Source organism: Myxocyprinus asiaticus, chromosome 33 (assembly GCF_019703515.2).
Source record: "Myxocyprinus asiaticus isolate MX2 ecotype Aquarium Trade chromosome 33, UBuf_Myxa_2, whole genome shotgun sequence".
NCBI classification, from domain to species: domain Eukaryota; kingdom Metazoa; phylum Chordata; class Actinopteri; order Cypriniformes; family Catostomidae; genus Myxocyprinus; species Myxocyprinus asiaticus.
In genome coordinates, this window is record NC_059376.1 from 11529512 (window position 1) to 11601600 (window position 72089).

General features: G+C 38.4%; 3 protein-coding genes across 7 annotated transcripts in view; 1 reads left to right on the forward strand and 2 right to left on the reverse strand.

The window, feature by feature from the left end:
- Positions 1 to 215: 215 nt before the first annotated feature.
- Positions 216 to 17963, reverse strand: LOC127423983 (RING finger protein 122-like). 4 transcript variants are annotated; one of them, XM_051668725.1, is made up of 6 exons: positions 17614 to 17963; positions 10434 to 10487; positions 5231 to 5276; positions 4508 to 4549; positions 2741 to 2823; positions 216 to 1039 (listed from the first exon to the last, which is right to left on the reverse strand). In XM_051668725.1, the coding sequence occupies exons 1-6, from the start codon at positions 17712 to 17714 to the stop codon at positions 925 to 927; spliced, it is 441 nt and encodes a 146-aa protein (XP_051524685.1). In that variant the 5' UTR covers positions 17715 to 17963; the 3' UTR covers positions 216 to 924. The 4 variants fall into 4 exon arrangements, with proteins under 4 accessions (XP_051524685.1, XP_051524684.1, XP_051524686.1 ...); XM_051668724.1 differs by having other exon boundaries at positions 2741 to 2820; positions 10434 to 10592; positions 17614 to 17962; XM_051668726.1 differs by having other exon boundaries at positions 10434 to 10533; positions 17614 to 17960.
- Positions 17964 to 35699: 17736 nt separating this feature from the next.
- Positions 35700 to 52400, reverse strand: LOC127423971 (DNA-directed RNA polymerase III subunit RPC4-like). 2 transcript variants are annotated; one of them, XM_051668708.1, is made up of 9 exons: positions 52253 to 52400; positions 48463 to 48644; positions 48310 to 48353; positions 47554 to 47708; positions 38965 to 39086; positions 38011 to 38197; positions 36732 to 36982; positions 36381 to 36533; positions 35700 to 36120 (listed from the first exon to the last, which is right to left on the reverse strand). In XM_051668708.1, the coding sequence occupies exons 2-9, from the start codon at positions 48619 to 48621 to the stop codon at positions 36004 to 36006; spliced, it is 1188 nt and encodes a 395-aa protein (XP_051524668.1). In that variant the 5' UTR covers positions 48622 to 48644; positions 52253 to 52400; the 3' UTR covers positions 35700 to 36003. The 2 variants fall into 2 exon arrangements, with proteins under 2 accessions (XP_051524668.1, XP_051524669.1); XM_051668709.1 differs by having other exon boundaries at positions 48463 to 48622; positions 52253 to 52386.
- A 10577-nt stretch (positions 52401 to 62977) lies between these two features.
- Positions 62978 to 72089, forward strand: part of LOC127423975 (phytanoyl-CoA hydroxylase-interacting protein-like) — a 21288-nt gene continuing 12176 nt past the window's right edge. Inside the window, exons 1-2 of the mRNA XM_051668714.1 lie at positions 62978 to 63236; positions 69733 to 69909. Of these exons, the coding sequence (XP_051524674.1) occupies positions 69736 to 69909 (174 nt within the window). The 5' untranslated portion in view covers positions 62978 to 63236; positions 69733 to 69735. The remainder of the gene's footprint in view (positions 63237 to 69732; positions 69910 to 72089) is intronic.

Below are 72089 nucleotides of genomic sequence, written 5' to 3' on the forward strand. Positions count from 1 at the left end.
GCATGTATTGCGGTCTCAAAATAAGAGTTCCCCATGAAATTTACATGAATTAACCAGGCGTCCTCCATGTTTCCAACAACAAAGCACTTGAAAAGTAACATGCTCGTTATTATAACTTCAGAAATGGGAAGAAGGATAATTCCGATCGCACGTGAAGGCAGCATAAGTCACTGACTGGGCATAAACAAGCAAAGAAATATACTGCAAAGACAAAATCCATCAAAATGTGTGAAAACACTGATTAAAACACTTCAGTAACAATAACAACCAGGTTACAGTGAAAAAAACACAAAAAACTTGAAACACAAAAAGAAAGCCACGTGTGTTTTCACCGGCAGTCCATTTCTCAGTGTCCAGAAACGGTGGGACTGTTTGCTCAAAATCTCGTAAGACCGTCGATGAGTTGTTCACATAAATTCCATAATGGACTAGACATCTACCACTACAAATGGTTACTGTACAAAACACACACACTCTCTCTGACATACACACACCACTGTGAAAAAGTTCTTTGGGCCCAGTGCACTTTGCTGCTGTATATCTCCATTGCAGCGTTCAGATGTTCAGGTGCTGGAATGCTGTTAAGTGCCATTCAGTTTTACTATTGGCATTCAATGATAAATTAACTTGGGAGATGATAGGCTTGTTTTCTAAAGTGTCTAAAAGTGTCTTCATTTAAGAATCTTCAATGACAGAATGTTTTAGAAAAGGTTATGCTTACTCTTGGATTGAGAAAACTTGCCTGTTAAGTTCATCTTCAAGCTAAAGGTTTAACCTGACTTTAAATAAGGTTAGAGTCACAATCCGATCATAGAATTGCAGAGAAGTACAGTCAGGCTGTCCATGTCTGTAAAAAACCCCAGAGAGGTGGAGCACACACAACGTCTGATGCCAGTCTTGTCCCTTTTCCAGAAGCGTCCAGTGCTACACCAACTCATCCAGTAATGTGCCTATGCTCTGGTGCTGCTCGGAGGATCCAGAGAGGGGTTTATTACACATGGGACAGACACAGCGCACCTCCAGCCACTTCACCACACACCTGCAAACATACACAATGTTGATTTAGTTTACCAATATATATCAAGATCTAATTCACTGATGACACCCAAAAATTCAAATTCACCCTTACCTTCCTGGCATCCTAGATGTGTATGACTTTCTTTCTTCTGCTGAACACAAATTAAGATATTTAGAAGAATATTTCAGTTCTGTAGGTCCATATGTAAGTGAATGGTGGCCAAAATTTTGAAGCTCCAAAATGACATAAAGGCAGCATAAAAGTAATCCATATGACTCCAGTGTTTAAATCCATATCTTCAGAAGCGATATGTTAGGTGTTGGTGAGAAACAGATCAAGTTTTAAGTCATTTTTTATCATTAATTCTCCTCCCTGCCCAGTAGGGGTCGATTTGCACGACGAATGTGAATCACCAAAAACAGAAGAAGAATGTGAAAGTGAAGTGGAGATTGACAGAGCAGGGAGGAGAATTTATAGTACAAAAAAAAAAAAAAAAGACTTAAATAGCCCACATTTATCATATCACTTCTGAAGACTTGGATTAAACCACTGGAGTCATCTGGAGTATTTTTATGTTGCCCTTATGTGATTTTTGGAGCTTCAAAGTTCTGGTCACCATTCACTTAGATTGTATGGACTTACAGAGCTGAAATATTCTTCTAAAAATCTGTGTTCAGCAGAATAAAGAAAGTCACACACATCTGCGATGGCATGAGGGTGAGTAAATGAAGAGAGAATTTTCACTTTTGGGTGAACTATCCCTTTAAGTTTTTGTTATACTTTACAGCTTGTACCATGGAGAAAGAATTCTGACCTTCTGTACAAAGAAGTTATCTGGTCAATGGCACAAATTTGCTTATAAGTGACTAAGAAATAGTGCAGAATCTTATGTATTTCTTCTTTATTTTACGTCTTTATACAAGTGAATGGTGACCAGAACTTTAAAGCTCCAAAAAGCACATTAAGGCAGCATAAAAGTAATCCATACGACTCCAGTGTTTTAATCCATGTCTTCTGAAGCAATCTAATTGTTTTTGGGTGAAAACAGAGAAAAATGTAACTCCTTTTTCACTTTAAATCTTGACATATGCGGTCATCTTGGCGATCTTGACTTCAAGCTCGATTACACTTCCTAGCACCATCTAGCGCTCTGCGCATGCATCAAGCACTAGGAAGTGTAATCGAGCTTGAAATCATGATCGTGCCTAGAGACTGAAATGGCAAGATCTACAGTGAAAAAGTTACATTTTGGTCTGTTCTCACCCAAAACTGACTGGATTGCTTCAGAAGACATTGATTAAACCAATTTATGCTGCATTTATGTGCTTTTTGGAGCTTCAAAGTTTCAGTCACCATTCACTTGAATTGTAAGGACAAACAGAGCTGAGATCTTCTTTTAAAAATCTTTGTTTGTGTTTAACAGAAGACAGAAAGTTAATGATGTAAATAATGAGAGAATTTTCATTTTTGGGTGAACTATTCCTTTATAAATCAAACATAATCTGGTGCAAATAAAACAGCCATTAGTATAAAAAGGCCCTGCATACAAAGGGCAGTAAAGAGAATCAGAGCAGTGTCTGTAAACATGAAGTAAGCTGTAATTATGTTTCAGGATCAGATCCTTCACCTATCTACATTCATGGTGCTGCTAACAATAGCAGGCTCCAGATCAGCACTGCTGCTTTATGAACACCAGCTGTTACACACCAGCTTATTACTCACCTCCTGTGAAAAGCATGTTGGCATGGCAACACTCCCAGCTCATCTTTCACCTTAAAGTCCTCCAAGCACACAGCACATGTCTGCTGTGGAAGAAACAAACCACAGACACAGAGGTATGGAGACACAAATAAACAAGCAGAAAAAGTGAAAACGTGAGTGGCAGACAGAAATACAATCTTTTTTTAAGTGAGGAATAAAAAAAAAAAGGATTCTAAGAAATTAGCTCTTAAGTAAAAACAATACTGAGGTTTATGTTTAAAAACACATTCTGAGGGTCACAACATTGATGAGGTTTACTTGCTTGTGTGCATTTGTTGCACAGAAGGCCACTGGAGAATAAATCATTGTTTTAGATAGTAATATGCAGTAGTAATGCACTAACTCCTAAAAGTATTTGGATACTTAAATCACATTTAAATGTATGAATTGCATTGCATTAGATAACAAAATATCAAACCGAGTGGCATTTGCAAACAAATGATGCTAGACCTTTTACAAAGGTAAAATAGTGCCTAAATGATTTGTATGCACAGAGTATATTTGTGAAAGCGTAAATCAAATTGTAAGCGTAAAAATAAATTGCATGCGCACAGAACGTTTTGTAAAGGTGTAAATCAAGTTGCAAGCTTAAGAAACTAATATTAGCAATACTTTAATGCTTTGCATAAGTGTAATTCATGTGTTGTGAATTTGAATTGCATGTTAACACAAAGTAAATTAGGTGTGTATTCTTCTGACTTCCTTTTTTGGCGCTTACACTTTTGGCACTGTTTTTGCACCTAAGCATGGCCAAAAACATTGCAAACCTGCAATCAGCGATATGCAAGCAAAGAAAGGGTGTCATGAACAGCAAAACGAATTGATATTTCAGTTTAATATTTAAGAGAGGAGAGATACCCAGAGGAATGACGCTGAGCCATATGAAGAAGTTGACTGTCATGTTATTAAACCAATCAGGTCGGAGTAAACTGGTCAAGGAAAACCTCATTTGATTGGTTACTAGAAGCAGGAAGAGCCGCCTTCGCCCTTGAGCTTGTAAAACTCTTTTCAGTGAGAAATTCGTGCCAAAAGTGTGAGCGCAACAAAGGGAAGAAGGAACAGTGTATATTGGATTATTTCTGGAAAATATTTATGCCACAAACACAAGTAATTTACACGTTTGCAGTAGTTTATTTTACACATACAGACTGATTCTATGTGGTCAGTCCGTTTTGCTGTTCATGACACCCTTTCTTCGCTGATTGCAGGTTTGCAATGTTTTTGGCCATGTTTAGGCGAAAAGTGAAAGCGTGAAAAAAAAAAGGAAGTCAGAAGAATACACACCAAATTTACTTTGTGTTAATATGCAATTACAAATTCACAACACATGAATTACACTTATGCAAAGCATTAAAGTATTGCTAATATTCGTTTCTTAAGCTTGCAACTTGAATTACACCTTTACAAAACGTTCTGTGCGCATGCAATTTATTTCTACGCTTGCAATTTGATTTACACTTTCACAAACCTTACTCTGTGCATACAAATCATTTAGGCACTATTTTACCTTCATAACATCTTCTCAGAACTAACTTTACATTAATCACATTAACTATGAACATTACACTTACGTTTGACAACCAGAAAACGTTCACATATTTTTTGTCTTAATTTTGAAAAGTGCTTGAACAGACCTATTTCATAATTTTGAATCTAACAAAATACTTTTAATTACATGCTTTAAGATAGCAGACTAAAATGTACAAAATACTAGGGATCTCTTCTTACCCCATGAAGATTTAGCTTCTTAGGGTCTCCTTTTAAGATTACCTGCAATGTACACATATGATAGCAATTAGTTCAGTACTTTGAAGAGGAAAATTGCAAAAACTGCTCTCCTATATAGCACTCCAATTTGTCTTATTCAGAGTACCTCATTTAATCATCACAACACACAGGGGTCAGACAGTCTGTGTGATGAAAACTAGTATGTACCTTTCCTTTTCTCTTTTGAAATAAAAGAGTTCAACGTGTTATGTAGACATGCTCAAACTTTCAGATCTCAAAAATCACTCCCCATTCCAAAAGGACCTTAAATTGAAACTGAGCTAGAAAACCAGAACTCTTCATTCTTAAGACTTCAACAATATTGGGCCTGGTGACCTGACGGCTAAAAAAGAGCATTGCTACTCATTTCACATGCAACGAGGCTAGCAACAGCCTGTTTAATTCAAATAAAGGGTCTGAGAGTGGAAAATGGGCACGTTAAACTAAATAAAAACTATTGTTAGCAGCACCATGAATGTAGATAGGTGAAGGATCTGATCCTGAAACATAATTACAGCTTACTTCATTTTTACAGACACAGCTCTGATTCTCTTTACTGCCCTTTGTATGCAGGGCCTTTTTAAACTAAAACTAAATTGTATAACTACATTATACTTCAGTGGAAAAACAGAATGATAAAAATGTAGATATATGACCCCTTTAATTCATATCGCTCACTCTTACCTCTCTGTATCCAAAGCGTTCACTCTGGGCTTGTTGTCTCAATTTACTATTGAGGAGAAAGGGAAAACAAAGCATACAGTTACTGAAAAAGAACATGAAATACAACATCCATAAAATGAAAACTAAACCACATTATGTATCTAATGGCCTGATGTGATCAAGTTGTAGTCTCCACAGTAGGTGAGGGATTTGGAATAAAATGAATATAACAGTAATTGTGGCTAAACCTGGCAGACACAACAAAAAGGAATCTTAACGATACATACAGGCATAAGTCATTTTTAGAGCCTGGATTACAAAAATCTGTGTTCAATTTGACTGATGAATCACTGATTTATATGGCAAAAGAAGAGAAAGTATCAGACATCTTTTTCTGCTCACGACACAAGCTCTGAAGTGTCTGGAATGCTAATTCACACACCACTCTTAAAGGGCTATAATTTGCATTTGACATGATTTACATGTTGTCCAATAGACACTGGACAACTACCAAGAGAGAGACTCTAAATTGATCATAAATTATTGGGCTCCCCTGTCTGCACAGGCTACTGTATTTTGCCTTTAAAAAAAAAAAGGTAAAGATCCAGTTGCACAGTCATTATAGACCCACCACACACACTCACCAGAATAGAATAGAACAGAATAGGAAAGACAGAGTGGAAAAGAGCAGAGTCGAGTAGGATGGGGTAGGGTAGGATACAAGAAAAGCAACTGGATAAAATAGGAGAGGGTGAAGCAGAGAAGAGTTGAGCTAAATTGAGTGGAGTAAGTTGAGTTGAGTTTAGTTGAAAAAATAAGAATAGAATAGGAGAGGCGAGGCGAGGCAAGGACAACGTAAAGTAGAAAAGAATAGAGTAGGATAGGATAGGAAAAAAGAACACGATAGAATAAAATAGAATAGGAGAGGGCAGAGTAGAGAAAAGCAGAGTAGAGAAGGATAGGATAAAAAGGAAATTATAAATTAGAATAGAAAAGAACAGAATAGGGCAGAGTAGAGATGACTAGAGTAGGACAGGGTAAAGAAGAATAGAATACAATGTGAGAGGAGAGGACAGAATAGAGAATAGTAGAGTAGGATAGAATATGATGAAGAAGAATAGAAAAGATTAGATTAGAATAGAATAAGAGCAGAGAGGACAGAGTAGAGTCGAGCTGGATAGGGTAGGCTAGGGTAGTGTAGGGTATTATAGAATAGAACAGGGCAGAGTACAATAGAGTAGGACAGAATGAACAACAGAGCAGAGTCAAGTTGGATAGGGTAGGCTAGGGTAGTGTTGGTTACTGTAGAATAGAATAGAATAGAACAGAATAGAATATGAACTGAGAGGACAGAGTAGAGAAGAATAAAGTCGAGTTGGATAGGTTAAGCTAGGGTAGTGTAGGTTACTGTAGAGTATAACAGAATAGTAGAGTATAGAATATGAGCGGAAAGGACAGAGTAGAGTAGAGTTGAGTTGGATAGGGTAGGCTAGGGTAGTGTAGTGTAGATTACTGTAGAATTGAACAGACTTTGAGCGTAGAGGACAGAGTAAATAAGAGTAGAGTCGAGTTGGATAGGGTAGGCTAGGGTAGTGTAGGTTACTGTAGAGTAGAATAGAATATAATTTGAGCGGAGAGGACAGAGAAGGGAAGATAAGAGTCAAGTTGGATAGGGTAAGCTAGGGTAGTGTTGGTTACTGTAGAACAGAATAAAACAGAATAGAATTTGAGCGGAGAGGACAGAGTAGAAAAGAGTAGAGTTGGATAGAGTAGGCTAGGGTAGTGTAGGGTACAGTAGAATAGAACAGAATATGAGAGGAAAGGACAGAGTAGAGAAGAGTAGAGTTGAGTTGGATAGAGTAGGCTAGGGTAGTGTAGGTTACTGTAGAATAGAATAGAATAGAATTTGAGCGGAGAGGACAGAGAAGGAAAGAGTAAAGTTGAGTTGGATAGGGAAGGCTAGGTTAGTGTAGGTTACTGTAGAAGAGAATAAAAGAATAGAATATGAGCGGAGAGGACAGAGTAGAGAAGGGTCGAGTCGAGTTGGATAGGGTAAGCTAGGGTAGTGTAGGTTACTGTAGAATAGAATAGAATTTGAGCAGAGTGGACAGAGAAGGGAAGAGTAGAGTCGAGTTGGATAGGGTAGGCTATGGTAGTGTAGGTTACTGTAGAGTAGAATAGAACAGAATATGGGTGGAAAAGGACAGAGTAGAGCTGAGTTGGATAGAGTAGGCTAGGGTAGTGTAGGTTGCTGTAGAATAGAATAGAACAGAATTTGAGTGGAGAGGACAGAGAAGGGAAGAGTAGAGTCGAGTTGGATAGGGTAGCTAGGGTAGTGTAGGGTACTGTAGAATAGAATAGAATTTGAATGGAGAGGACAGAGTAGAGAAGAGTAGAGTCAAGTTGGATAGGGTAGAGTAGGTTACTGTAGAATAGAATAGAATATGAGTGGAAAGGACAGAGTAGAGAAGAGTTGAGTTGTATAGAGTAGGCTAGGGTAGTGTAGGTTACTGTAGAATAGAAAAGAATTTGAGCGGAGAGGACAGAGTAGAGAAGAGTCGAGGTGGACAGGGTAGGCTAGGGTAGAGTAGGTTACTGTAGAGTAGAATAGAATAGAATATGAGCGGAAAGGACAGAGTAGAGAAGAGTAGAGTTGAGTTGTATAGAGTAGGCTAGGGTAGTGTAGGTTACTGTAGAATAGAATTTGAGCGGAGAGGACAGAGAACGGAAGAGTAAAATCGAGTTGGACAGGGAAGGCTAGGGTAGTGTAGGTTACTGTAGAAGAGAACAGAACAGAATAGAATATGAGCGGAGAGGACAGAGTAGAGAAGGGTCGAGTCGAGTTGGATAGGGTAAGCTAGGGTAGTCTACGGCAGTGTTTCCCAACCACTGTGCCGTGAAAGATTGTCAGGTGTGCCGTGGAAAATTATCAAATTTCACGAAATAAATAAATGCATAAATAAAAAATACAAAAATAATCAGGGGTCGGACTACCGCTTGATTGATTACAGCTACGGCCAATTGCACACTTGGCTACAGCAGTGCGTGCACAGTGAATCTGTGTCTGACAGGAATGGAGCTTGAACTCTGAAGAAGAGACACCCGTGAAACTTCCATTTGTAAATGAGCTGAATGACCTGGTACATGCATCGACCGTCTGAATGAGAGGGGCATGTTGTTTGTTCACTTCGGGATCTTTCGTCTTCTTTGTTCATCAAGGAGAGAAAAGGGTGTAAGCGCTATGATAAATGTGTAAAAGTGAGTGATGTTTTTACACGTCAAGGGGCTTTCACATGACACGAGTTAGCGCTGCAGAATACACTGAAGTCTATGAAGTGACGCCACTTTACACCAAAGTTTTTTCCACACACATTTTTGCTTCACAAATAATGTCTTTGAGAGTACAAAGCAACAAGAAATATTTAAAAACCATCCAAATTTGTGAAGAGATACTGAATGTTCTTTTAATTAAATATTACCTTATTGTTTCCAAGTATCAGAGACCCCAGTTATTGAACTAATTTAAATTTACCAAGAAAACGCTTAGATCTAAACATAAACGAGTCCTTTTATTACTTTCTGCTATCAAAGCAACTGCAAGCTTTTTTCTCTCTTCCAAATACGTTTTTCAATGTTTATTGTGCACATCTCCTGCTTTCTTGCGTGGCACACTCGTAAAATCGCCCCTCTGTGACGCTTTCTGCAACTCGTCATGTGAAGGGCAATGCAGCGATTGATACTGCCGCTGAACGGACCATTGACGCCTCGACTCAACTCATGTAAAATGCAATTTACAATGATGATAAAACATTATTGAAACTCAAAATTATTATTATTAGGCTATTATTGTCCTCTTTTCTGATAAAAAGTCATGCTCAGCAGTTTAAATCTGTAGGAAAATGATACCGTAGATCTGCTTTGTGTTTATAATTCTTATACTTAAGTCAGTAGATTTGTAGTCATGCAAGTTTTAATGAAGGAGAAAAACGTTATTAAAACTCACTATTATTAGACTATTACTGTTGTCTTTTTGGATGAAAAATAATGCTCAAACTGCAGGAATGCTTAAACACTAAAGTCTCTTGGCAGATTTCGGTTGGGAACAACTCAAAATGATTCAATGACTTGCTCATACCACATAAGACGCTCATTTGTCACCATCTAGTAGCATCTCCAGAAGTGTTCACTGAACTAATAAGTTAATTAAATTAAACAAATTTGTGACACAGAAGCAAGCCACACCAAAATACCATTTATTTTTGCAGTTAATTTGCTCTACTCCAATCATTAAAATCACTGGAATTGGTGCTTTTAGCTAATTGTTAAAAAGAAATGTTAGTGGACCAGTGATTCTCTTACCTTTTTGCCCTTCATGAGTTTGCATTCCTGTAATTTGCTGTGGCATTGCAAGAATTAATTTGCAAGAAAAAATCAATAAATTAGAAAAGAAGCAAACTTGTTGTTTTTTCATTACCCAATTAGCGCTCTTACCACCTGTTACCTCATTACATATAAGTCACATAGCATACCTACGTGACTTGATAGTGGTGTGCCGTGGTATTTTTTTTTATTTGTAAAAAGTGTGCCGTGGCAGAAAAAAGGTTGGGAAACACTGGTCTACAGTACTGTAGAACAGAATAGAATAGAATAGCTAAGAGTAGAGTAGGATAGGATGTAGAAGAATATAATATAATATATCATAATATAATATAATGCAACATAAAATAATAGGGCAGAGGAGAAAAGAGTAGAGAAGAATAGGATAAAGAACAGAATAGAATATAAGAGGGATGGTCACAATAGAATAGAATAGAATAGAATATGGGAGAAGAGGACAGAGCATAGAAGAGTAAAGTCGAGTTGGACAGAGTAGACTAGGGAAGTGTACAGTATAATAGAATAGAATAGAACTGAAGTTGAAATGTCAGACAGAGGCAGATTTATTCAGATTTTTGAAATGGTATGAATTGCTTTGTAATACATTACCATTGATATCAACAGTCAGCATTGCACTACCCTCAACATACAAATGTCTGCCTGCCTGTGTGCTGTCAATACAGCAATTTCCTGTCGCCTTTCACCACATTCCTTATAATACTACTAACCGCTTGCTTGTACTGTCCTACACTGAATCAGTGGCCTCATAAGAAATGCTTGTGTGCAAGCATACACCTTTGTTTATATTTATTTATGTGCTTGTGTGTGTGAGATAAGATTTACGTACCTTATGAAATAGCAGCAGAATATGAGGCTGAGTACGAAGACAAAGATGCCCGTGCTGAAGATAACCATATAGATATTGAGAGGCAGATCCTGGAAGGTAACTGATGGCATAGTGCAGGTCTTATTGGAGTAGATACAGTTGTGCTCAAGTTTGCATACCCTTGGAGAATTGGTAATATATGTACCATTTTTAAAGAAAACATGAGTGAGCAGGCAAAACACATTTCTTTTATTTCTTATGGGACTCGTATTCAACTGTACAGTTGTGCTCAAAAGTTTGCATACCCTGGCAGAAATTGTGAAATTTTGGCATTGATTTTGAAAATATGACTGATCATGCATTAAGGGTAGTGATCATATGAAGCCATTTATTATCACATAGTTGTTTGGCTCCTTTTTAAATCATAATGATAAACGAAATCACCCAAATGGCCCTGATCAAAAGTTTACATACCCTTGAATGTTTGGCCTTGTTACAGACACACAAGGTGACACACAAGGTGACACACACAGGTTTAATTGGCAATTAAAGGTTAATTTCCCACACCTGTAGCTTTTTAAATTGCAATTAGTGTCTGTGTATAAATAGTCAATGAGTTTGTTAGCTCTCACGTGGATGCACTGAGCAGGCTAGATACTGAGCCATGGGGAGCAGAAAACTACTGTCAAAAGACCTGCGTAACAAGGTAATGGAACTTTATAAAAATGGAAAAGGATATAAAAAGATATCCAATGCCTTGAAAATGCCAGTCAGTACTGTTCAATCACTTATTAAGAAGTAGAAAATTCAGGGATCTCTTGATACCAAGCCAAGGTCAGGTAGACCAAGAAAGATTTCAGCCACAACTGCCAGAAGAATTGATCTGGATACAAAGAAAAACCCACAGGTAACATCAGGAGAAATACAGGCTGCTCTGGAAAAAGACGGTGTGGTTGTTTCAAGGAGCACAATACGATGATACTTGAACAAAAATTAGCTGCATGGTCGAGTTGCCAGAAAGAAGCCATTACTGCGCCAATGCCATAAAAAAGCCCGGTTACAATATGCCCGACAACAACTTGACATGCCTCACAGCTTCTGGCACACTGTAATTTGGAGTGACAAGACCAAAATGGAGCTTTATGGTCAGAACCATAAGCACTATGTTTGGAGAGGGGTCAACAAGGCCTATAGTGAAAAGAATACCATCCCCATTGTGAAGCATGGTGGTGGCTCACTGATGTTTTGGGGGGGGTGTGAGCTCTAAAGGCACAGGGAATCTTGTGAAAATTGATGGCAAGGTGAATGCAGAATGTTATCATACCCTAGCATCAATGACAGCGTGCAGTCTTTTGTAATAGTTGTATATGAGGCCCCAAATTCTTGCAGGTGGTATAGCTGCCCATTCATCTTGGCAAAATGCCTCTAGGTCATGCAAAGTCTTTGGTCGTCTTGCATGAACTGCACGTTTGAGATCTCCCCAGAGTGGCTCGATGATATTAAGGTCAGGAGACTGATGGCCGCTCCAGAACCTTCACCTTTTTCTGCTGTAACCACTGCAGGGTCAACTTGGCCTTGTGCTTAGGGTCATTGTCGTGCTGGAAAGTCCAAGAGCGTCCCATGCACAGCTTTCGTGCAGAAGAATGCAAATTGTCTGCCAGTGTTTTCTGATAACATGCTGCATTCATCTTGCCATCAATTTTCACAAGATTCCCCATGCCTTTAGAGCTCCCCCCCCCTCCCAAAAAAAACATCAGTGAGCCACCACCATGCTTCACAGTGGGGATGGTATTCTTTTCACTATAGGTCTTGTTGACCCCTCTCTAAACATAGCATTTATGGTTGTGACCATAAAGCTCTATTTTGGCCTCGTCACTCCAAATTACAGTGTGCCAGAAGCTGTGAGGCGTGTCAAGGTGTTGTTGGGCATATTGTAACCAGGCTTTTTTGTGGCATTGGTGCAGTAAAGGCTTCTTTCTGGCAACTCGACCATACAGCTCACTTTTGTTCAAGTATCGTCGTATTGTGCTCCTTGAAACAACCACACCATCTTATTCCAGAGCAGCCTGTATTTCTCCTGAGGTTACCTGTGGGTTTTTCTTTGTATCTCAAACAATTCTTCTGAAATCTTTCTTGGTCTACCTGACCGTGGCTTGGAATCGAGATCCCCGAATTTTCCACTTCTTAATAAGTGATTGAACAGTACTGGCATTTTCAAGGCATTGGTTATCTTTTTATATCCTTTTCCATTTTTATAAAGTTCCATTACCTTGTTACGCAGGTCTTTTGACAGTTCTTTTCTGCTCCCCATGGCTCAGTATCTAGCCTGCTCAGTGCATCCACGTGAGAGCTAACAAACTCATTGACTATTTATACACAGACACTAATTGAAATTTAAAAAGCCACAGGTGTGGGAAATTAACCTTTAATTGCCATTTAAACCTGTGTGTGTCACCTTGTGTGTCTGTAACAAGGCCAAACATTCAAGGGTATGTAAACTTTTGATCAGGGCAATTTGGGTGATTTCTGTTATCATTATGATTTAAAAAGGAGCCAAACAACTATGTGATAATAAATGGCTTCATATGATCACTATCCTTAAATAAAAGACAGGGTTTTTTTTTTGCATGATCAGTCATATTTTCTAAATCAATGCCAAAATTTCACAATTTCTGCCAGGGTATGCAAACTTTTGCAGAAGCACCCTAAACATGCAGTGATTAAGAGCACACAGTAAAGTACAATATCACCAAAACAGTCAAATGTGAAATTAACACTCTTTAACACTTCAATAAAAACAGAACTACTCTGAATTACATTAAGATTTCTGGAAAAAAAGGTCTGTTTGTCTTAGAACACAGATACTGTATGGTGAATACAGCTAAAGTGGTAAACTTTCTTATTATTTGTCATTGCCGTTGTTTTTAAAATATGATCTGAATGGAAACATCAATATCATCTGATACAAGTTTAGGAAGAACGTAATGCTGATTTTTGGTAATGGAAGAATATGCAAATAATTTAAGATGATTATGCTTAAGACCCCATGAAATAATTTGATGAGTAGTTTTCTTTCCCAGTGTTTATGTGCTTTTGCTTTATGCTAATTCTAGGACTAGAGAAAAAAACAGATATTGTTATAAAATTGTATTGCAGGTCCCTGCTGCTTCTCATTCCTATTAAATATTGTTTCAAATAAATGTTCATAGACCATTATATTGGCCTGACTGCATAACAAGACAATATTTGGCCATTTTTGGTATCTTGGATGATTAATAAAAAGTGTCAGCTCTCCCTTGTGTTAATTTCAAAATCGGACAGCCTTGTCAATAGACAATGCAATTTTATTCAAATATTTTTGAGTGAAGTTATGAATAATTATTTAAAATTACTATAAAATTATTTTAATAGTTTGAAAATATTTTAAAAGCTAATTTTTTATGTAAAATACATATTATAAACAAAATAAATATTGTAAAATAAATGTATTATAAATTAATAATATTGTGTAAAATAAAAGTTCATATAATTTCAGCAACTGCATGTGATTTTCTGTCATTAAATGACACTATGTTACAGTTTATTTGCACACTGGACTTGAAACCAGGACAAACTGCAATTAGAATGCTGATTGAGTGTAATTTCCCTCAGTAACTCCTTTGAACAATCACAGATTAAGAATAGCTGGTGGAAGGAACATCCCACCAACCATTTCATGCAGGGCCACACTATGACACAATGCAGCTTGGTTGTGCAGTCCAAGCACACAGCATGATATTGCATTCTTTAGTAACACATCTGTGATCTGTGACTGGACGAGTGCCCAGTTTAACTTCCCCACTTGCTGTGTTCACATTGTGCAAGAGCAGAAATGCCTTATAACTAAGGTTCCAATAAACCCTCAACACCCAACCTCCACAGGGTAAGTGACAGCCCTCCATCCATTTCCCCTGCACTCGGCAGCCAGATCAGCATATTTTAGCTTCTTCCTCTCATAGGCTGCCTCAGTCCCTCTTCCCATGGGGCAATAAGTTCAATCATTATGACTTTCCTAGTTGAGGCCGACCATAACACTATGTCTAGCCTCAAGGAGGTAATGGCAATCCCTCAGAAGGAAGCTGCTGGCCAAGGTCAACCATTATTGACCAATCACTTCCATGTGCCAGGATTGACCTTTCCTCCCTCTGTGCCGTGCTTTGTGCGGCACCTCTCTTTTTTAACAAACTCAATGTACTTCCTCTGAGAAGCATAATGGCCTTTGTTGGCCTTTATTCTACACACCTTGAGGATCTCTGCCAGCTTTCGCAGAACCTGATCATGCCGCCACCTTTATAAGGCGCTCTTGCACCCAGCCAATATGGCCTGCAGATTTGCTCTTGAGGCCTCGCAGAGGGGACAACTCTCCTCTTTACCATACCACAGAGACAAATTTCCAGGGCTTGGAAGAGTGTCATAGGTGGATCTTATTAGAAAACCTAGCCTGGCCTGGGGTATCTTCCACAGTTCAGCCCATCCTAAAACTCTATTAGATGCACCTTCCCATACTGTCCAGCGCCCTTGCTGCTTCTGGCTGACTGCTCGAATCATACACCCTTCCTCTTCCATCTTAGTTACTTCTGTCACTACCATCGCTTTCTTCTGTTTTTTAGAGGCTGCTGACCACAGTTTGAGAGTCATCCCCCATCCAAGGCCTGCTCTTCCTGACTGGGTTCTTCCAACGATCTCTTGTTGCTTCAGTCTTGAAACCGCCGTTTACAACCTCCTCTGCCTTCCAGGTGTGGGCCTGGTCGGACCTGGACTTGACAAGCCCTCACTGACTGGTCTGTTGATTCCCTTAGTTCTAAGAACAGCCTGGTCTTCTCCTGCTTGTAACCCAGTGTGATATATTTTTATGCCGGTTGTTAGGCATTTCTTCCAAACAATGCTACATTGTTATAATGTAATTGATACCAAAGCAGTGTCGAGGTCTTGTCTCTCTCCACTTCATCTCATACTCCTCGCAGACTATTGATAATCCTTCTAAATATGTTCAAATGGTTACGTTTACTTTGATAATTGGTTTAAAGAAATAATTCACCTAAAAATGAAAATTGTGTAATAATTTACTCACCCGCATGTTGTTTCAAAGCGTATGACTTTCTTTCTTATGTGAAACGCAAAAGGAGATGTTTTAATTAATATTTTATATCTTTTCAGTACAATGGCAGTGTTTACTGCCTCACACTGAAGCTTAAAAAAGCACCCGAAAGTATCATAAAAGTAGTCCATGTGACTCATATTCCAAGTCTTCTGAAGGCATTAGAATAGTTTTGGTAAGAAACAACCCGCAACGTCATTTTTCAGAATTTAATTTTTCAGTGAAAATCTTGATGTCCGTTGCACTTTAATGAGTGCATGAGAGAAGCTCATTCACAGTAACATGCTCGTTCATATGAGAATTTGTGTTGCTTTTATTGCTAAACATGTTTTATGGTGCTTTTTTTTTTTTTTTTTGGAGCTTGACAACCCCAGTACTGTGAAAAAGAGTGGCTAAGGTATTCTTCAAAACTTCACCTTCTGTGTTCCACGGAAGAAGGGTTAGGTCATTCAGGTTAGGATGAACATAAAGGTAAGTTACTAAGAATTTACATTTTAAGTGAACTATTCCTTTAAGACAGTAAGTGAAGAAGATGAGGGGGTGTGAGGAAAAGACACACACAGGCGTATAAAAGTACAAGCAAACTAGGTCACTATATTTGCTTGCCATTTTACAAACACATTTCCTTCACTAACAGAACGATACAGAATGCCATTTACAAAGGCAGTCCGCATCGGACTAACCTGAGGTTAAGGGTCTTTCTCAAGGCCACACTAGTGATAAATCATGCCTGAGTCACCACCACTTCGGATTTAAACTGTATTGTTTTGTATTCGCAAGCTAGGTCCCTAAACAGATTATCCTTGACACATTTGTGGAGCTCTTTGCAAACCTGCTGACCTATATTGAAAGATGCACCAATGCATTTCCAGGATGACGGCATGCAATGTGAAAAAAATGGCCAATTCTCGCTTTGTTTTTTCGTTTGTTTTTTTATTGGCTGTCTATAACATCCATATGCAACAGCAACATATCCAATTCTTTTTTGAATGGTCTTTGATTACATATAAAACCCTAATAAGCTGACTCTACTTAATTAATTGAGTAAACTTTTTCCCTCAATTGAATTGAGTAATGGCGTCTCCAAAACTTGTGAAATTAAGTTCAATAAACTTGGTGTTCGTATACTGTAGAATGAAATTAACTATTTAAGTTAAGGTAACAAGATGCAAGTAGACTTAACTCAGATTTGCTATTTAAATGTTGTTGTTGTTGTTTCAACTTTATATTTTTAATTGAATGGACTCAAATTAAATCATATAATAACACAGCTCAAATAAAGAAGATTATAACTGATTCTAGGTCAATCATTAAATACACTTAATTCTCCACAGAAATTAATATATGCCTGTACTTCAGTTGCACATGCACAAGATGAACTGCGATAGTTCTTTAATTTTACAGGGTCCAACTTGACCAAAGATCACCCAAATGGTGACATCACACGAAACAACTATTTGAAACAAAACAACATAAATCATACTACAAAAGAGCTAAAACATCTATGAATTCTTCATAACAACTAATTTAAGGGTGTTATCGACATATTTTCAACAGCTCTAAACGAATCTCAAGAATCTAGTCAGGATGAGTGGAGTAGCTAGATTTAGCTAAAAGTAGGCTATGCCACACCTTCACTGTTTTGTGGAAAGCATCGATAATGTGGTGAAATTTCACATTCACAGAATTCAATTGTCCATATTTGCATAGGCCTAAGTTGTCTATCTATCATGTTATTTCTCTTTTTAAATCTGCCAGACTAATTGAAGTGTCACACCCTCCATGACACTTTGCATTAAGTGAAGGTGAGGTGACAACAAGCTGTCAATCAAATGATAAATGCCCCTTTATCAAATGTATCCTTGAACAAAGAGTTGGAAAGTGACCATTAACAACTGCATTAAACGAAAACATATTTTGTGTATGGCAAAGCGAATTATCATATGGTATTTGCATATGTAATGACTCCCTTATAAACCCAGTCTTTCCCACAAATTCCCTTTGTTTTCGAACAAAAGATTTAACAATTCCACAGTATTCCAGTACAGATGTGCGTGATCTTACCGTTGCACCACTGGAATGGGTGCATCAAGCCACCCGTTAGTTTCCTTTATATGAACGGATGTGTGTTTATGAACAGAGAAATGATGCTCTCGGTCTCTCATTCACCACATCTGGATTCATTTGACTAAAAACAATCCTCCTCACACGTCTTTACGGAAATGTTAAGTTGTTCCCGTTTCATCGGTCACGCGGTTGACACATTCAAAACATCGGAGCCATCCACTTCCGTTTATGTCCAATGCAGAAAAAACGTCCTTCGTTTTACATTTGTTTGTGTGTCGTGGCTCCGAGGACACAAAGATTTTGACATCCATTGACAACCAAACCAGAGCGAATTATAGTCCCTCCCAGCCGGAGTCATGGGCGCGCGACTGAGCCAATCTTCTCCAACATACATTTCTGCTGTCATCTGACTCAAACACGACCATGACATTCTGTAAAATACACTTCATATTAGTTACATGTTAATATGAGACGTTATCATATAAAATAACAATGTAACTGCAAGCTTTTTTGTTTAAATTTTTTTATTTATTTAATATATTCATTATAAGTGTGATCAAGGGTATTTAACTGGTTCAAAATGGCCCAAACTTTTCTATTTGTCAAAATGTTGTATTTTGGGGGAGTCTTTGAAGAATTTAATTTTTATACTCTGGTGACCAAAGGTTTGGAGTAATGTACAGATTTTGCTCTTATGGAAAGAAATTTGTACTTTTATTCACCAAAGTGGCATTCAGCTGATCACAGTGTATTGTCAGGACATTAATAACGTAAAAAATTACTATTACGATTTGAAAAAAAAAAATAAATAAATAAATATTCAGAACTTCTTAAACTACTTCAATGAGTTCTCATCAAAAAATCCTCCATGTGCAGCAATGACAGTTTTCAGATCCTTGTCATTCTAGCTGTCAGTTTGTCCAGATACTCAGGTGACATTTCACCCCACACTTCCTGTAGCACTTGTCATAGATGTGGCTGTCTTGTCGGGCACTTCTCACGCACCTTACAGTCTAGCTGATTCCACAAAAGCTCAATGGGGTTAAGATCCATAACACTCACTCCAATTATCTGTTGTCCAATGTCTGTGTGTCTTTGCCCACTCTGACCTTTTCTTTTTGTTTTTCTGTTTCAAAAGTGGCTTTTTCTTTGCAATTCTTCCCATAAGGCCTGCACCCCTGAGTCTTCTCTTTACTGTTGAACATGAAACTGGTGTTGAGCGGGTAGAATTCAATGAAGCTGTCAGCTGAGGACATGTGAGGCGTCTATTTCTCAAACTAGAGACTCTGATGTACTTATCCTCTTGTTTAGTTGTACATCTGGCCTTCCACATCTCTTTCTGTCCTTGTTAGAGCCAGTTGTCCTTTGTCTTTGAAGACTGTAGTTTACACCTTTGTATGAAATCTTCAAGCATTGTATAGCCATCATTCCTCAAAACAATGATTGACTGATGAGTTTCTAGAAAAAGCTGTTTCTTTTTGCCATTTTTGACCTAATATTGTCCTTAAGACATGCCAGTCTATTGCATACTGTGGCAACTCAAAAAAACACAAAGACAATGTTGAGCTTCACTTCACGAACCAAATAGCTTTCAGCTGTGTTTGATATAATGACAAGTGATTCTCTAGTACCAAATTAGCAATTTAGCATGATTACTCAAGGATAAGGTGTTGGAGTGATGGCTGCTGGAAATGGGGCCTGTCTAGATTTGATCAAAAATTACTTTTTTCAAATAGTGATGATGTTTTTTGTTGTTGTTTTTTTACATCAGTAATGTCCTGACTATACTTTGTGATCAGTTGAATGCCACTTTGGTGAATTAAAGTATCAATTTCCTTCCGAAACAGCAAAATCTGCACATTATTCCAAACTTTTGACCGTCAGTGTATATTCAAGCAAAATTGTATATCCACAAGTGTAAATTCTCCAAGAAAAAGCCTGTTTTTTGTTGTTTTTTTGTTTTTGTTTTGTTTTTTGTTTTTTCAAGAAAAATGTTGAATTATATTTAAATACTAAAACTCTGATAGCTCTTTTGGCCAATCAAATGAGCTCACGTCTTCAAATCTAATGAATAAAGACGTGCTTCTGGTATTTAATTTAGTTAGGCATATGTGAACAGAATTCCTGTATAATAGCCCATATAGAATCTTTCTGTTATAGAATATATATATATTTTCCCTTAGTTTTCATAGGTTTTTAAATAATTTTAATTAGAGAATGGATAGTATGCTGGAATAATACAGGAAAAAACACTGAAGACTGGTAAATCTGTTTTCCAAATAATATTACTAATAGCCTACTCACAAAAAACATTTTATTTAAAAGCCAACTTAATTAAATTTATGCACACAAATATTTTAGCTTATGTTTACGATGTACTCATTTCACTTTTATAACAAAATTAAAAATAAGCTTAATGTAATTTTGTTAAAGAATACACAACTCAATTTCATTGAAAAAAATTTATGAAATTGAAACACGTAAATCTTAAACATAGGATAAAATACTTTTTTGACTGTTTGGTTCACCTTAATAAAAAAAAACTAATTCTAAAAGGTTATTTTAAAATCTGTATAATTGAAAAGGAGGCAAGAAAAGAAAAAAACATCAAATGTTTCAAATTGTGTCAAATTTTTATTTTTTATTTTTTTTTAATGTCAGTATTTGTTCATCAAAGCCAAATACTGCCCTCTTCTGAAACAGTGATAGTAAAACATCTTGTATGAATCCTGTGGAAGTGGCGTTTAACGTAGACCCTCTTGAAGGACTGACATATATTGTCATATATGAACATTATATACTGTAAATATTTATATTCATGATTAATATAATCATCAAGATACAGTTGAGAAAATGACTGATCAGTGAATGATGGTATCGTGTATACTACATCACAAATAACTTAAAAACACTGAATTTAATTTAGTCTTTTAGTTAGTAAGACTATATTCTTAATATTAACTTAGTGATTATTACACGTGTTGAAAAAAGTTCAAAATACTTTAAATTTAAAGTCTTAAGAATTTGGTTTTCTTTCTCAGCATCCTGCTATGTTGTGTCTCTCAGAAGAAATAACTGTTCAGATGAAGTGATATTTCCCACATAAACATGTATGTAGTTGTATGCAAGTGCCCTGCTCTCTACTGCCTCACTGAAGTGGTGGAAACGTCTACCTCAAGAGAGAGAGAGAGAATTTGGTTTGGGTGGGGTCTCGTTGTTCTTGACAGAGAGACAGACAGGTAGATAGAAAACACGGATGGACAGACGGACACACAGACAGACACAGATAGATAGATAGATAGAAAGAAAAGACGGATGGACAGACAGACACACACAGAGACAGACAGACAGGCAGAGATAGATAGATAGACAGATAGATAGATAGATAGATAGAGTTGAAGTCAGAAGTTTACATACACTTATGCTGAAGTCATTAAAATTCATTTTTTAACCACTCCACAGATTTCATATTAGCAAACTAAAGTTTTGGCAAATCGTTTAGGACATCTACTTTGTGCATGACACAAGTCATTTTTCCAACAATTGTTTGCAGACAGATTGTTTCACTTTTAATTGCCTATATCACAATTCCAGTGGGTCAGAAGTTTACATACACTAAGTTAACTGTGAAAATGATGTCAAGCCTTTAGGCAATTAACCAATTATCTTCTGATTGGCTAATTGGAGTCAATTGGAGGTGTACCTGTGAATGTATTTTAAGGCCTACCTTCAAACTCAGTGCCTTTTTGCTTGACATCATGGGAAAATCAAAAGAAATCAGCCAAGACCTCCACAAGTCTGGTTCATACTTGGGAGCAATTTCCAAATGCCTGAAAGTACTACGCTCCTCTGTACAAACAATAGTACGCAAGTATAAACCCCATGGGACCACTCAGCCATCATACCGCTCAGGAAGAAGATGCATGCTGTCTCCTAGAGATGAACATAGTTTGGTGCGAAAAATGCAAATCAATCTCTGAACAACAGCAAAGGACCTTGTGAAGATGCTGGAGGAAACAGGTAGACAAGTATCTATATCCACAGTAAAACAAGTCCTATATCGACATAACCTGAGAGGCTACTCAGATAGGAAGAAGCCACTGCTCCAAAACCGCCATAAAAAGCCAGACTACAGTTTGCAAGTGCACATGGGGACAAAGATCTTACTTTTTGGAGAAATGTCCTCTGGTCTGATGAAACAAAAATTGAACTGTTTGGCCATAATTACCATTGTTATGTTTGGAGGAAAAAGGGTGAGGCTTGCAAGCTGAAGAACACCATCCCAACCGTGAAGCATGGGGAGGGCAGCATCATGTTGTCGGGGTGCTTTGCTTCAGGAGGGACTGGTGCACTTCACAAAATAGATGGCATCATGAGGAAGGAAAATTATGTGGATATATTGAAACAACATCTCAAGACATCAGCCAGGAAGTTAAAGCTCGGTCGCAAATGGATCTTCCAAATGGACAATGACCCCAAGCATACCTCCAAAGTTGTGGCAAAATGGCTTAAGGACAACAAAGTCAAAGTATTGTAGTGGCCATCACAAAGCCCTGACCTCAGCCTGATAGAAAATTTCTGGGCAGAACTGAAAAAGCGTGTGAGAGCAAGGAGGCCTACAAACCTGACTCAGTTACACCAGTTCTGTCTGGAGGAATGGGCCAAAATTCCAGCAACGTATTGTGAGAAGCTTGTGGAAGGCTACCCAAAACGTTTGACCCAAGTTAAACAATTTAAAGGCAATGCTACCAAATACAATAAAGTATATGTAAACTTCTGACCCACTGGGAATGTGATGAAAGAAATAAAAGCTGAAATATATCATTCTCTCTTCTATTATTGTGACATTTCACATTCTTAAAATAAATTAGTGATCCTAACCCTCCTAAGACAGGGAATGTTCCCTTACGACTCAGTACACTTGACATTGCGTGCTAACGTATATGAGGAGTTGTCCTTCCACACAACCTAGTTGAAACCTCTCTACAATTAAGCCAATATTCTGATATTGGCTATGGTGTTTGAGCCCCGCCCTTTTAGGTGTGAAGCTGTCCGCTATAAAAGCATGTGCACAAACACCATTCCTTAGAATTTCTTCAAGACAGCGATTCATCTCTCATCTAGAAGCCCTCTACTGCTTCGCCGTCGATTACACGAGGCAGCGGGTGGAAACTTCACAGCAACGAGAAGACTCTCCGCTCCCCTGCAGTGTTCCAGCGAACATCACTCTGCCTCGCCGCTTGACGCTTCACTGGTGAACGGACCGCTTCAGCATCCTGATTCCAAGGAGCACTTCGGCAGGTGTTGTGTATCCTTACAAAGCAATTGCATATTGTACATTGTGTGAAAGCCCACACATTTCCAATTCTCTGGCAGCTAAGATCATTAGGCCCTCTTCTTCCCCTGCTGGCGCGGGATTCTTTTTCGTGGATAAGGATGGTTCCCTTTGTTCCTGTATTGACTATCGTAAGCTGAACGAGATCACGGTGAAGAACACTTACCCTTTGCCGTTGATGTCTTCGGCGTTCGAGCGTCTGCAGGGAGCCAACTTTTTCACGAAATTGGATCTCAGCAACGCCTATCATTTGGTCTGCATAAGGGAGGGCGATGAGTGGAAGACTGCTTTCAACACCCCTAGGGGGCATTTTGAATACTTGGTTATGCCTTTTGGTCTAGCCAACGCCCCCACAGTCTTCCAGGCTCTTGTTAATGACGTGCTGAGAGATATGGTTGATCAGTTTATTTTTGTCTACCTGGATGACATTTAGATTTTTTCCCATTCTCTCATCAGACGAGTGCTCCAACGGCTGCTAGAGAATGGGCTGTATGTCAAGGCTGAGAAATGCGAGTTCCACTCCCGATCGGTACATTTTCTGGGATTCATTGTGTCACCGGAGGGAATTCAGGTAGATCCAGCTAAGGTTAAGGCTGTGGTGGATTGGCCAACCCAGGATTCTCGCAAGGCCCTGCAGAGATTCCTGGGTTTCGTCAATTTCTACCGACGTTTTATTCGCAATTACTAGCCGCGCCTCTGACTGGTCTCACCTCTGCCAAAACAGAGTTTCAGTGGTCTCAGAAGGCCAAATTAGCCTTCACTAAACTCAAAGGCCGCTTTGTTTAGGCCACAATTCTAATCAACCCCGATCCTTCTCTTCAGTTTGTGGTAGAGGTGGACTCGTCGGATGTGGAGGTAGGTGCGGTACTCTCCCAACGAAGTCCCTCTGATGACAAAATGCATCCATGCGCCTTTTACTCCCATCGTCTTTCTCCCACTGAACGAAATTATGATACTGGCAACCGTGAGCTGCTGGCTATCAAGTTAGCCTTGGAGGAATGGCGCCATTGATTAGAGGGGTCTGGGGTACCTTTCATCATCTGGACCGATCATAAAAACCTTGAATATATCCGTTCTGCTAAATGTCTGAATTCCAGGTTGGCTCGGTGGGCTCTTTTTTTTTGGTCGTTTTGACTTTACCATCTCTTACCGTCCAGGTTCTAAGAACATCAAACCAGATGCCCTGTCTCGTATTTTTTATCGTTCCGAGCGACTGACCTCCCCAGATTCTATCGTTCCTACCGAAATGGTGGTGGTAGCGGTTTCTTGGTAGATCGAGTCGAAGGTCCGCACGACCTTGCAAGGGGTAATGCCCACGTCTAAAACCCCACCAAGTTGGTCGTTTGTGCCGGAATCAGTTCATTCTGACATCATCCATTGGGGCCATTCTTCCAAGTTAGCCTACCATCCTGGAGTCGGGCGTACCCTGGCTCTAGTCAAGCAGAGGTTTTGGTGGCCATCCATGGCCCATGATTTTCGCCTATTTGTTGGTTCCTGCTCTGTCTGTGCTGTTTCCAAGTCTTCCTGTACCCCTCCAGCTGGATTCCTTCAACCGCTGTTGGTGCCTTGGAGACCCTGGTCCCATATAGCCCTTGATTTTGTTTCAGCCCTTCCCTCCTCGCAGGGGTTCATGGTCGTCTTGACCGTGGTGGACGGATTCTCGAAGGAAGTGCATTTCATCCCTCTTCCCAAATAACCCTCAGCTAGAGAGACAGCGGTTGCTGTCATTGATCACCTCTTTCGAATCCATGGCCTCCCAACTGACGTGGTCTCCGACATGGGGCCCCAATTTGTTTCCAAATTTTGGAAAGCGTTTTTTAAACTGCTGGGGGCTACTGTTAGTCTTACTTCTGGTTTTCATCCCCAGAGCAACGGACAGGCTGAGCTGGCTAACCAAGACTAGAGAGAGTTTTACGGTGTGTGGCCTCTCACAACCCTATGTCTTGGAGCCAGCAGCTCATGTGGGTGGAGTACGCACACAACTCATTGCCAGTATCATCCACGGGCCTTTCTCTATTTCAGGTTAGTTTAGGCTACCAACCACCTTTGTTTTCAACACTGGAACCCGAAGTCGCAGTCCCCTCCACACATGCCTTCATCTAGAGGTGTCGTCGCACTTGGATCAGAGCCAGACGGACTCTCATCCAGGTGGAATGACGCACTAAGGCCCAAGACGATCGCCACCGGTCTAAGCCTCCCGTGTACATTGTAGGTCAAAAAGTGTGGCTTTCTTCTAAGGATATTCCTATGCATTCAGTTTCTAATAAACTCGCTCCCAAATTTATTGGCCCTTTTACTGTTACCAAAATCATAAGCCTGGTAGCAGTTTGTCTCAAATTACCCCCAGCATACAAAAGGTTTCACCCCACTTTCCACATTTCCAAAATTAAACCGGACATTCATTCTCCCATTAATCCACCTGCCCCTGTTCCCCCACCGCCACGCCTCATAGACGGGGAACCCGCTTATTCGGTCAAGCGTATTCTGGATTCTAGACGGAGGGGGCGCAGTTTCCAGTACCTGGTGGATTGGGAAGGTTACGGTCCAAAGGAGAGGAGTTGGGTCCCGACCTGGGACATACTTGACCATTCTCTCATTGACAGCTTCCATCAGCAGCACTCAGGGAGGTACTGTCATGGGAGGATTCATTCTGCTGGTTTGTTTCTGTGTGTCTCCCTCATGTTGTTGCTGGTGCGGAGTTAATCATGCGGCAACGTTGCCCAGCAGCGCTCATTACCAGCCGCTGCTTGATTAGCTCGGCACCTGCACACTATCTTCTCTCTCCCTTATAAGCAGCCCTTTTGTGTGAATTCAGTATCAGATCGTTCTCTTGTTGTGTGCTTGTTACTCGTGTTCTCACGCTGTTCTCTGTATTTTTTTAGTCTGGATATTTTTTGCCTATTTTCCTGTGCTCCAGCCATTACCATCAGCTCCATTCACCAGGATTTCTCACCTCTGTTTCTCTCTGCTCCAGTCGTTGCCATCTTACACCCTGCAATATACATTACCTCTACTCTCTCCCCGCTGCAGCTGCTGCCGTCAGAGTTCTCCACCTTCATCTTCTTCCACCTCGTCTCTGGACTGTTCCATTGTTTGTGCTACTTCATATTTTTTCATCATATACCTGAACTTTTCACTCATTAAACATTGTTATATTTTTACTCCTGCATCTGGGTCCTAATTATATCATGACACAAAGTTTATGTGGCGACTATATCTGTGTATCATGCACCTGAAGCCAGTGCCACTATAGGCAAGCATTAGAGGAACTTGGGATATCATTTTGGTCCTAAAAGCGCTTGCAGGGCCCCCCTTTGAGCCTTTGGACTCTGTTAATTTATGCATGCTCTCCATTAAGACCGCACTACTGCTGGCTCTGGCCTCAGTAAAACAGGTAGATGACTAACATGCACTATCAGTCGACAATTCATGTCTGGAGTTTGGCTCCGGTCTTTCAAAAGCCACTGTCAAACCCAGAAAAAGCTATGTGCCTAAGGTTCTAACCACGCCCTTCAGAGCGCAGGTGGTTCACCTTCAAGCTTTCTTCCCTCCTCCATTTTAGATGAGGAACAATCCATTCATTTTTATGCCCTGTGCGGACGCTACACGCATACGTTGAGCGAACCTGCCAGTTCAGACTGTCTGATCTGCTCTTTGTGTGCTATGGAGGATGCACAAAAGGAATATCCATCTCCAAGCAAAGACTTTCTCTCTGGATCGTTGATGCGATTGAACCCCCCCACCCCCCCAACTTTTGGGCCAGTTTCTATGTAAAATCCTGGACCGATTTCTCTTCCCAGTCCGCCCCAGCCTAGATGTAATGTCTTTCTCTTCACAAGTCTTCTCTGTTTACAGCGTTTGCTATTTCGTTTGCCAAACATATACTTATGCCCCTCCCATTAAGTACGGGCTCCCCATCATTTTACACAACCGCTTGTATCAGGCCATTGTAATTTACGATAAAGTCACAAGCACTTTCATTATAAATAACTCCCTTCCCGACTGGGTTCGTGAAGGGGTTCATTCATATTATTTGACTATAGTTCATATGTTCATTCTGAGTGCTCCCCTCCTGGGCAACATGAAGGTCACTCACTTGCGGTATACTCATGTCGGTCACCGTATGTAAACTTCAACTGTAGATAGATAGATAAATAGATAGATGTGCCAAAATTCTGCATGAGCAAAATTTTATTGTGAGTGTGTAAAATGATATTTTGAATGCACAAAAATGTTCTGTGCACACAAGATGATATTTTGAGCACGCAAGATGATATTTTGAGCGCACAAAAAGTTTGCACTCATTCACCATGCTACACGGACAGGTTTAAGCGTTGCACACCTTCTCTGTGTTTACATCAGCGTCTCCCACTGAACGTGTTTACATGCGTGTCGATGGGGCAGAACACTGTGGAGGAAGCAGCATTTTGAGACAAGTTGTTTTCTCACAGAGTGCCTGTTAAAGGTTTCTGTAGGCTGGATGCGCATGGAATGGATGATCTAGGGATGTCCAGCCCCCCTCCGATCAAGGCAGCAATGTGAAAGGGCTGCCTTTTCGTCCGCTCCCCCTTCATTGCTGGGACAGATGGAGAGATTGTTGGCCTCCATTTATCAGAAGATCTACCAAGCCTTAGCCGTAAGGGCTCTTAATGCCACCTCGCTTCTCACTGTGTATCAGGCCAAGCTGATGGAGGAGATGAAGCAGCAAATTGACGCCGGGGTACCGGACATGGCATTGTGGGAGGAGATCTGCTTCATTGTGGATCTCAACCTGCGCATGTCAAGAGGAGCCGTCCAGAGCTGTGGCCGCAGCATGGGTCTTGCCGTCATGATGGGGAGGCATTTGAAACATGCCTTCCCCGATAAGTCACTGCTCAAGCTGGACCCAGACCAGGCACCACCCCCCACCCCTGCCCCAGCAGTCAGTGCAGGGAGGGGCACAGCCGAAAAGTAAGGCTTCTTTTGTGTCTGCGGCTGCCAAACATCGCCTGTCTAACCCTCAGGGGAACAAGAACAGGCGGGCGACCTTACCAGTGTTCTGGTTTGGGACATGGAATGGGTGAACAGCACTCGCAGAGTCTGCTCTACTCCTTCCTCAAGAAGAGGAAGTCCCCTGCCAAGAGGACAATGGTGTGTGCACACAGACACATTGTTCCTTTTTTATGTTTGGTGGCAGATGTTTTGTGTTTTCTTCAGGAACTTTTGGGTAAAGGCAGGGCCTTTTCTACCATCAAGGTTTATCATCTCACTGCCACATCAGCCTGTCATGGTGGAATTGACTCGAGTACACCCGCTTGTTTGCAGGTTTATGAGGGCCGCTCGGCATTTGAACAGGGTGTTAAAACCGCTAGTTCCATCATGGGATCTGTCCATGGTTCTAAATGAGCTTTCTCAGCCTCCCTTTGAGCCAGTTGAAAGTATGGAATTTTAACTCCTTTCTCTAATGGTAGCTTTGTTAAAACGAATCCAGCCTTTGTGCCTTAGGTGAGCGACTCCGCGCTCAGTTGTAAGCCGGACTTGCTGGCTTTTAACCCTCCGCCACTTTCCCCGTCAGAGGGCGAACGGCTTAATTGTATGTTTCCAGTTTGTATTCGATGTTTGTCTGTGGAGAGAACTAAGGCATTGAGGAAGGGTAATCAGCTTTTTGTTTCTTGGGCTGATTCTCGTAAAGACAGACCCACATCATGACAGCGCCTGTCGCATTGGAAGCTATTATATTAAGTTATAATAGTTGGGGGTTGTGACCTCCGGAGGGCTTGAGAGCTCATTCTACCAGAAGCATGGCTACCTCATGGGCGCTGTTTAAGGGCATTTCAGTCCAGGACATTTGTGCAACTGCAAATTGGGCGTCAGATGTTACAGAGCCGTCAATGCCCCCCATCCATTCTTTGCAAATTGATTAGGTGGGTGTACATTGGACACTGCAAGTTGGTTGATGGTCTGATTCGGACAGCATATGTACAATACGGGAGTTGACTATATCCCATAGTGAGATACCGAACGAATGTTAGAAAGAGAACTTTAGGTTACTCACGTAACCCCGGTTCTCTGATAACAGAAGTGAGGTATCTCACCACACTTCCCTCCTTGCAGTTGCACAGAGAAGAGATATGCAGAGAATGAAGAAGAGACCTGTGGCGGTGTCTTTTATAGGGAGGTGGGGATCCCTTATCACTGCTGTGATTGGTCTGTCAGCTGACAGACGTGGTGTCATTGCTTCCAGTGTCAGATATGCCTGAGGCAAATTCCCATAGTGAGATACCTCACTTCTTTTATCAGAGAACCGGGGTTATGTGAGTAACCTAAAGTTAGCATTTTGGCTGTGTACTCACAGAACGACGTAGACACACTGCAGAACTATAAATGCAAACCAACGTGTATAAAGGCAAAACCTGCACCATAGGTTCGACGCAGAAGTATAAATCGGCTTAAAAATGGCAGGACCCTTGAGGGCGCCCCTGCCCTATGTAGAATAAAACAGCTGTTATAAGGTTACTGATATGACAATGTGAGCGGTCATGATTTCATACAGTGCATGTGTTTCAAAATTACAAATCATTCTTTTAAGAGTAAAAAAAAAAATAAATAAAAATGTAATGGAGAAAAAAGTACTGAGTGCACCTTTTATTTTTGTTTTAAATAAAATTAATTGTATATTTTTAATACTTTAAGATGAACATTTTGACAATTTACATGTTGTTTGCCTTAGTCAACATGAAATTAAAATTGACCCTATATACTTTGTTAATACATGCTTGGTCTTATTTTGGACTTTTGATTGGTCAACATGATTCCAGAGGAAAAAATGTTGGTCTTTGTATTATTTCATCAAAATGAAATAACATATTCCACCTCTAAAATGACAACTTTTTTGGCTGACATCCCCTCCATTCCAACCACCTGTCATATATACAGTAGGCCACTTTTCATGAATTTCTAATGACTAAAATCAAGTCCCACTCTGAGCCCCAATCCCTCCTCCCCCATTAAATATTCTGCTTCATTTAATAATATGTGTCATTACGGAAGTAAAATAGGTAGCAAACACCATTGCATTTAAACCCCAAAATAGACAACTACAAACAATATGATCAATGTTATACATAGATTTAATAATAAACAATAAAACTATGTCAGACTATATTCTTTGCTCTGTCCACATTGAGTTTGGCATGATCTGTGTTCTGTTGAATTTTGCTGTTCGTGTTTGGAACTGCCTGTGGTTGAATGCATAGAGGAAAGGGTTAAGGCAGTCATTCAGAAAGGAAAATGCTATCAACAAGTCCCAGCTGTCCTTACACACATTTTAGTACCTCTAAATCTTCTGCCATAGCGATCAGTGACAGCCCATTAAACAGGTGCAGCTGCATCCACAATACAAAGAAGGCCACAATGTTACTGGTAACCAACCATGTCATTTGTGAGCTGCTGCTGTTATGGAGTGTGCTCTGCACTTTTATGTAAAGAGAAACATAAAGATGCCATAACAGAGAATGGGACTACAGATCCCAGCATGCTCTGCTCCAAAAAACAAAAGCTTCCTCCAAAATGCCACTGTAATACACTTCACATTGTGATGAGATTCCAGCATTAACCATCCTAATGGAGAGTGTAGGTAAGGGGATACAGCCTCAGAGTGCCCAGAATGCTCCAAGCACCACCCTCTGACCAGCAAGCCCCATTATGGCCCAGTGTTGAGGATACAGCACCTGTAGAAATCGTTGCACGCTTAGTAGAGTTATGTTGAACGCACTGGTATAGCAGGAAAAACAGTAGCTTACACCAAAACAGGCCAGGAGTCCAGTTATGAAGAAGGTTGTACATCAACATAGGGAGCAGGAGCAGAGAAAGCAAGTCCCACGTGGCCAAACTTAACATCAAAGTTAGAGTGAAAATCTCCTGCTGGTTCCAAAAACATTTGTCTAATGTTCTAGGGATCGATGTCTTGCATTCCTAAACTCTGCAAAGACATCCACACCAAAATATTTTACCAGAGTGTCTGCCAGGATTAATAAGGCATTTTTTTTCAGTGCAGTGCAAATTATACGCATGCCTCGTTTTGATTTGAATTTATTGCATGTATGATCACATTAGTTACACAAGGATGTTATGAAATGGCTCCCTGTCATTTTGAATGTGATGTTTATTGCTTGCTACTGTGGATACAGGGGTATTTCTTTCTTCCATTCCACACAAAATGACACATTTTCACAAATGTTCACGCTGCTCTTTTGCATACAATGAAAGTATATAATGATCAGAGGATGTAAAGCTCATAAAAGCATAAAAGGATTCCATATGACTCATATGCTATATTCCAAGCCTTCTGAAGCCAATTCCTTGGTGTGATGAACAGACCAAAATTTATATAATTGAAAACTGGAAAAAAAAAAAAAACTCTCCTCCGCCATAGCTCTCAAATCTCATTCGCACATGTGCATATATTTAACCTTGATATGCCAAGATGAATTCTACCAGGTTTGATGTCAATGAAACTAAACACCATTGGTTCTTGCATGTCTCCTAACTGAAAATGACATTACAGTTTAAATATATGAGTGTGCGTGAGATTTGAGAGCTTTGTCTTTGTTTCAATGTATTAATATCACAAGCTTTGATTGACCAAAGAAGTTGATACATTATTATTAGCAGCACAAATGTAATAATTCTCATGTACCACTCTTTTTAAATGCATAAACGTGGATATGCATACAGAAATGCACAAATACTCTGATATTTACCTCCAAGAAATTCCAAAGACCATGGACACCAAATATTACAAACACACAATGATACTGGTTGTCATGCAAATATGTCGAGACTGTCAGAATTACTGCTGTGCAGAAGTGCCACAAACATCCTGAAGGCAAATCCTTCTGTTTATAATGCATGCTGTATTTATGTACAGTGTTGTGAAAAAGTATTTGGCCCCTGATTTCTTCTATTTTTCATACTAAATTGTTTTAGATCTTCAAATGAGATATAACATAAAGCAAAGGCAACCTGAGTAAACAAAATACAGTTTTCAAATATTTTTTTTAATGAAGCAAAAAGGTTATCCAACACCTATATCACCCATGTGAAAAACGAACTGCCCCCTTAAACTTAAAAGCTTGTTTGTTCCTCCTTTAGCAGCAACAACTGCAACCAAACGCTTCCGATAACTGGAGATCAGTCTTTCACAATGTTGTGGTGAAATTTTGGCCAACTCTTCTTTGCATAACTGCTTTAGTTCAGCCACATTGGCTCGAGCATCGAGCATGAACTACCCGTTCAAGGTCCTGCCACAGCATCTGAATCGGGTTCAAGTCAGGACTTTGACTAGGCCACTCCAGAACTTTAATTTAACTTCTTTTGAGCATTCAGAGGTGGGCTTACTCCTATGCTTTGGATCATTGTCTTGCTGCTTAATCCTGTGCCGCTTGAGCTTCAACTCACAGACTGATGACCGGGTGTTCTCCTTTAGGAATTTCTGGTAGAGAGGAGAATTCATGTTTCCCTCAATTAATGCAAGTCGCCCTGGCTCTGAATCAGCAAAGCATCCCCACACCATCACACTACCACCGCTTGACCGTAGGTATGATGTGCTTTTTGTGGAATTCTGTGTTTGATTTATGCCAGATGTAACAGGACCCCTGTCTTCCAAACAGTCCTACTTTCGACTCATCAGTCCACAGAACATTCTCCCAAAAGGTTTGAGGATCAAGGTGTGTTTTGGCAAAATTCAGATGTTCTTCTGGGTTAGCAGTGCTTTTCGCCTCACCACTCTTCCATGGATGGCATTTTTGCCCAGTGTCTTTCTAATAGTGGAGTCATGAACAGTGACCTTTATTGATGCGAGGCCTGCAGTTCCTTGGATGTTGTCCTTGGCTTTTTTGTGACTTCCTGGATGAGTCGTCACTGTGCTCTTGGAGGAATTTTGGAAGGTCAGCCACTTCTGGGAAGGTTCACTACTGTGCCAAATTATCTCCATTTTGAGATAATGGGTCTCAGTGTAGTTCTTTGGTCCAAGAGCCTTTGAAATAGCTTTGTAACCCTTCCCAGACTGATGTATTTCAATCAAATTTTTCCCCATCACTTCTGGAATTTCTTTCAACCATGGCATATTGTACTACTGGGTGAAACCTTTTAGCCAACCTCATGCTGCTGAAAAAGTTATATTTAGGTGTTGATTTGATTGAACAGGGCTGGCAGTAATCAGGCCTGGGGGTGTCTAGTCCAGCTGAACCCCATTATGAATGCAGTTTAATAGATTTGGGGATTTAGTAACTAAGGGAGCAATTACTATTTCACACAGGCCCAGCTGGTACTGGATATCTTTTTTGCTTCAATAAATAACATTATCATTTAAAAACTGTATTTTACTCAGACTGCCTTTGTTTTATGGTAGATTTTTTGAAACAATTTAGTATGAGATATACACAAAAACAGAAGAAATTAGGCAAATACTTTTTCACAGCACTGTATGACCATATGAGAATCACTAACAAATGTAATGCAGGTGATACATTGTGCGTCCCTCACAGATTACGAGCATCACACTTTGTAATTACTAAAAAGAGACTAAAAGCATGTCTTTATTTGATGTTTGACACCGAAGATAATGAAAATCAACTCTGCTGCTGTAAATATTTGCAGATTGAAAATTTGTATTTGATATAAGTAAATGTCTTATATTGATTATTAAAATAATCATATAGAAACGTAAAGGTAGCATCATGAAATTGCTAGAAGATAGCGGAGTATGAGCCGTATTTGCTGTGGCAGAAAAATAAAGCACAATGGAAGGGGTTACTTTCAATAAAAAAAAAAATTAAAAAAAAAATTGAGTTATTTTTATGTGTTCCTGAGCAACTGATAAGAAAGCATTAGCCTCTCTGCTGCCCCCACCAGCTCTGGAGTAAGCATGGCGTTTCTGTGATTGGGATACATGGCTGGTCATGCGATCTCAAAATGGAGGCAACCATGAGGGGGTGACCTGCCTTATGTAGAATAAACTGGCTTTTTCTTGTGCCACTGATATGACCAAACAGGGTTCCCACTCTTTTCAAAGCACAATTTAACAGGACATTTCCAGGACATTTCATGTGCCACACAGTGTAATATTTAAGCAAAATCACATGAGAGGCCTTTAAAATTGTGGTTAGTAGAGGATTACTTTTTCAAAATTCCAAATTTGACAGTTTATTTACATGTAATCAAATAAAAATCCTCACAGCACAATCCGAAACAATACTGGAGATGTTTTTGTCAAATGACGTACTGCACAACAGAACGTCACAGATGTGAGATATTGCTTTAATACATTATTATTTAATTGCATTAAACATGATCTTTTTTCCTCATTTCACGGGTCCATTTAAATCGAGCTTTTATTTTGCCATTTCTGTGTGATTTTGACAGTAGTTTCATTAAAAAAAAGTTTCAAAAAACTATGATTTCATTAAAAAAGCTATACAATCTGTATGTGCTGCACACTTCATAGCACTCTGCTCACTGTCATCTACTACTACTACTACTACTACTACTACACACACACACACACACACGATGCTCAGGATGAGGTGTTTTCAGAGTATGAGTGGCCGGCTTCACACATTGATTTTGAAGTACGCAGCACATGCAAGTTTTATATTTATTGAATTAAATCGCAGCCTTTTGTGGTCTAAATAATAATCACACTTGGACATATCGAGATTTAAATTGTATGAATTGTGGATTAAAACATTCATTTTCGTCCAAAATATGTCAAATTCCGTGACATTCTACATTTTATAGACAATGCAGTTTTTTATGACTGGATTCAGTGATTCCGTCAGTGTATTCCACACCTACTGTAATGTTGTAACGGCGGCATAAGCAGACTTTGAATTAGAATTATTGAAAATTAAAGGGCGCATCACCACGCTACCAATTCAGAGTGTGAATTCATTTTCACAAAAAAATCTGCGGCCCGACCGTCATCGTTGTCTAAAATCAAATGTTTTTGTTGTTAACACTACAGCAGTGTTGGAACAAAAAAAACATTTGCACTATATTAATACTAGTACAAAACTTAAACCTTGTCAGCAACACAATCAAGCTGTATTATATAAAAATATTTTCCAAGACAAATAATTATTTTCCAGGACATTTAGGTATTTTTCTCATTTTCCATGACTTTTCCATGGCTGGAAAACTGCATTACCAAAATTCCAAGTTGCCTGTCGATTTTCACCAAACTTGAGCTCTATGCAAAATACTTTGGAAAATTCTTTGCCACCGGAAGTCCACGCGTGAAATTCATGTGAATTTTATAGCCGTATCGAATTGCATACTTTATAAAAAATAAATGAATAAATAAAATAAATCACATGGTGGCTTCAAAATTCACGTTTGAGGTATGAAAGTGTGTAATATATGTTATAGAACAAAACATCCACATATTGTGAAGTAATGTTTACCACAGACCTTATTTTAATCATAAGTTGAAAAAAACCATTATAAAACCTCATAGGAAAATCCAGAGGGAACCCTTTGGAGAATTAGACTTCTGGGTTTGCCTACAAATTGACGTCACGGCTAAAAATCTCTGTGTAAATAGAGCTCAATGTTACACACTTCTGAGTAAAACAACATACAGAGAAAAAAAAAAAAGGACAAGACTTGATTTTATCCATTGGGAATGAATTGGATTGTGAAAAGGAAAATAGAAATACCCAAATGAAGACTTGGTAAACAAAACAAAAAAGTGGACAGAAAGAACAGAGCAATTTATGGCACTTTTTATTAACAATGTTTCACACTCAAAACAGGATTTTTACAAAATTTTTATTCTAACCCATAATATTTACAAGTGTAATAGTGTCTCATATACAGCCCACTTGAATGTGACTTCATTTGCAAATTCTTCAAATAAACGTCCTTACATAGCATATAAATATTTTTCATTCATTCACTCAGTTTTCCATTTATGACAGTTTATGACATTGTCTCACAAATGGATCTACATTGTTCAGAAGACGTAGAGATTATTTAAATACGGAAATACTGGCAGTTCCAGCTGCGGCTCCTCAAGCTCTGTTTTCTAAAAGAGACTGAAAGTCAGGTGAACACACCAACTTGTGTTTAATGTGGCCTAGTACAGACATATCTCCCCTTCTGCCCTCTGTGTTTACCGATACCAATTCCTACCAAAAAAGAAAGAAATATTCTTCTAAAAATCTTCATTTGAGTTCAGCAGATGAAAGAAAGTCAAACACATCTGGGATGGCATGAGGGTGTGTAAATGATGAGAGAATTTTCATTTTTGGGTGAATTATCCCTTTAAGCAATTCCAATGAGTGCAACATTGAATGGCTTATGGCTTCTGATTAAATTCTCCCAGACATTCAATGACCTAAAATTTTGAATGAAAACCTTAGCCATACTGATGATGAGTCAAACTGACCTGGAGGAAGGCGCAGGGGGTTCCCAGGGCCACATCCAGGGTTATGTTACCCAAAATAAGCTGTACTTTGCCAGACTTCCTTAACAGCATCTTCCCCACCAAACCCTCCTGCAGATCCTTAAGACAACAACTGTTTTCTTCTTGCGACTCCTCCTGGCAAATACATTCAAGAGAAAAAAACAACTTGAGTACATGCAAAAATGGATATGCAAATTCACTGTTCATAAACTTCTATTCAGCCATAAAATCATATTTGAAATAATTTTCAAAACCATACATTTGAAAAGCATCACAGGCTAGCTAAGAGATTTAACCATTAGTAAATCTACTTCTTCTGCAGCCAGTGCCAACCTGTGTCTCAGTCTTCTGCAACATGGCCTGTCCATCACTCGACTGCACCTCCGTTTTGGTGGGCCGTGCATCACTGGTGGGTGGTTGCCCTGGCAGAGAATCTGGCAGCTGTATGAAGAGAAGCTCCTCCTCTTTACAGTGATTCCACACCTCCAATAAATCAGGCAGCAGATCAGGCTCAGGCAAGGGTGGCAGTCTGAATGTAGGCTCCACCATCTTTTGTTTGGGAACTTCCAAAGGCTCCTGCTTGACTAAATTGGGACATAAAAGGGATAGCTCACCCAAAAATGAAAATTCTCTCATCATTTACTCATCCTCATGCCATCCCAAAAGTGTATGACTTTCTTTCTTCAGCAGAAAACAAGTTATGATTTTTAGAAGAATATTTCAGCTCTGTAGGTCCATACAATGCAAGTGAATGGGTGCCAAAACTTTGAAGCTCCAAAAACACACAAAGGCAGCATAAAAGTAATCCATAAGACTCCAGTGGTTTAATCCATTTCTTCAGAAGTGATATGATAGGTGTGGGTGAGAAACAGATCAATATTCAAGTCCTTTTTTGCTAGAAATTCTTCTCCCTGCCCAGTAGGTGGCAATATGTATGAAGAATGTGAATCACCAAAAGCACAAGAAGAAGAATGTGACAGTTAAAGTTAAAGGGGAGATTGACTGAGCAGGGAGGATAATTTATAGTAAAAAAAGGACTTAAATATTGATCTGTTTCTCACCCACATCTATCATATCGTTTCTGAAGACATGGATTAAAACTCTGGAGTCTTATGGATTACTTAAACGCTGATTTATATGATTTTTGGAGCTTCCAAATTCTGGCACCCATTCACTTGCTTGTATGGACCAAAAGAGCTGAAAGATTCTTCTAAAAATCTTCATTTGAGTTAAGCAGATGAAAGAAAGTCATACACATCTGGGATGGTATTCGGGTGAGTAAATGATGAGAGAATTTTTATTTTTGGGTGAACGATCCCTTTAAGATGCAACAGTGCTGTTTGGTTGCTAGGATGTTCTAGGTGGTTGCTTGCTGGCTCAAGTCAAAAAAAGCACAGCCCCAAATTATATTGTAGTCCCTAGATATGGCTTGTCCCCTTTCTTCAATGTAAATCTATGGAATTTTTAGTCCACCAGACGAAAACTAGAAGCCTGATTGGTCTCTAGTTCGGAGGACAAAGATATACTCCATCTTTGAAAACCTCACTCAGTGTCATGTATCATACTACAAAATACTAGATAGTATATGCTATAACACATCTAATAAACGTACCCTTCACTTCGGCTCCAGTGCTGTCAGTGTTCATTGGTTCAGTATCTGAAGAGTTCTTCTCTGATTTGAAGTCGATGTCCTTCGTCTCTTCACTAAACTCCTCTTTGAAGACCCAGCCGGAAACAGCCAGTGGCAGCTGCACAGGACAGCTTCCTCTTTCACCTCTCAGGTGAGGGTCATCTAGAAACTGTGGCACAATGAACCAAAGACCTGTATGTAACACAAGTTCTCATTTTTTTTCCTCATTCTCAATGGTGAATGCTCAAACTTATATCAGCATAAATTAAAGGCAGTTCAACAAATACTATTGATTACTATTTGTTAACTATACTATTTTTTATTAAATTTTTTGCATTACAGAAATTAGAATTTGGGGAGGGGATGTGATTAATTGTCATGAAAATAGGATTCACAATTAGAGGTCGACCGATATGGGTTTTTCAATGGCCGATGCCGATATCTATAGTGCAGGATGGCCGAAATAATTGCAGATAAACATTTTAACAACAGCAAATCAGATGTACACAAAATTTCTAAAGTGAAGCAAACAATTATTTTATGCAATATTTACTCAAATTTGCATAAACTTGAAATTAAATAAAAAAACACTTGAAAACAGGAAGTGTTTACTATCCATCGACAAATCTATTGGTTGATTTTGGAACTGACACAAGGGAAAGTTAGGCTAATACTTCTGTTAATTGGCCAAGCGAACACGGTTATCGGCCAATGATGATAACCGCAAAATGGCCAAATATCGGCGATTAATCTGTCTGCCCAATATTTCGGTCTATCAATATTCAATGCAAATAAATAAAATTTTTTAAGCAAACCTCTTTTGTTTTTGGGGTGAAATATGACAGGACATGTTCTTGACAGGTTTAGTGTGATTTACCCATTTACAGTTACTTAGCTTGCCAATAAATAAGTTATTTCTTGCTTTTGAAAACATACCTTATCCCTCTCAAGTTTGCGTAGAATTTCTTTAGTCTCCTCTTCTGTCTCACGCTCCTTTTTGATGTTGATGATGGGGGATGGGCCACTGTTTGGTGTTTCTTTGGTATCATCATATATACCTAAAATTAAATGAAAAATAAATTGTAGGGTTGACACAGAATTCTCCCAAGATGATGCTAAGGATCTTTAATGTAAAACTGTACATATTTTTAAAAAAAAGACTAACTAGCACAGACATTGACATGACCCAATAGTCTGATTAATAATCAATCAATATGGCTCTCTCAATGACAAAATGTCATTTGGTCCAAATATATTTGGTTACATTCTTGCCTGTTGCAGTCAAATGTATCTTTTAAAATGGATAGTTCTGGCACTAAAATTGGATAGGACGAGGGTCTCATATCATCGTGAAGGGGTTCATTTTGCAATTATGACGTTCTGACTGTATCTTTTCCTGCTTATAAGATGGATACACACCAGATAAAGGCTGTTAATTTAACACGTTAATTCAGTGCGATTTATTGTAAAAAAATAAATAATAATTACGCAATTGATCAATAAGGAATATTACTACCTTCGGTGCAATTCAAGCTTGAAGTACCACCTGTTTTCAGCAGGGGGCAGTAAGGGAAACTCCAGCTGTATAGGCAATGCGCAGAACAGAGAACATACCACATTCAGCTTTAGCGACAGCACAAATGAGGACGCGTTCTTGCATTTAAACACAGAGAGACGTGTTTTTCTAATTTTCAAAATATGTTTAACTTGACTTAAAAAAGCTGTTTATGATGCAATGCAACCAAAGGCACTCCAAAAGTGTCCGTCTGATGCATGTGTACATTGACTTGTCCTTAGAAAAGCCCTAAAAATAAATCTATCTCGGACAGATTGATGAATTCAATTGCAAAATGGACTGCTGTGGACTGTAGCATATATGTTCAATAACATGGAAATACACAATATATTGGAATCAAAAGGCACATTTATATTGCCTTATTTGATATTAACAATTTTTATTGATTCCAATGACATATCAAATAAACATAACAGGAAACACAGAATTACATTACATGAACCTAAACCCTTCTCTCCAAACATTCCCAGCACTCCAGCTGATTTCCATCCCCTTAGGATGACCTGCCTTCCGAACATGACACCAGCCAGGACCCAACTCTTCATGAAACCATACTCTACATCAATGACCGTCCCATCGCGCAGAACACAGAGCCTGGGGCAAAATGAATCCTAAGCAGCCAACATATCACAAATCAAATTCTGAACCCTCAACCAAAATTCTTGAATCTTTACACACCCCCAAAAAACATGGGTTGTGTCCCCATCTTCTGATTGGCACCGCCAGCAGGTGGGTGTGTCTTTGAGACCAAGTCTATACAATATAGAGGGGGCATTTTTTAGACGTTTTTTAGAATCCTAGCCCACACTCCCTCCTCCAGTACCAAGTTTAAATCTTTCTCCCATACTCTCTTGAGAGAAGTTAAAGCTCTGTCCCACAGACTCTGAATTAACAGGGAATAATGCACTGATGCCTCATGACCTTTTCCAAAGGCAGTAATCACCACTTCCACAGTATCTGCCACATTGGAGGGGTTCGAGCTACTCCCAAAAACAGTACAGAGCAGATGGCGCAGCTGTAAATACCTAAAGAACTGAGATCTGGGAATCCTAAAATGTTGAACCAAATTTTCAAAAGATCTCAACACTCCACTCTCAAAGGTCACCGAGCGTATTAACCTCCCTCACAATCCACTCTGACCAGCAGAAAGGGGACTTAATAATACATAATTTTGGGTTCATCCATATGCTCGAGGCAACATTTAAATAAATGTCCAAATTAAACACTCTGGACACTTTTGTCCATACCGCGTGCAAATGCGAGATAACGGGGTGTGACTAAACTACTCCGGTTAGTTTAATAGAAAGGCTTTGCAATGGCAAAATAGGGGCAAGAACTTCCTGTTCAATACAAAACCAGGGAGGGGCTCTCTCAGGTGGAAGCTACCAATGAGCCAAATATCTGAGACCGAATGCATAATAATAAAACTAAATCTTGGGTAGGCCTAGCCCACCTTTGTCAATCCGCCTATGTATTTGTTGAAATGTAATCTGGGACATTTATCATTCCAAACGAAGGCCTTCGCTATGCTATCAAATTGCTTGAAATAAGAGAGGGGGACATCAACAGGGAGAGATTGTAGCAGGTTGTTGAATTTTGGAATACAATTAATTTTAATAACATTAACCTTCCCAATCATAGATAAATGTAATGAACCCCTCCTGCCCACATCGCTCGAAAACCGTTTTATTAAAGGGTCAAAATTAACTCCTTTTTTTGGAGGGGGGGGGGGGATTTTTTTCCCCTTTTTCTCCCAATTTGGAATGCCCAATTCCCAATGTGCTTTTAAGTCCTCGTGGTCGCGTAGTGATGCGCCTTAGTCCAGGTGGCGGAGGACGAATCCCAGTTGCCTCCGCGTCTGAGACTGTCAACCCGCGCATCTTATCACGTGGCTTGTTGAGCGCATTGCCACGGAAACATAGCGCGTGTGGAGGCTTCACGCCATTCACCACGGCAACCACGCTCAACTCACCATGCGCCCCACCGAGAACGAACCACATTGTAGCGACCACGAGGAGTTTACCCCATGTGACTCTACCCTCCCTAGCAACCGGGCCAATTTGGTTGCTTAGGAGACCTGGCTGGAGTCACTCAGCACGCCCTGGGATTCGAACTAGCAAGCTAGCGAACTCCAGGGGTGGTAGCCAGCGTATTTTACCACTGAGCTACCCAAATACTTAATACCCTGTTTGGGCCATAGGAAGGCAAACGGCTGAAAAGCCGTCACTGGGCAGTACACTAAAGCTTCGGATTTAGACCAATTAACTCTGTATTCTGAGAACTTAGAAAAGGAAATATCACCTGGGTAAAGCAAAAGCTTATGCGTCATCCCTCCCACCACCAACCCTGGAAAATCAGCCTCCTTCCTTGTCGCAGCTGCTAATGGTTCCAGGGCAAGACAGAACAATAATGGGGAAAGAGGGCAACCCTGCCGGGTGCCCCTATCCAGAGTAAAATAATCTGAAATTAATCCATTTGTTTGTACCACCACTACAGGGTGTCTATTAAGCAACTTAATCCATCCAATAAAGGTACTCCCAAACCCTTACATTTCCAAAACCTTAAAAAGATAATCCTATTCTACCATATCAAATGCCTTTTCAGCGTCAAGTGAGATGGCAGCGACCGGAGTCTTATCATTCGCCACTGACCACATGATATTGATGAATCACCTAATATTATCAGAAGAGCTACGACCTGAATAAACCCCACCTGATCTATATGTATAAGAGATGTCATAACTTAATTGGTTAGCCAAAATTTTGACAATATTTTAACATCTAGCCGGATCAGGGAAATTGCATGGTAACTCTTACACTCGCTTGGGTCTTTGTCTTTTTTAAGAATCAGACTGATCCGGGCCCGTGTCATAGTTGGCAGAAGCTCTCCATTCTTTAATGATTCCGTATAAACTTCTAATAAAAGTGGAGCCAATTCTGTAGCATAAGATCTAAAAAATTCAGTGGCAAATCTGTCTGGCCAGGGAGCTTTGCCTGAAGGCAAGGCCCTAATTACCTTGCCAAGCTCCTCCAAGGCTATCTCAGAATCAAGAGAATTTTTTTGCTCAGTCATCAGTTTAGAGAGATCTAATGGTTCCACAAAGTTTCTAATATCTTCACCAGTAGACGAAGACATGGAACTATAGAGATCAAGATTCTTTAAAATCATTATTAATATCAATGGCTGAGGTAAATATTTCACCATCAGCAGATTTCACGGAGTAGAAAAAGACTCTCTCTGCTTTATATATCTAGCCAAAAGCTTCTTTGCTTTGTCCCCTGACTCAAAATATGACTGTCTTGCCCTGAATAGCCCAAACTCCACCTTCGGCGACAAAATAGTATTATATCTGTATGTCAATCGGGTCCATTCTCTGAGGACATCAGACGACATTCGACACTTCAGCTCTGCCTCGGCATTTTTAATATTCCCTTCCAACTCCACGAGTTCTCGTGCTTTGGATTTTTTGATGAATGCAGCATACTGTATAATCCGACCCCTAAGAACCGCCTTAAGTGCCTCCCTAACCACGCCCACAGAGGCTACTGAGGCAGTGTTGCCAATTTAGCGACTTTGTTGCTAGATTTAGCGACTTTTCAGACCCCTTTAGCGACTTTTTTCCTAAAAAGCACCTAGCGACAAATCTAGGGACTTTTTGGACAAATCTTAGCTACTTTCCATAGAAGACTCGCCAGTACTGCCATGCGAGCGCAAGGTCTTGCTTTCCCGGTGCAGGCACACCTCTATCTGTGACTACTCTGTTGAGTGAGTGGCAGACAGAGGAGCAGCACATTCAGTTCACTGCACGGCAGCTGACACAGACATGAATGAGCTGCACATGTGCAAACGGAGTTGCCAAGGACCAATCAATAATCTGTATGGTTTGCTCCTCCTTTGTTTTAATTTAAACAATTTAATTTGACCATTATTTTTCTTGCTTATCTGTTACACAGACGGAGGCTGTGCGCTGTGTGAGAGAAAAAATAAGACATTCTGTCACTTCTAACTTTCTCTCTGAGTGATCATTTTACATGTAAATATAGCTGAAATCACAGCACAGCCATTGTCTTTAACTTATTTTATAAAATCAGGATTTTAGCAGTGCAGAGCAGCAGCTTGGAAATTGCTTGGAAGTGACTACTGGTTAACTTGTAGTCTGAATGGGCAGCGTTTCAGTCACTATTTCATACTCGTTCCATTGTCTGACAACAGAAACAGAACAAATATGTACATGAGAACAGCTTTATTGGGAATTCAGCTGTATTAAAATACAGTATGTGAGCACAGAAAGTAGGAGAGAAGCAAACAGATGTAAAGGGCTGACACAAGGCACAATGCCAATACGACGTGATGACATCATGAATATGCTAATTAACACATGACGTCATCTAGTGACTTTTAGCGACTTTTTTAGCAGGCTTTAGCTACTTTTCATTTAAAGTAGTTGGCAACACTGTACTGTGGCCAGTTGGTCTCCATATAAACATTGATTTCAGCCTTTAACATTTGTTGGAAATCAGGATTTTGCAAAAGGGATACATTAAAGCGCCAACTATATGATTTCTTTTTTTCCGTATGTGGCAACACCTCCAAACACACCAGGATGTGATCTGAGACTAAAATGTTTCCAATTGAGCAATCAACAACAGATGAAATGAGGGATTTAGATATATATATATATATATATATATATATATATATATATATATATATATATATATATATATAAAAAAATCTATTCTAGAATAAATCTTATGGACTGATGAAAAAAATGTATAGTCCCACCCAGATGGGTTTAAAAGTCTCCAAATATCTGTAAGACCAAGATCTGTACACCTCCTGCGAAGAGTCACTGTTGCTCTAGGGGGCTTACACACTTTTGCTTCACTATGATCAAGGACTGAGTCCATCAAAAGATTAAAGTCTCATCCCAATATTATATTATGAGGGGTGCCAGTGGCTTGCAACATCCCTTCAAAATCTATAAAAAAGCCCTGATCATCAGCGTTAGGTGTGTAAATATTAGCCAAAATCAACCTTTGCCCCTGAATTTCTGCTAAAACAATAACGACTCTTCCTAATTTATCTTTAATCTGTTTGAGACATTTGAATTGTAGATGTTTACTTATCAAATGTAATGACTCCCCTGCTCTTACTTGAGCCAGCACTAAAGAAAACATGTCCACCCCATATCTTCCCAAATTTTTCAGCTTCCTGCGGAGAAAGATACGTTTCTTGAAGAAACACAATATCATATTTCTTAAGTTTAAGAAAAGAAATAACCTTCCTTCTTTTTATGGGGTGCCCCAACCCATTCACATTCAACGTGGAGAGAGACAATCCACTCATATTAACATTTGACATTTTGACATATTGGAAAAAATAGATTGTGTCAGAAATAAAATTATAAAAGACCACTTTCCCCATTAGTGCAACAATCAAATCCCGAACTTCCCCCCCGAACCAAACAAACAGAAAAAAGAAAAATGTGCGCATTAACCCCGCACACGACAGCGCCAATCGGCGTCCATCCCTCTAAACTCATACAGTCCATGTATGCGTACGAGAGCCCCTGAGACAACTTTGCCGTCGGTTTGCTCAAGTCCGGTGTTTCTATACAAATTTTGTGAGACAGAATTACATAACAGAAAATAATCTAGAATACAAACTCCAGCCAATAGGCAGAATAAACACAAAGAACGTGTAGATTCATTCACAAAACTGTATCGAAGACATGTTCCTCCACAAAACAAATTCCAGCCGCTAGCAGAAACAGCACAAAAAAAAAAATAAAAAAATAAAAAAAGGGGCGTTCTCAGTGTATGCTCAGTGAGTCAATTCACTCGGGGGCCACATGAAAAAAATCACCAAATGGTTTACTCACCCCATTGTCTCTATGAAAGACAATGCTTGCTGCAGGCATGTAAATATTTTGCGGCCATCCTTAGTATCTATTCTCAATTTGGCTGGAAACATCAGTGCAAAAGCGATCTTCCGTTGATTTAAGAGTTTCTTGCATTTCTTGAATCGATCACATTTCTCTCCTGTCGAATTCACAAAGTCTGGGAACAAGAAAATGCTGTGATTCTTCCAAGAAATCTTTCCTTTGCTCCTCACCTCACGCAACACAAGATCTCAGAAATTTGGCCAGAATTGATCGGGGCCTGTCTCCCTCAGTGGATCTGTGAGCTCGCTCGATTTCCAGCTTGTGGCCTGTTATGTCGAGCAGACTCAGGAAGAGCTCTCCTAGGAATTTCACCATATCTCGGCCTTCTTCATGCTCAAGAATTCCAACAATTTGGATGTTGTTTCACCGGCTGCGATTCTCATGGTCTTCCAGTTTTTCCAAAATGCGTTCCAAATCTACTTTGGTCACTAGCGGATTAGCAGCTAATTCCCTCTCCGATGACTCCAGATAATCAATCCATTTCTCAACGTCCCCGATTCTTGTAACCAACTCAGAGAATTTAGTTTCCATTGCAGTAATCGATCGACGTATTACAGCAAGGTCCGGTAAGTCAGCAACAACCTTCGCCAGCATCACAGACATGCTCACCAGTTGATGCTGAATTTCTCCCGCCGCACCATCCAAACAGAGTCCCTGATCTGCGACCTTGTCAGAGGTTTCAGCTTGAGCACGTAAGTGTCTTTTAATATCTCCAGAGCCTGAGGATTTTGAATTCTTTGCCATGTTGACTTCAAAGAACAGATATGTAGCAGGGTGTATCGAATCTCACATAAAAATACATAAAAATAATAAAAAATTGGCAAAGTGTGCAGAGCTCGCTGTTTACACGTCCGACTCTTGCATGGCATCACCCATTAATCCCCTTTATATTGTCTTTTTAATGCTTTACTCATCTGCCACAATAATGTAATGAACTTAAATTATCTGAATTATTAAACTTATATACACTACCGGTCAAAACTTTTAAAACATAACTGAAATGTTTCGCATGATCTTAAAAATCTTTTGATCTGAAGGCGTATGCTTGAATGTTTGAAATTAGTTTTGTAGACAAAAATATAATTGTGCCACCATATTAATTTATTTCATTATAAAACTAAAATTTAATTTAAAAAAAGTTTTTGAAATTGATGACTTGGACCAAATAATAAAGAAAAGCAGCCAATAAGTGCCCAGCATAGATGGGAACTCCTTCAATACTGTTTAAAAAGCATCTCAGGGTGATACCTCAAGAAGTTGGTTGAGAAAATGTCAAGAGTACATGTCTGCAAATTCTAGGCAAAGGGTGACTACTTTGAAGATGCTAAAATATAACACAGTTTTGATTTATTTTGGATTTTGTTTAGTCACAACATAATTCCCATAGTTCCATTTATGTTATTCCATAGTTCTGATGACTTTACTATTATTCTAAAATGTGAAAAAATAAAAAATAATAATATATATATATATGTTTCAAAACTTTTGACCAGTAGTGTATATATTTATAATTATTCAAATATAACTATTTATAATTATTTAATCATTATATATTGAATTATTGTTATTTGAGGGCCCTTCCCAGCAAGTATTTATATATACAATTAATTTGTTTAATTAATTGCCATGTAATGTAATTAATAAGGCTAAAACATTATATGGATTGACAGCCCTAAAATAAATACATAGGCATGAAATACTGATTCACTTTGAAACCATTTCATCAGCTTACTTGTAGAGGCCACAGAGTGATAAGAGAGAGACACAAGCATAACTACTGTATGTCGGAAACATAGATTAGCCGAATGAGAGGTCAGTTATACAGTGTTGTGTCGGACAACAGTCATTAATCTGAAATATCTGATCTCTGAATGCGCCGATTGACCAATCAGAATCACCTATTCAAAAGAGCCGTGTAATAAGTGTTACATTCCCTGACTCATTTCAATGGGTACTCAGCCTAATGATTATTCTAATTTCATACCCCAGAGACCTAATGTACCTTTTCTCTTGGCCATCATCTCTGCTGGACCCTGCTCAAAAATGGAATGTGATTGGATGACCTCAGGACGACCCCGGCCTCTTCCCCGCCCATTCCGCTGTCTGCCTCGATCTGCATTTTTCTTATCAAGTCTCTGTCTCTCATCAGTTTTCAATCTGTAATGCAAAAAAAAAAAAAAAAAAAAGAAACAAAAAAGAAAAAAGAAATGAATAAGCACACAAGTTAAAACAACCCCATACTGTGAGCAAAGAACAATGACCATGTTTACATGTACTTAATTTTCTGATTAAGGTCCATATGCTGGTTAAGATTTTATTCTAAAAAGAAGTTTACGTGCTCCACAGCTTATGGAATATTCTCTTCTGGAAATGCACTTGCTGCCTTTTAGTAACTTTGGACAGTAAAAGCAGTAAATATTCAGTTAAGGTGGATATTCTGAATAAAGTGTTTACATGACCCAAAATTCTGATTAATACAGGAATATGCCAGCAGTCTTATTCATATTTATAAAAATAAAAAAATTAAAAAAAATAATATTGGCTTAATCTGGTAATGGCTATCAGGTTAATACGTTTACATGACATTTACATAATCAGAATATGACCATCTGAATATTCCTTTTAATACTGTATTGGAATATTACTGTGTATGTACTGTGAATGCAGTTTTTGACGCATTTATAATATCAGCAATGAATTAATTGGTCAATATATTACTGGTAAAACAATGCCAGATATAAAGCAGTTTGTCACTTACTCTTCTTTAGATTTTCGAACAATAATATTGGGGGTGAAGGTTTTCTGCGGGACAAAGAATGAGAAAGCACTTTAAATGGCAGTGTATTGCGTCTGGAATTTCTGGTACCTGCTAAAATGTATTCCATGTGTTTTGCTGCATATGTAGGATTACCTTTTTCACACCCCCTAAAGTGAGGTCTCTGGAGCGCATCGTGGGCAGGCGTCCTGAAGAGATTGAAGCAGGCAGCCTGCGACCCATTGGTAACCCTCTGCCTCCCCCTACAGGTGTCTGTGGAGGCCAGCTGGAGTCTCCAGAGCCTGACAAGTCCATTCTTGCCAAAGCATGAATTGTTACTTATCATAGACAACACAAATGTGGTAACATTACATAGAAGGGTCATTCCTACAATTCAGTTACATTTTGGCTTTGAAACTTCTACAAGTATCTCAATGTTTTATCATTAAAGGGACATTAAAGATTTTATTAGTCATACTGTTTAAGCTAAATGGAAAAAAACAAAAACAATTCAGATGTCCAGTTAAATGGGCAGGGTCAGGGTGGAAAATAACAGGGTGGACATTCACTGAATAAATTAGCCACTACATGTTCTGTGAAAAATATCTGGTAAACATATTTGTAAATATATATTGATGATTTTATTTCTGTTAACATAAACATATTGAAATTTATAAATTACATCAATTTCCAATATATCTTCCCATAACAGGGGGAGACATGTTATGCTTGACCACATATGACACACAAAATAAAGGAAAATATAAATAAAACAAAAGAGTTACAAACTTCAAATAACTCAAAATAATTTTGCTGAATGGCCGATGTCACCTCCGGTGCATTATGTCATTTCATAAAATATATCTTCAATTAAAGGTCATAGTATCATGACATAACAAGGTGGACAATAAATCAAGGGACACACAAAAAACCTCCACTATCAGTGTTAAAATGACACATTTACCACAAATTAGTACATGTTATTGAGAGAATGTAATACTAAACTCTTGATTGTATTGGGGGGTTGGGTGGGGAAATCCAGTAATTTAGCATTTATTTTTTGTCAAAGATGTTTGACGTGCAGCTCTGGGGACATGAGGAAATGACAGTGCAATAGTTAAAAATGATTTTAATTATTTACAATTTTACTTTAAGGCCCACAGAAATGTGTGATATATATGTACACACACACACACACACACACACACACACACACTACCAGTCAAAAGTTTTGAAACACTTCACTGAAATGTTTCTCATGATCTTAAAAATCTTTTGATATGAAGGCGTATGATTAAATGTTTGAAATTAGTTTTGTAGACAAAAATATAATTGTGCCACCATATTAATTTATTTCATTATAAAACTAAAATGTATTTAAAAAAAAAAAAAGGTTTTTGAAATTGATGACTTGGACCAAATAATCCAATAATAGCCCAACATAGATGGGAACTCCTTCAATACTGTTTAAAAAGCATCCCAGAGTGATACCTCAAGAAGTTGGTTGAGAAAATGTCAAGAGTACATGTCTGCAAATTCTAGACAAAGGGTGACTACTTTGAAGATGCTAAAATATAACACAGTTTTGTTTAGTCACAACATAATTCCCATAGTTCCATTTATGTTATTCCATAGTTTTGATGACTTTACTATTATTCTAAAATTAAAAATAAAAATAAAATAAAAACATACTATAATAAAGAATGAGTGTTTCAAAACTTTTGACCGGTAGTGTGTATATACTGGCAGCCAAAGGTTTGGAATAATGTGCAGATTTTGCTGTTTCGGAAGGAAATTGGTACTTTAATTCACCAAAGCGGCATTCAACTGATCACACAGTATAGTCAGGACATTACTGATGTAAAAAAACAGCACCATCACTATTTGAAAAAAGTAATTTTTGGTCAAATCTAGACAGGCCCCATTTCCAGCAGCCATCACTCCAACACCTTATCCTTGAGTAATCATGCTAAATTGCTAATTTGGTACTAGAAAATCACTTGCCATTATATCAAGCACAGTTGAGAGGTATTTGGTTCATTAAATGGAGCTTAACATTGTCTTAGTGTTTGTTTTTGAGTTGCCACAGTATTTTTAGGTCATAAATGGCAAAAAAGAAACAGCTTTCTCTAGAAACTTGTCAGTCAATCATTATTTTGAGGAATGAAGACTATACAATGCTTGAAATTGCCAAAACACTGAAGATTTCATACAAAGGTGTACACTACAGTCTTCAAAGACAAAGGACAACTGGCTCTAACAAGGACAGAAAGAGATGTGGAAGGCCAGATGTACAAATAAACAAGAGGATAAGTACATCAGAGTCTCTAGTGTGAGAAATAGACGCCTCACATGTCCTCGGCTGACAGCTTCATTGAATTCTACCCGCTCAACACCAGTTTCATGTACAACAGTAAAGAGAAGACTCAGGGGTGCAGGCCTTATGGGAAGAATTGCAAAGAAAAAGCCACTTTTGAAACAGAAAAACAAAAACAAAACGTTTAGAGTGGGCAAAGAAACACAGACATTGGACAACAGATAACTGGAAAAGAGTGTAATGGATCTTAACCCCACTGAGCTTTTGTGGAATCAGCTGGACTGTAAGGTGTGTGAGAAGTGCCCGACGAGACAGACACATCTATGGCAAGTGCTACAGGAAGTGTGGGGTGAAATGTCACCTGAGTATCTGGACAAACTGACAGCTAGAATGCCAAGAATCTGCAAAGCTGTCATTGCTGCACGTGGAGGATTTTTTGATGAGAACTCTTTGAAGTAGTTTAAGAAGTTCTGAAATTGTTTTAAAATTGTTATAGTAATTTTTCACATTATTAATGTCCTGAATATACAGTGTGATCAGCTGAATGCCACTTTGGTGAAGAGCAAAATCTGTACATTACTCACCAATGTGTGTGTGTGTGTGTATATATATATATAATTTCAGATCTAAAATTATTCATTAGCTAGATATTCTTGTGTGTGTGCAAACTTTTTTAAATTATATATATATATATATATATATATATATATATATATATATATATATACACATACACACACTACCGGTCAAAAGTTTTGAAACACTTGACTGAAATGTTTCTCATGATCTTAAAAATCTTTTGATCTGAAGGTGTATGCTTAAATGTTTGAAATTAGTTTTGTAGACAAAAATATAATTGTGCCACCATATTAAATTATTTCATTATAAATCTAAAATTGAATTTAAAAAAAAAAAAGTTTTTGAAATTGATGACTTGGACCAAATAATAAAGAAAAGCAGCCAATAAGTGCCCAACATAGATGGGAACTCCTTCAATACTGTTTAAAAAGCATCCCAGGGTGATACCTCAAGAAGTTGGTTGAGAAAATGTCAAGAGTACATGTCTGCAAATTCTAGGCAAAGGGTGACTTAATTTGGATTTTGTTTAGTCACAACATAATTCCCATAGTTCCATTTATGTTATTCCATAGTTTTAATGACTTTACTATTATTCTAAAATGTGAAGAAGAAAAAAATAATTATAATAAAGAATAAGTGATCCTAAACTTTTGAACGGTAGTGTGAGTGTGTGTGTGTATGTGTATATATATATATATATAAACAATAAAAAAAAATAAAAAAAACACTTTTTCAGTAATCATAAAAGACTTAAAGCTGAAGCAAAACAATACTCCAATGCTATGCAACTTTTGTTTCTGTAAGTGTAATAGAAATTCCCATAGACATCCTGAACAAATGTCTTGCATTCCTTCAGGATTTCTGACACACAGACACGTCAACTTAAAACGCAATTTTATGCATGTAGTGTACATTGTATACACATGTATACATTTATAAAAATGACACACCGGCGGCACTTTCTACGTAAACACATGGCAACACATGGCGAGAAAACCAGACTGGCAGATCGTGAAATAAGCACATTGTGACTCATGACACGACACTTACCAGCGCGCTGACTCTGGGTTTGGATGTTCGTTACCCACCGTCTTACAACAGAAACCAAACTAATATTCAGTTCGAGTCTAAATCGATATTTTACTGATGAAGTGCAGGGCAGGTTTCTTTAGGGAGGGGTTCCACGCTCAGTGGTACTTTGACCTGAATGACGACATGATGTTGTCTGTGAACGTCAACACTGCACCACTACTTGCGCAGAATCAAAGTCACTCGTGTTCTTGAACATCTGCTTTCTCGCTATGTGAAGTTTTTAATGGAATTCTGTAATATTTCAGCTTGGAATTATTAGTATAATTATTATTAGGCTACTACATATTATTAATTGTCTAAATACTCCATAGCATTCGGCACACATTAAACATCCAACAAATCTCATTTTTCCCTCCTCAGTCATCAAAGCCTTTTTTTTTATTTTCTCATTTTTTCTGATTTGGACAACCCCGTCACAGACATAATGGAAGTGGTTTGAAAATGATTCAACACAATACTCCCTCATGCAATTTAATGACTACAAATATAACATTTATGACAGTTATTTATTTATTTATTTTTCATTTTTATGTGATGAGCTACAAATAGGCAAATTGTTATGTTTGTGGTCTCATTATTTTTGTTAAAAATGTTTTAAATTCAGATTTTTAACTAAAAACCCATCTTTTTTTTGTGCTAACCCTTGACATGTCAGGCTCTGCTCATCAAAAAATACATTGATTTTTAAGTGTGTTTCCATTTTAACTGACCAATATTATCACTCTCTTCTCAACCCCGTCACAACTCTCCCATCAGTACGCTACTTGTCTTGCACCAACATATATTTACTGTAGCACCATGTTTCATTAAAGTAAATAAATTGTAATGTATAATATATTGACTATTGCATATTTTTGTTACAACATTCATAAATGTGGCGAACAACTCAACCCCGTCACAGATTGACAGTGAAAAATGTGACAGGGTTGTGTGTGATGGATTTTTGTTTTTTGGCTCAAAATGGCCACTGTTCCTCATGTGGTTTAGGACAGAAGACCACAAAGCATGCATGATATTAATAAATTCTATACATATTTATTGATTAAAAATATCATTTTGGGGGAGTCACGTGACGCCATGCGAGGAGCGGATGTGTAAACGATGAGCTCTGCGCACTTTGCTAGTTTTTAACTATTTTTATGTCATAAACTGGTGAGATTCGATACACCCTGCTACATATCTGTTCTTTGAAGTCAATATGGCAAATAATTCAAAATCCTTGGGCTCTGGAGATATTAAAAGACACTTACGTGCTCAAGTTGAAACCTCTGACAGGCCTGCAGACCAGGGACTCGGTTTGGATGGTGCAGTGGGAGAAATTCAGCGTCAACTGGCGAGCATGTCTGTGATGCTGACGAAAGTTGTTGCTGACTTAGAGGAACTTGTTGTAATACATCGATCGATTACTGCGATGGAAACAAAATTCTCTGAGTTGGTTACAAGATTGTCAGACATCGAGAGATATATCGATTATCTGGAGTCATCGGAGAGGGAATTAGCTGCTAATCCGCTAGTGACCAAAGTAGATTTGGAAAACATTTTGGAAAAACTGGAAGATTTGGAGAATCATAGCCGGGGAAACAACGTCTGAATTGTTGGAATTCCTGAGCATGAAGAAGGCCAAGATATGGTGAAATTCCTAGGAGAGCTCTTCCCGGGTCTGCTCGACATAACAGGCCACAAGCTGGAAATCGAGCGAGCTCACAGAGTCCCGGCTCGCAGATCCGCTAAGGGAGACAGGCCCCGATCAATTCTGGCCAAATTTCTGAGATCTTGTGTTACGCGAGACGTGGAGCAAAGGAAAGCTTTCTTGGAAGAATCACAAAAGTTTCTTGTTCCCGAACTTTGCAAATTCGACAAGAGAGAAACGTGATAGATCAAGGAATGCAAGAAACTCTACATCAGTGGAAGATCGCCTTTGCACTGATGTTTCCAGCCAAACTGAGAATAGATACCTAGGATGGCCACAAAGTATTAACATGTCCCAAGCAAGCATTGTCTTTCATAGAGGCAATGGGGTGAGTAAGCCATTTGATGTTTCTCATGTGGCCCCCGAGTGAGCTGTCTCGCTGTACATACATTTGGTTGTCCGAGGAAGCTGGGCGCCTTTTTTGTTTCTTTTTTGTGCTGGTTCCGCCTATTGGCTGGAGTTTGTTTTGTGGAGTATTTTTTGCAGGACATTGGAAGGATTACGTCATCTGCTGCACTCATGAACAGCCGGCTCGCTGAACATTCCTTTGACTGTCTAAGGAAGCTGCACGGCCTTTTTTTTTTGTTTTTTTTGTGCTGGTTCCACTAGAGGCTGGAGCTTGTTTTGTGGAGGAACACACCTTCGAGACACGTTCTTTGTGTATATTCTGCATATTGGCTGGATGTTGTTTTACAGAGTATTTTCTGGTATGTATAGAAAGTTGTCATGGGGATTCTCGTAGGCGTACATGGACTGTATGAGTTTAGAGGGATGGACGCCGGTTGGAGCTGTCATGTGCGGGGTTAATGCGCACGTTTTTCTTTTTTTTCTGTTTGTTTTGTTCTGGGGGAAATTCGGGGTTTGATTGTTGCACTAATGGGGAATGTGGACTTCATAATCTTGTTTTTGACACACAATCTATGTTTTCTAATATGTCAAAATGTCAAATGTTAATATGAGTTGATTGTCTCTCTCCACGTGGATTGTGAATGGGTTGGGGCACCCCATAAAAAGAAGGAAGGTTATTTATTTTCTTAAGCGTGAGAAATATGATATAGTGTTTCTTCAAGAAACACATCTTTCCCCGCAGGAAGCTGAAAATTTTGGGAAGATATGGGGTGGACATGTTTTCTTAAGTGTTGGCTCAAGTAAGAGCAGGGGAGTCATTATACTGGTAAATAAACATTTACAATTCAAATTTCTCAAACAGTTTAATGATAAATTAGGAAGACTCATTATTGTTTTAGCTGAAATTCAGGGGCAAAGTTTGGCTAATATTTACGCACCTAATGCTGATGATCAGGGCTTTTTTATAGAACTTGAAGGGATGTTGCAAACCGCTGGCATCCCTCATGATATAGTATTGGGAGGAGACTTTAATCTTTTTATGGACTCGGTCCTTGATCATATTGAAGCAAAAGTGTGTAAGCCCCCCAGAGCAACACTGACGCTTCACAGGATGTGCAAAAATCTTGGTTTGCAGATATTTGGGGACTTTTGAACCCATCTGGGTGGGACTATAAATTTTTTTCATCAGTCCATAAGATTTATTCTAGAATAGATTTTGTTTTAAATATATATATATATATATATATATATATATATATATATATATATATATATATATATATATATATATATCTAAGTCCCTCATTTCATCTGTGGTGGATTGCTCAATTGGAAACATTTTAGTCTCAGATCACGCCCTGGTGAGTTTAGAGGTGTTGCCATATACGAAGAAAAATAAATCATATAGTTGGCGCTTTAATGTATCCCTTTTGCAAAATCCTGATTTCCAACAAATGTTAAAGGCTGAAATCAGTGTCTATATGGAGACCAACTGGTCCTCAGTATCCTCTGTGGGCATGGCTTGGGAGGCACTTGAGGCGGTTCTTAGGGGTCGGATCATACAGTATGCCTCATACATCAAAAAATCCAAAGCACGAGAACTCGTGGAGTTGGAAGGGAATATTAAAAGTGCCAAGGCAGAACTGAAGCGCCGAATGTCATCTGATGGCCTCAGATAATTGACCCGATTGAAATACAGATATAATAGTATTTTGTCGCAGAAAGTGGAGTTTTGGCTATTCAGGGCAAGACAGTCATATTTTGAGTTGGAGGACAAAGCAGGAAAACTTTTGGCTAGATATATAAACAGAGAGAGTCTTTTTCTACTATTCCCTCAGTGAAATCTGCTGGTGGTAAAATATATACCTCAGCCATTGATATTAATAATGCTTTTAAAGAGTTCTATCTTGATCTTTATAGTTCCATGTCTTCAATTACTGATACTTAGAAACTTTGTGGAACCTCTAGAACTCCCTAAATTGACGACTGAGCAAACAAATTCTCTTGATTCTGAGATAAACTTGGAGGAGCTTGATGAGGTAATTAAGGCCCTGCCTACAGGCAAGGCACCGGGGCCAGATGGCTTTGCCGCTGAATTTTTTTAGATCTTATGCTACAGAACTGGCTCCACTTTTGTTAGAAGTTTACACAGAATCATTAAAGAATGGAAAGCTTCCGTCAACCATGACACAAGCCTGGATCAGTCTGATTCTTAAAAAGGACAAAGACCCAAGAGTGTAAGGGTTACCATCCAATTTCCCTGATCCAGCTAGATGTTAAAATATTGTCCAAAATTTTGGCTAACCAATTAAGTAAAGTTATGACATCTCTTATACATATAGATCAGGTGGGGTTTATTTGGGGCTGTAGCTCTTCTGATAACATTAGGCGTTTCATCAATATCATGTGGTCAGTGGCGAATGATCAGACTCTGATCTGACGCCACAAAGGCATTTGATATGGTAGAATGGGATTATCTTTTTAAGATTTTGGAAATGTAAGGGTTTGGGAGTACGTTTATTGGATGGATTAAATGACTTTATAGACACCCTGTAGCGGCGGTACAAACAAATGGATTATTTTCAGATTATTTTACTCTGGATAGGGGCATCCGGCAGGGTTGCCCTCTTTCCCCATTATTGTTCTGTCTTGCCCTGGTACCATTAGCAGCCGTGATAAGAAAGGAGGATGATTTTCCAGGGGTGGTGGTGGGAGGTATGGCGTATAAGCTTCTGCTTTATGCAGATAATATTTTATTATTAATCTCTGACCCTACAAGATCTATGCCTTGCCTCCACAGAATTATTCATTCCTTTTCTAAGTTCTCAGGATACAGAGTCAGTTGGTCTAAATCCGAAGCTTTGGCTCTGACAGCATACTGCCCAGTAATGGCTTTCCAGCCGGGCACCTTCCAGTGGCCCAAACAGGGCATTAAGTATTTGGGGATTTTATTCCCAGCAAATTTGTGTGATATAGTTAGAGTTAATTTTGACCCTTTAATAAAAAGGTTTTCGAGCAACGTGGGCAGGTGGGCTCCATTGCATTTATCGATGATTGGGAAGGTTAATGTTATTAAAATTAACTGTATTCCAAAATTCAACTACCTGCTACAGTCACTTCCTATAGATGTCCCCCTCTCTTATTTCAAGCAATTTGATAGCATAGTGAAGTCTTTCATTTGGAATGGTAAGCACCCCAGATTACATTTCAGTAAACTGCATAGGCTGATTGACAAAGGTGGGCTAGGCCTACCCAAGATTTTGTTTTATTATTATGCATTCGGCCTCAGACATTTGGCTCATTGGTCGCTTCTACCTGAAAGAGCCCCTCCCTGGTTTTGTATTGAACAGGAGGTTCTTGCCCCTGTTTTGCCATTGCCAAGCCTTTCTATCAATTTAACCGGAGAATTTAAATTACACCCCATTATCTCGCATTTGCACTCGGTATGGATAAAAGTGTCCAGAGTGTTTAATTCGGATATTTATCTAAATGTTGCCTCGAGCTTATGGCTGAACCCTAAAATACGTATTAATATGTCCCCTTTCTGCTGGTCAGAGTGGATTGTGTGGGGGGTTACTACACTCGGTGACCTATATGAGAGTAGTGTGTTGAGGTCCTTTGAAAATTTGGTTCAATATTTTGGGATCCCCAGATCTCAGTTCTTTAGGTATTTACAGCTGTGCCACTTGCTCTGTACTATTTTTGGGAATAGCATTCACCCCCCCTAAAGAGGCAGATACTGTGAGAGAGGTTATTACTGCTTTTGAAAAAGGTCATGAGGCACCAGTGTATTACTCCCTGTTAATTCAGAGTCTGGGGGATGGAACCTCGACCACTCTCAAGAGATTATTGGAAAAAGATTTAAACCTGGAATTGGAGGAGGGAGAGTTGGCTAGGATTCTAAAAAACGTCAAGACTGCATCTAGAGACGCAAGAGTGCGCCTTATGCAATTCAAGATTTTACATCGGTTCTATTGGGCCCCTCTAGATTGTATAGGCTTGGTCTTAAAGACACACCCACCTGCTGGCGATGCCAATCAGAGGATGGAGACATAACCCATGTCTTTTGGGGGTGTGTTGAGATCCACGAGTTTTGGTTAAAGGTTCAGAGTCTGGTGTGCGATGTATTAGGCACTTGGGTATCATTCTGCCCCAGACTCTGTATTTTGGGTGATGGGGTAGTCATCGACATTGAAAACAGACACATAAAGAGTTGGGTCTTAACCAGTGTCATGATCGCCAGACAGATAATTTTAAGGGGCTGGAGGCCGGCTGGAGCACCCTCCTTTCAAGAGTGGTGCTTGGAGATGGGAAGGGTGGCGGCCTTTGAGGAGAATGGGGAAATACATCGGGTTCGTGGAGAAATGGGGCGGGTATATATCATTTATGGATGGGTGATTATTTTTATTATTTTTTGTTTTTGTTTTTATTTTATTTTATTTTATTTTGTGTGTGTGTGTGTGTGTGTGTGTGTGTGTGTGTGTGTGTGTGTGTGTGTGTGTGTGTGTGTCTTTATAATTTGCGACCACTGGGATGTTGTTGGGGCCAGGGTGGGGTTGGGGATTGGGAGGGGGAGGGATAATAGTGGGGGTTAAGATTGATTCTGTGTTTATATGTTTTATTTTTCTGTTTATTTATGAGAATCAATAAAAATTGTTAATCTGAAAAAAATATAATTTTGAAAAGTACTAATTTAATATCTTAATTTCATGTGACAGGGTTGAGTTGTTAAGCTTGACGATACCCATCTCACTATAACACACTTGAAAATGTGAATACAAATTATGATATTTCTTACCTGTTTCTGCACCATGCTGTTGAAGAAAGCTGAGTAATAATGCCATAATGACATTTTTATGGGCTGAAAATGGTTGGTGTGACAGGGTTGAGTTCAGACTGAGGGACAGCCTGGGATTTATGAAAAATCATGTTTTTTTTTTTTTTGTTTTTTTTTAGCAAAGGAAAACAAATAAATGTTTACATTATTGACACAAATTATAGAAAGTGCACACATTTTATTAACTATTTTCTAGGTTCAAATTCAGTGAAGTGCCTGACAAAATGCTTGGTATGAGATAGAATGAAGACATTCTTTTAACATTATTTTATGATAAAGATTGGTGTAATGCAATAATTATTTAAATTCATTAAAATGACTATATCAATGTCTTGTAAAAAGTTTTTAATATTTATTTTAGTGAACCACCACTTTAAAAAGTCTGGGGGACTTAAATATTACCCAAGAATCCCAAGAATGACCCATTAAAAAACAATTAATCCCCTTTTTCTCCCAATTTTGTAATGCCCAATTCCCACTACTTAGCAGGTCCTCGTGAAGGCGCGGTTACTCACCTCAATCTGGGTGGCGGAGGACAAGTCTCAGTTGCCTCCACTTCTGAGACAGTCAATCCATGCCTCTTATCATGTGGCTCATTGTGCATGACACCGCGAAGACTCACAGCATGTGGAGGCTCATGCTATTCTCCGCGATCCACGCACAAATTACCACACGCCCCATTGACAACGAGAACCACTCATCGCGACCACGAGTAGGTTACCCTATGTGACTCTACCCTCCCTAGCAACCGGGCCAAGTTTGGTTGCTTAGGAGACCTGGCTGGAGTCACTCAGCACACCCTGGATTCGAACTCACGACTGTGAGCAAGTGTCAATACTCGCTGAGCTACCCAGGCCACCCAGAATGACCCATTTATTAATTAATTTAATTATTTCATAATCATAAAATTGAGTAAAACAGAAAATCAATGAGAGCTTATGATGTTTTGTTGACACCCGTGATATTGTGTTAACCAGTGCTCTTTTTTTATTTTTTATTTTTGAATGTCTTTTCAATCAGGAATAACTCTTGGTCTGAAGGGCAAAATCACAATACAATGCAATCAGGACAACAACAAGATAAATCAGACTGTACTTATTCAGGATGATTTGGAATATGTATTTTCTTAAAATGATTACATGAGCATGACTTATAAATTATTTTATGATACAAATCTATTATGAGAAGAGAAATGTCAGTCATGTCCACTATGTAGAAAAAAAAAAACAAAATAAAACATAACATAATAGAATAAGTTATTGAGTGTTGCTCCATCCCTCCTCTGGTTCTGTCCTTGCATGGCTGTCAGGATCTAATGACCCATTGCTTTTTAATTACACTTAAGGCTGACAGAAGGCAAGTCATCTTCAAACCATCCAAGCATAGCTACTGTAGGAGTCCTGGTATTGGGTAATAAATAACCCACATACAAGCACATAACATCAATCACAGGCATGTAGTTTACAATGAACCCTGGTGTTAGAAAACACACCAGACCTTCAGAGTACTTCAGAGTACATTATCAGTGTGTTCCGGGAGCCTGAAGTCATTGTGCTCTGAAATATTGTGTAAGTTCAGTGATTTGTGAGGTGATTCTGGTTGAATGCTGAGATTGCAGTGGGATGCACTGCTTGTGACCATATGGTGCAGCATTTGGTTAGTTCTTCTGTAGGTTGTGCCTTCGGAACGTCCTGTCCTTGAGTTACACCATGCAAGAGTGGACAGTGATTTCAGTAATGCATCCAGAGAAACATACATTTGAGTTATTGTCCTACAGTGGAATGACATAAGACCTAATGCAATGGTGACTCCACTTGAGTTAACATGCTGCTCATATACACCAATAATTTTTTTTAAATCAGCCTCTCGTGTCCTTCAGCCCCGCAGTCAGAGCTCTGTTAAATCTGGTATGCTCCATGAAACACACATCCTGATATAAAGCACGCTAGATAAGGTTTTATTTCATAAAGAAAATATGATCTTTAAAACAGTGAATGTGCAAAAGTCCATCTGCAGCACAAGAGGGGGTGTGAGATACATAAACACACATTTGCTCTGCCACATCAAAATCTATATTAGACAATATATAACTGAAATACAAAATGTAATATAATGTACATGTACTGTTTTAAAGTAGAGGATACCTGGGGCGATTGTAATGTTTTTGATTGCATTTTCTTTCATAAATCAAAAACTGTAAATGAATATTTACATTGAGAAAGACTTGTTCATAATATTGAATTTATTAAAAATACAAACTTGTAACAGTGGTTGGGGCAGTAGTACCAATGTGCGTGTGTGTGTATGTGTGTGTGTGTGTGTGTGTTCTAACCCACTTTATATTAAATGATATACAGTATACTGTATGTAATACACATGTACAATATATTAATACCATATTAACACACTTTATCTAAAATAAGAGCACACTCTAAGGAATGTTATACATAATATTACTGAAATGTTTTCATCTTCATATGGTACTTTTTAGCCTTCAGGAATAAAATGCATTTAAAGTTTTGTTAAAGCAAAAAAAAAATTAAAAAAAATAAAATAGAACCTACTTTATAATTATTTGAAATAAGTGTGTATATTGGTATTTAATATGATTGATAAGTCAAAAGCAGTACTTTAATGAAATAATGTTCTATACATATTGTAGAGATTCAATCTTTCTTTTCAGTCATTCGATTTTTATTTCTTAAAGAGAGTTACAATGGCCCCTGACCTCAAGATAAAATGTAAAGTAGCTACTAGTATCATTGCTATTGTCTGTCATTCATTTTATTGTTATCTGTCATTATTTATGTAGCCAAGTGGAGAAATGTAATATAATTTAACTTGTCATAAATTGGACGTGGCCCCTTTAAGAACCGGAGTTTTGCGACACCTGCTTTTCGGCACTCTCTCATGTTAGAGATGTGAGAACATACGTTGTGCAAGAGAGCTCCCGGTTTTGTTCATCGGTTGAGAATTCTTGGGATGCATCTGGATTGCACGTGTGGAGTTTGATCATGTTTTGTGCACATGCGAGGGCTGGACTCTACTCTATTTCATTTTTCGTTTTTCATTTCCGTATTCCATTTTTTTGTATTTCATTACCGGATTTAACTTTTGTACTTCATTTTTGTATTTCATTTCCATTTTTTTTTTTAATATGGCCCCATCTACCGCAGTTTTTTTGTTTGTTTTAACAGCCAGAATAAAACCCTAAAAGATATTTTTGTATCCTGTGGTGATTATTTTCAACCCACCGGCTACATTATTTATTGTAAATTTATATTTTTTTATTAATTAAATGAACTTAATCTAAGTACAAATTAGACATATTTAATAGGGTATATTTAAATAAGTTTAAATTCAAAGGAATCAAGCATAAAAAATATTGAGCATCCAAAAAAATCACTTTTATTTTTTTCTTTTATTTTTTCAGGAAGTGATTTTATCAGGCAGAGAGAGAACTCTGCTGTGCATGTGTGTTGAATAAGTATCAATACTTTAGCTTGTTTGTAATTGAATAAAATTAGTGTATCACAATTGCCCCCAGTCTCCCCATCTCTTCATTTGTTGTTAAATGTGATGTAAAACTGAATATACAACTGGCCCGTCACCGTGAATGTTGATCTGTGCGTGAGTGGAGATGTGGTGTTTGTGTGTTGGATTTGGCAGAAGCATGAGTGAGTAGCTTGTTATATCATTTTTATGGTTCATCGACATTGTACTTTCTCATGGCTGTTAATTTCCCTTTGGCACACAGCTGGAGAAGACACATGGACACAGAGTGGAGAGAGTAAATGTGATGCAAAAGAGAGAGAGAAAGAGAGAGTGAGAGAGAGGGATGGTGAGTGAAAGTGAGCTAGTGGGGGCAAACGAGAATTCCCTCGCAGTCAGTTTTCATCCTCGTTTAAGGAGCAGGGAGCATTCAGAGAGAAAAAGAGGAAAAGACGAAGAATCAAAGTCGTGCTCATAACCACATCCTCTATCTGAAAAAAAAAAAAAATCAAATAAAAAAAAAATAAGACAAAGAAAATCCTCTTTTGCTGTGACAGCTGGTATTGCACACAGAGGTGAGTCTTTCCTTTTTAATCATTGTGTGTGGAGTCGTCACAGTGTAACTGTCAAACTGTTATTCATGCTCTTTAGAGAAAGATTCTCTCTTTTTATGCAGTATTTAACTGACCAATAACATCAAAAAGCACAATTCAGCTCAACACATTTTGATATAAATTGTGCATATTTTCAGCATATTTGAGAATTTCAAATTGTGTATTTATTAATGTTATAAATCTTGTGTCCATTTATAATGTCTTCAGTATTTGCTGACACAGCACCTATATTATGATGATATGATATGATTTAATATGATGATAAAATACGGTACGGTACGATACGTAATGACATGACCTGGTAAGATTTTAAATGATATATGGTATGATATAATCTTATAGAATAGAATCATTATTTTTAAAATGTTCTTTTTCAAAATCTTTCCCAATTTTCATTTCCCCCCTCAAATTGCTGTTTTTCCCTATACTCCACTGAATTCAGGTCAGATTTGCCATGTAGACTTTCACCATCCCAGATGATGATTTGAAGAGAGTGCACAGATAATCAAATTAGTACATTTTGTACAAAGTGTGTTTTCTTGCATTTAAACTTCGTTCTCTTTTTATTGTGTATAGTTCATCTATCAGAGTGAAACTGTGGAACTGTTGCTTTTAATAGTTTTCACTCCCACCACAGCAGGGCTGCATTGCAGATACACATAAGATTCGCTTATGACAAGAAATCTGAACCATGACAAAGTCATTAATACACTGAGAATCAACACAGGTTCTGCTGCTCTGACAGCTCATTCCAGAGAACAATTCCTCAATGAATTAGTCACCGTACACATTCATTTGCAATTGAGCTCATTATAAAAAATAACATGTGTAAACATTTCTCACTCCGCTGTTTATGACACAATAAAAAGTGCTGGACGTGCATGTTTATTTTAGTGCATATGGGTCACCGACTACACTGAAGTACACTAAGTATTTATTCCAACCTGAGATCAGTCTGCTTTATTCGAAGCACAGATAAAGAGTTGGTGCCTTTTGCCTTTAGATAAACACTGCAATATATGCGCAACTGTTTACACTTTGTGGTGCCCATATTATTTCTAGGGTTCTTTATTGTACAAGGATGTTTCTCTACATTAACATGTTCACACATTCAATACCAAAAATGTTATGTTTTTCTTTATTGCTATTCTAAAACTGCTTGTGTGAATCTCAAGAAACTTGTCATATTTCACCCCAAAATCAAAAGAAAGAAATAAGAATTTATCATTTGTTTAAAGAAATTGATATCTGTTTTTGGACCATTGAGATTTGTTTAATTACGACATGTTTTCATGGCATTTATGCATAATTTCATCCCCAATTTAATTTTTTTTTTTTTTTTATGTATTATTCATTGTAAAGTAAGTATTTATACATCATGGAAGTATTTTAAAACGCTGCATTTTAGTAATGGGAATAATTGAGAAAACATTATTTAAGTAAATAAATAATATAAAAAATAAAGTCTGGATGCATTATGGTAATGAGCGGAGGAAATGTGTCTGATTGTCATGAAAACACTCACAATGCGAAAAAAAAAAAAAATCTAACACTTTAAAATAAGATTACATTCATTAACATTAGTAAATGCATTAGGTATCATAAACAAACAATGAACAATATATGTTATATTTATTAATCTTTGTTAATGTTAGTTAATAAACATACAATTGTTCATTGTTGGTTCATGTTAGTTCATAGTGCATTAACTAATGTTAACTAATACAACTTTTGATTTTAAATCTGTATAATTAATTGTTGAAATAACATTAACCAAGATTAATAAATGCTGTAAAAGTATTGTACATTGTTAGTTCATGTTGACTAATGTTGTTAACTACTTTTAACAAATGGAACCTTATTGTAAAATGTTACCAAAAAAATATATATATTTTTTTTTTATTATTATTTTTTTTTTTTTTGACTAAATAGACTTTTTTTATATAGACATTTGTTATGCAAAATATTTTTTTCACATTTCTTTTTTTTTTTTTTTAGATCTTTATGTATTTTATTTGGGGTGAAATGTGACCTGGAAATGTTTTTTGAGCAGATTCACCCGCTTCATTGCTCAGGTTATATGTGATACAGTACCTTAGTCTTTCGTGGAACACTAGAGCAAAACTCAGAGACGACAATGTTCAAAGGTTTTCTAAAATAGTAAGTGTGAGTGCAGCAGAGCTGTGTCTGTTTTACAGCTTTGATGCAATCATGTGAGGATATATATCATGCCCTACATTCCCTTTGAATAAAAGGCTGCAATCTGGGGAGCTCATGTGTTTCCATGACATTAACACACTATTGCTTCTGTGCTCTTGTAATATGATGCATGATGTTGCATGTGTCCTGAGAAGAGAGAATGACGGTGACATTTGGAAACAGGTTTTAATCTTAAATTAATCTTTTAAATAAATGTTCCATTTTCCATCATGGAGCACACCAAATGACCACTTCAGGCCACACACACATATGCCATATGCCTCTGAACGAAAGCAGTCGTGTGTGAAAAACTTGCTGTAAAGCATATTCTCATTTTCTGGCATGCATATCAATAAGCCCACACATTTATGGTATCCAACACTTTCATGCCAGTATTGGCATTGGACTGAAAAACATTGTGTCAGCTTACTGTTCATATGGGAAGATTTACAACAAATTATAGGCAAAATCCACAACCATTTAGCTTGTTCATCTTGCACATTAACAATTCAAGAAATACCGTCCTTAAAGGTGCACTAAGTAATTTTTCCTCATAAAAATGTTTTGCTCCTAGAGAACTGAATATGTACAAAGTCATGAGCACTCACATGAGATGAAGACTCCAGTCATATCAGTAACCTTACAAAAGTTGTTTTATTTTACATGGAGAGGGTCCCCCTCATGTCGGCTGCCATGTTAGAATCACATGACCAGCCGAATACAACTTGCTTAATCTCAGTAAGCACCCTGTTATTGGACACTTTTAATCATGGATTAATTGAATCATGACTGACTATGAATAGTGAATTTCTACAATGGCATCGGTAACTTACAAATTATTGTGTTGAAATGATGCTGCGACCAGGCCCCTAGGTGTCAGTGTAAATTCAAGATGAAATACACAAAAAAATTACTGAGTGCACCTTTAATTTACTCCTGATTTGTTATTTAAAAAACAAAAGCATTGCGTGAAGCAAGTGACATTTTTTAAGATGACGTGTGTAATTCCTCCGCCACTTGTGTCACCAAGTGGAATTGCAAAAATTACTCTTTTCAAATCGGTTTCTTGAGCACTGCCCCTGTCTGCCTTATTTTAGTCATGAACGACTTTGTATTCTTTAATGAATCAGTTGAGTCAGTGATTCAATGACTCGCTTAAAAAAGACTAATTTGTCACCACCTACTGGCGTACAGTTGAAATCTTCAGAAATGCTCACTGAGGGGCCTGGGTAGCTCAGTGAGTATTGACGCTGACTACCACCCCTAGAGTCCCGAGTTTGAATTAAGGGTGTGCTGAGTGACTCCAGCCAAGTCTCCTAAGCAACCAAATTGGCTCGGTTGCTAGGGAGGGTAGAGTTACATGGGGTAACCTCCCCGTGGTAGCGATTAGTGGTTCTCACTCTCAATGGGGCGCGTGGTAAGTTGTTTGTGGATTGTGGAGAGTAGCATGAGCCTCCACATGCTGTGAGTCTCCGCGGTGTCATGCACAGCGAGCCACATGATACGATGCGCGGATTGACGGTCTCAGAAGCGGAGGCAACTGAGACTTGTCCTCCGCCACCCAGATTGAGGTGAGTAACCGTGCCACCACGAGGACCTACTAAGTAGTGGGAATTGAGCATTCCAAATTGTGAGAAAAGGGATAAAAAAAATAAAAAAAGAAATGCTCACTGAACGAATCTAAACAAATCTTTTTTGTGAACTAATTCAAAAGACTTCACTGGGATGAATCAAAATCCCCACCACTATTTGGAAAGATGCGACAAGCGGAGTGTTCCAAATAGTGGAACATCCAAGTGCTGTTATACTAATATTAGCACTCTTGGAATTCCGCCTGGCTTTACGAGAGCTGGTGCTTGGGGTGATTGTAAAATACCTTTAGAAAAGAGTGCTTTTGGTCTAGAACCTTTTGCTTTTAGAGCAACCAGTGACTGGAATGGACTTCCAGCCGATTTGAAAGATCTAACAAGTCATGGGGTTTTCTCTAAAAAATGAAAAGTCTGGTTAATGTCAAACAGTAATGCTAGCAGTATATTGTCTCAGGATCTTATACTGTTTTTATTTTTTATTTTATCTCATGTTTTTAGGATATGTTGTAGATTGGTTTTGATTGTTATGGTTATTATTAAATTATAGTGTGCACTGAATGTATTTTAGTGTAATTTTGTACTTTGACAGCAGATGAAAATGAGCCATTATTGCTCATAATGGCTAAATCTGGCACATTTACATCAGTGAGATGTTTGATTAATGTGAATTGTCCCTGACACATAAATAAATCAATAAATAAATAAATATATGAGCTGTGGGGTATGAAAAGAGAAAACTATAGAGAGGTGCCCATAAATCAAACTCTCTCTCTCTCTCTCTCTCTCTCTGTCTTTCTGTCAGAGTTATGGGGTCTATAGATAATAGCTTTTGTGACTTGACATTATTCGAGGGTCACTGGTCACAAGAACAGGAAACTGACAGTTAATCAAACAGTAGCCTGACTCATTCACCTCACGTCACACACACTCACAACAATTTTCACACACTCGAGGCAATGAGCAGTGCCTCACACCAGCATTTGACCAAAAAAGACAAGAGGATCTGGGATGCAATAGTTAGTGTTTTCGCATGTTTGGTGCCATAATGAGATTGCTAGGCCAAGCCTAAAATATATCAACACCCAAAAACTTTAAAAGGCTCATGACATGCCTTTTTTATTATTTTAATTTATTCCTTGGGGTTCACTTATAAAATTAGTAAGGATTATTTATTTATTTTTTTGCACAAAAAAGCAAAAAATAAACAAACAGTAATTTATTTGTAAAACAATATCATTTTCCACCCTCATTCTGACCCTCTGTCAGAAACACTCTATTTTGCTGCTGCTTTTCCTTTAAAGGAATAGTTCACACAAATACGAAAATTCTCTAAAGATTTACTCACCCTCTTGGCATCCCAGATGAGTATTACTTTCTTTCTTCTGCAGAACACAAATGAAGATTTTTAGAAGAATATTTCAGCTCTCTAGGTCCATACAATGCAAGTGAATGGGTGCCAAAATTTTGAAGCTCCAAAATCCACATAAAGGGAGCATAAAAGTAATCCACACGACTCCGGTGGTTAAATCCATGTGTTCAGACACGATATAATAGGTTTGGGTGAGTAAAAGTTCAATATTTAAGTCATTTTTATCATAAACTGTCCTCTCTGTCCAGTAGGGGGCAATATGCATGAAGACTGTAAATCAACAAAAACAGAAGAAGAAGAATGAGAAAGTGAAACTGAAGTGACTGGGCAGGGAGGAGAATTGATAGTAAAAAAAAAAATGACTTAAACATTGATCTGTTTCTCACCCACACCTATCAAATCACTTCTGAAGACCCTGATTTAACCAGTGGAGTTATCTGGAGTCCTTTTATGTTGCCCTTATTTGGAGCTTAAAAATTCTGGCACCCATTCACTTGCATTGTATGGAACAGAGCTGAAAAATTCTTCTAAAAATCTTCATTTGTGTTCAGCAGATAAAAGAAAGTCACACATCTAGGATGACATGAGGGTGAGAAAATGATAAGAGAATTTTCATTTTTGGGTGAACTTCTCCTTTAAGACAGTTATGATTGGCTCTCTTCTCTTGACCTGCTCTCTTCTTGCCATCTCACTCCTTACCGCTACTGGGTGGGGCTACAAGTAATAAGATAAAGTAGATGTTGACGTGTTGTAGAGGATGAAGTAGAGAACGAGTCGTTTTGGCAGCTTGGTTTCAACAAATGCTCTTTTTGCAGTGAGGAGGAAGTTTTGAGTTCTGAAACTTACAGTATGTTTTTATAGTACAATGAATATGTCAAAACATCAAGGAAAATTCTATTCCTCATGTCATGACCCCTTTAATGTACTGTCACTTTTAACTGGGTTCATATACAGCCCATGTATACAAAGAGGTTTATAACACCTGATTTAGATAAAAACGGATAGTTTCGACTGCCATTGTAAATCTTACAGAAACTGCATCAACTTTTTCCTCTCAATCTTTCACCTTGTTGGAGAAGCAAAGTGGTTTGTGGATTAATGATGGGCAAGAAGCTGAGGGCAACGCAGGTACTGAATAGGGGGAGAGGTCTATAGTATGTAACTCAACTAAAGGGCCAACTCTCCATAGGTTAATTGATTTTCAGCTGAGCTTAGTAGATTGCTTTTTGTCTAGCCTCTTGTAATTTTCACCGCTTGACAGTTTCTCTGTTTTTTTTTTTTTTTTTTTTTTTTGATGTAGGTTATGGCTGAGGTGGAGCTCATCTCCACACCCCATAATATTCAGATCAGTGAGGTGACCTGTGACTCCTTTCGGATTGCGTGGGAAATGGCCCCTGAGGACATGGCCCGACTGACGCATTACTTCATCGACTTAAGTCGTAAAGAGGGCGCAGAGCGCAATCGCTTTAAACACAGAGTCAGTATTCACTGTTATTTTCTCATCTCTGTTTCATCCCATTACACTCCCTGTTGTACTCCCAAGATAAAATAGGAACTTTATTTATTATCACACAACAAAGGCAAGTGGAGTTTGTTTACACGTCTTTGCTAAAGTGCTAATGAACTCATTATAAGGGCAATCCTCCAATCTGAGGCTAAGCAAAATAATGATAGCTCAGTCCTTGTGGGTGTCAAAACAGCAACCTTCCAGTTACCAGCTCTGAGTTGTAACCACTAGACCACACCACACCAAAACAACATGAACTGAGTCTGACAGTTGGAGGCACCTGGATTTAAATTCATGGCCTCTTAAGATGCAGCCAAATGCTCTATCATTAAACTATATTACATTCAAATTTTCAGTAACTCAAAACAGGATTTCTGTGGCCACAACAAAGAGTAGTAACCACTAAGATCACAGCAAGCTGCTACAGCTAGAACAGGCATTTCTTTAAAGCCGTAGGGGTTTAAGAGGGAACTGCTTAGGGTTCATTAGATTGTGGTAGATATATTAATTCCAGACTAACATGCTACATTTTTAAAACAAAGTGTGAAATTAAACAATTAAAATATAACACTTAACAATTTTTAAATATAATATTCTGATCTAATATACAAAAATGTAAAATTAATAAATTGTATTATTATTAATAATATTACTATTATTGTTGTTATTAAAAGTATTATTGTGAATAATAATTTAATTATGATGAATAATAAACGTAATTTTTTTCATAAATGTATTATTCATAAATAAATGTATAAATGTATATAAATAATTAGTAATACATTTATTAAATGGTTGTAACATTACTTGAATCTCAATATGTATTTCAAATAAACAGTTAAATAGATTAAAGAGATTCAGATGGCCAAAAAGGTTGGGCAGCCCTGACCTTGAGGATGGTAGGTTCTCTAATGCTTTGTGATTGTTTAAAAAATCTGCATTTTAAAGACATTTAAAAAAAAAAAAATTATGCAGTACAAAGAAACACACAGTGTCATTTTCTTTTTAAATACCATCTCATTTTTTTAAAGAGAACCTATCTCTTTAACCTGTTGTCATTTTTAGAGTAAATGTCAAATTTTTGGTTAAATCAAATAGAACTTACAGCGACCGACGTGAGTATGCCGCAAGTGAATGACCCTCAAGATGGGCCAGGAGGGGAACACTCAGAATGGATACGTGAACTATAATAATATGGTATGAATTAACCCCTTCACAAACCCAGTCGGGAAGGACGTTTATTTGTAATGAAAGTGCCTGTGACTTCTGAGAAATACAGGTGGTTGTGTAAAAAGTCAGGAAGCCCGTACTTAAAAAGAGGGGCATAAGTATATATTTGGCCAATGAAATAGCAAGCGCTCAAAACAGAGATGACTTGCTATGAGAGAGATAGACGTTATGTCTAGGTTGTAAAACCTTGCAAATGTGTTTTAAGAATACCATCCTGCTGCAACCCATCCGTCCATGCCCATGAAGAGGCCATGCCTCTAGCTGAGTGTACTTTAACACCAATTGGGCAATTCACACCCTGCGACTCTTAAGCCAGGGTGATTGCATCAACAATTCAATGAGAAAGTCTTTGCTTGGAGATGGACATTCCTTTTGTGTATCCTCCAAAGCACAGAAAGAGCTGGTCATTTAGTCTGAATTGGCAGATGCACTCAACGTATGTGTGTAGCACTCACTATGGAGGGAAAAAGGTTTGAAGGTGAAACACCTGCGCTCTGAAGGGTGTGGTTAGAATCTTAGGCACATAGACTTTTCTGGGTTTGACAGTGGTTTTTGAAAGACCCGGACCAGACATGAATTTTCAACTGACAGTGCTTGCAAATCACCTACCCATTTTACTGAGGCCAAAGCCAGCAGCAATGCGGTCTTAAGGGAAAGCACTCAACATAGTCCAGAGGCTCGTAGGGAGGCCACGTGAGCACTTTTAGGACAAAAGTTAGGTCCCAAGTCGGGACTGTAGCCGGGCAAGGGGGATTTAGCCACCCCGCCCCCTTAAGGAATTATGATTAAATCATGTTTGCCTATAGAGGTGCCGGCTTAAGGTGCGTGATACGCAGATATAGTCGCCACATAAACTTTGAGCACTGAGGGAGTGAGCCCTGCGTCCAATCGCTCTTAAAGAAATGTATGAATTTCAGGTA

What these genes read in the sequence shown, in the direction of transcription:
- LOC127423971 (XM_051668708.1), bottom strand. Translation starts at nt 48,621, where the DNA reads ATGGACTTGTCAGGCTCTGGAGACTCCAGCTGGCCTCCACAGACACCT. An exon ending in CTTTAGGGGGTGTGAAAAAG is followed by an intron (nt 48,354 to 48,462) that starts GTAATCCTACAT and finishes TTTGTCCCGCAG; the next exon opens with AAAACCTTCACCCCCAATAT. An exon ending in CACTGGAGCCGAAGTGAAGG is followed by an intron (nt 36,983 to 38,010) that starts GTACGTTTATTA and finishes GTCCCAATTTAG; the next exon opens with TCAAGCAGGAGCCTTTGGAA.
- LOC127423983 (XM_051668723.1), bottom strand. Translation starts at nt 17,714, where the DNA reads ATGAGAGACCGAGAGCATCATTTCTCTGTTCATAAACACACATCCGTT. An exon ending in TTCTGCTGCTATTTCATAAG is followed by an intron (nt 5,277 to 10,433) that starts GTACGTAAATCT and finishes TCTCCTCAATAG; the next exon opens with TAAATTGAGACAACAAGCCC. An exon ending in CAACATGCTTTTCACAGGAG is followed by an intron (nt 1,040 to 2,740) that starts GTGAGTAATAAG and finishes GTATGTTTGCAG; the next exon opens with GTGTGTGGTGAAGTGGCTGG.